This window comes from Coptis chinensis, chromosome 6 (genome assembly GCF_015680905.1).
Source record: "Coptis chinensis isolate HL-2020 chromosome 6, ASM1568090v1, whole genome shotgun sequence".
Classification (NCBI taxonomy): domain Eukaryota; kingdom Viridiplantae; phylum Streptophyta; class Magnoliopsida; order Ranunculales; family Ranunculaceae; genus Coptis; species Coptis chinensis.
Window position 1 is genome coordinate 11157996 of NC_141461.1, and position 56659 is coordinate 11214654.

General features: G+C 37.4%; 3 protein-coding genes and 1 pseudogene across 10 annotated transcripts; 2 read left to right on the forward strand and 2 right to left on the reverse strand.

The window, feature by feature from the left end:
• Nucleotides 1-4864: 4864 nt before the first annotated feature.
• Nucleotides 4865-7907, reverse strand: LOC147491418 (large ribosomal subunit protein uL10z-like). The gene is given in 6 exon segments (XM_086566609.1): nucleotides 4865-5161; nucleotides 5315-5707; nucleotides 5802-5900; nucleotides 7427-7470; nucleotides 7473-7494; nucleotides 7579-7907. Coding segments are annotated over 6 exon segments (957 nt in total). The 5' UTR covers nucleotides 7837-7907; the 3' UTR covers nucleotides 4865-5020.
• Nucleotides 7908-8846: 939 nt separating this feature from the next.
• Nucleotides 8847-16188, forward strand: LOC147491419 (Phospholipid/glycerol acyltransferase family protein). Of its 7 annotated transcripts, none has more exons than XR_015198530.1 (7): nucleotides 8847-9075; nucleotides 9159-9286; nucleotides 10782-10867; nucleotides 12090-12227; nucleotides 12620-12893; nucleotides 15171-15263; nucleotides 15667-15986. XR_015198530.1 is itself a non-coding variant. In XM_086565836.1 (6 exons), exons 1-5 carry the CDS (start codon nucleotides 8879-8881, stop codon nucleotides 12890-12892), a joined length of 822 nt encoding a protein of 273 aa, XP_086421962.1. In that variant the 5' UTR covers nucleotides 8847-8878; the 3' UTR covers nucleotide 12893; nucleotides 16172-16188. The 7 variants fall into 7 exon arrangements, 5 of the variants coding, with proteins under 5 accessions (XP_086421962.1, XP_086421959.1, XP_086421961.1 ...); XR_015198531.1 differs by having other exon boundaries at nucleotides 8872-9075; nucleotides 10697-10867; XM_086565836.1 differs by lacking the exons at nucleotides 15171-15263; nucleotides 15667-15986 and adding an exon at nucleotides 16172-16188.
• A 7015-nt stretch (nucleotides 16189-23203) lies between these two features.
• LOC147491420 (uncharacterized) lies at nucleotides 23204-24294 on the forward strand. The gene has a single exon (XM_086564234.1). The coding sequence runs from the start codon at nucleotides 23300-23302 to the stop codon at nucleotides 24095-24097; it is 798 nt and encodes a 265-aa protein (XP_086420360.1). The 5' UTR covers nucleotides 23204-23299; the 3' UTR covers nucleotides 24098-24294.
• A 10423-nt stretch (nucleotides 24295-34717) lies between these two features.
• Nucleotides 34718-45414, reverse strand: LOC147491421 (cysteine protease RD19A-like; annotated as a pseudogene). The gene is made up of 4 exons (XR_015199415.1): nucleotides 45363-45414; nucleotides 35906-35970; nucleotides 35260-35503; nucleotides 34718-35169 (listed from the first exon to the last, which is right to left on the reverse strand). The product of XR_015199415.1 is annotated as a cysteine protease RD19A-like (transcript).
• Nucleotides 45415-56659: the final 11245 nt, after the last annotated feature.

A 56659-nucleotide genomic window follows, 5' to 3' on the forward strand; every position in this document is an offset into this window, starting at 1 on the left:
TTGGGTGCGTAATGTCACCAGCAAATAACTCATGTATAATCCCATCCTTTACTTCCATCAAGCTGCAACCGTGGTTCTTTTTTCTCTAATCGACTCCTTTTTCTCCCCACATCAATAGGTATTTCAGGTTTAAGGATCCGATTAGCAACAAAGAGTGCTCCCCACACGCCTCAATATAGCAGTAAACTCCTTTTTCTGACTCATTTGTGCAGTAAACACCTATATGGCTAGTCTTATAGCAGTTGTTGCAAACCTTGAGGTCAGCAACGGAATCTCTCGCAATGTGACCAGCCTTACCGAAAGTATGGCATATCACCTCATTTTGTAAGTCACTGCCCATGTGGTCAGGCTCACAACAATTCCAGCACAATGACTTGGTAGAACACTCAGCTGCAATGTGCCTGATAACAATGCCAAGCAAAGATAACATATCCATATTAAATTTTTTGGATGTAGATGGAGGAGGAAAACACAGGGTACGAAATCAAAATTATATTTTTTGGATTAAGGTTTGTTTTGATATTTTACATTAGTACAAAACAACATGTAAAGCTGGCTTAGGGGCTAAAAGTTTACAAGCAGAAAAATTAAACACAAATACAAATCAAAGGAATTAACAAATCAACATGTTTAATCAGTCTTAACTATCGTATGTCTGAAGAACCTATATACGTCTTTCGTGGTTCTTCTGATTTCAGTCTAACCAAAGTGGGTAAGTATATTACAGTAGGAGGTGAGTTAAAGAAATTCAGTCCTAGAACTAATGTTTCGAGTTTAAAATCCTTCTTGAGTGTGTGTGTGTATAAAAAAAATGTATAACTTGATAGTTCACTAAATTACTTTTAGATTACTTTTGCTTCGATAGCAAATATGACATGATAATTGTACTAGCAACTTTTTATGCATTGCATAGGTAGGTTCGGATTCAAGACATAGAAATGCTCAAGTCTTGAAAAGTGTATGCCAAAGTTTCGTGTAGATTTGCTTTTGAAATTTGAAGTAATCAACAGCTTAACAGTGCATCAAATAGAATCTTAGAGCCATTAATTATATATATGTACTATGTATATCACAAGAATGTATTATCTTACACGGACATTTCATAAAGTGTCTATCAACTTTGTAATCTATATATAAAAAAATAGGCTAAACAATATTATAGTAGACAAAATGACATAAACCAATTTTTAATCCAAAACATTAATACGTAGAAACCAACTTCTAATCAAAAACATTTTTTAATTTAGAGCAACACAAAGCAAACAATATATTATTGAAAGAGGTTAGATGCATTATTTATTCGACATAAGCTTCCAACCAACTCAATTTTTTAATTAACTTACTTGGACAAGCAAAATGCGTCGCTTATTCAGTCGAGTCTTCAATTTAGTTCGGATTTTATCCAATCATATCATATCGTTAATCAATTTCACCAATTCTAATAAATTTCACCATAACAAACAATTGTATGCAAATGCATTAAAGTAACTTCAAAGAATAATTCACGGAGAATCGAAATTGGATACAAATGCATTGAAAATAAACCTCAAGAATAATTAACGAGAAATCGAAACTAAATAAACTTTGATGATCCCATAAAGTGAATCATGTATAATTTTTTTAATGTCATGTTTGTAAAGATACTACATAAGGATCAATAGAAGTTGGTGTGTAGGTATTACACACCATCTTAGATAATTAACGGAAAATCAAAAAACGGATGCAAATGCATTAAACTACCCTCAAATACTAACAGGGAAAGGAAACTTGATGCAAATGCATTGAGCTAATATCAAATAATAATTAACCGAAAATTGGAAACTAGATGCAACTGCATTGAACCAACCTCAAAGAATAAATAACTAAAAATCAAGGGAAAGTAGATAATTGAAACAAATTTATCGAACTAACCTCAAAAGAATTATTAAAGAGAAATCGAAAACTTGATGCAAATGTAAATCTAACTAACCTCAAAGAATAATTAATGGGAAATCAGAACATGAATGCAAATGCATTGACCTAAACACAATGAATAATTAACGGAAAATCAGAAACTGGATGCAAATACATGGAACTAACCTCAAAGAATAATAGCCTCAGAGAATAATTAATGGTAAATCAGAAACTGGATGCCAATACATCGAACTGATCTAAAAGAATAATTAACAAAAAATCGGAAACTGGATAAAAATACATCGAACTAACCTTAAAGAACAATTAATGGAAAATTAGAAACTGGATGCAAATGCATCAAACTAACCTCAACAAATTATTAACGGGAAATCGAAACTGGATGCAAATACATCGAACTAACCTCAAATAATAATTAACGAAAAATCAGAAATTGGATGTAACGACATCGAGCTAACCTCAAAAAACCATTAACTAACATGAAATCAGAAACTAGATACAAATGTATCGAACTAATCGCAAATACAACGAACTAACGAAAAATCGAAAATGGGATACAAATGCATTGAACTGACCTCATATAATAATTAATAGGAATCGAAAGCTCAAACAATATATTATTGAAAGAGGTTAGATGCATTATTTATTCGACAGAAGCTTCTAACCAACTCAATTTTTAAATTTAGTTACTTGGTCAAGCAAAATACGTTGCTTATTCAGCCAAGTCTTCAATTTAGTTCGATTTTATCCAATCATATCGTTAATAAATTTCACCAATTCCAATAAATTTCACCATAACAAACAATCAGATGCAAATGCATTGAACTAACTTCAAAGAATAATTCACGGAGAATCGAAAATTGGATACAAATGCATTGAGCTAATATCAAATAATAATTAACATAAAATCAAAAACTAGATGCAAAATCGCATTGAACCAACCTAAATCGGATAATTTTGAAACAAATTTATCAAACTAACCTCAAAAATTATTAAAGAGAAATCGAGAAATTTGATGCAAATGTAACTAACTAACCTAAAAAATAATTAATGGGAAATTAGAACATGAATGCAAATGCATTGACCTAAACACAATGAATAATTAACGGAAATCGAAACCTGGATGCAAATACATGGAACCCGACCTCAAAGAATAATTAACGAAAATAGAAAAATAGATAAAAACATATTGAACTAGCCTCAAAGAATAATTAATGGTAAATCAGAAACTGGATGCCAATACATCGAACTAACCTCAAAGAATAATTAACGAAAAATCGAAAACTGAATAAAAATACATTGAACTAATCTCAAAGAACAATTAATGGAAAATTGGAAACTGGATACAAATGCATAGAACTAACCTCAACAAATTATTAACGGGAAATCGAAAACTGGATGCAAATACATTGAACTAACTTCAAATAATAATTAACGAAAAAAATCAGAAATTGGATGTAATGACATCGAGCTAACCTCAAAGAATCATTAACTAACATAAAATCAGAAACTAGATGCATAATCGCAAATACAATGAACTAACGAAAAATTGAAAACGGGATACAAATGCATTGAACTGACCTCATAGAATAATTAATAGGAATCGAAAGCTGGATGCAACTACATCGAATTAAGCTCAAACAATAATTAAAATGAAATTAAAAATATGATGCATATGCATCGAATTAACGAGAAATTGGAAACTGGATACAAATGTAAGGAATTAATCTAAAAAATAATTAACAATAAATCAAAAATTGGTTGCAACTGCATGGAACTAACCTCAAAGAATAATTACTAGAAAATTGGAAACTTGATGAAATTGCATTTAACTGACCTCAAAGAATAATTAACATGAAATCATAAAACTGGATGAAAATGTGTTGAACTAACCTCAAAGAATAAGTAATAGAAAATTAGATATAAATACATTGAATTAATCTCAAAGAATAATTAACTGGAAATTGGATGCAAATGCATTGAATTAACCTCAAAGAATAATTAATGGAAAATCGAAAATTGTATGCAAATGCATTGAATTAAGCTAAAAAAAAAAAAAACAATAAATCGAAAACTGTATGTATAGACAAGTGTTTGAGTTGATAGACAACTACGAGTATATAGTTTGTCTTTTCGCTATCATAAGTAAAAGTTAATAGATAAATATAATATTAATATCTTTTTTTTACTCATACATTAAAGAAAAAATAAAAATATATGTTTTTTTCAAATCATAAGAAAAAAAAATATTTTCATATAACGGCACCCGTTCGTAGGACGGGTTCGAAAACTAGTGTTAAAAGGAAAATCTCTACTCATTTTTCTATTCCCAATTGTTTTTCACGGCACATGAACTCTATAAAAAATCTGCTGGATTATCGTTATCATGTTTCCCCACTATTTCTTGCTATACCACAACTCCTATGTTGTTGGGAAAAGAAAAGGAAAAAAAAAACAGGCACAATTTAAACACAATTTTAAAACTATTTCCATTCCATTCCATAGTGGACCACTTATTTCCTTAAGCAAATAACAACATATTTATGAAACCCTTTCTAACATAAGTACTATCCAGTAATCCAGTCCCGGACACTGAAGAACTATTTCCATTGTTCAATTGTTTATAGCCATCCATTTTATCGTCAGGTTGGGCTGACTTCAATCTGCAGCGTATTTCTCCAAATCACATTAGATAAGAGAAAAAGGAAATGCTAGTATAATTAACCCACTAACTAAATTACTGATTGTATGGCCAGGAGATCCTGTTAGTATGTTAACCACCAAAACACCTCTGAACAAATGGGCTCTTGCTCTATCGTAAGGGAGATACTGAAATATTGTTACCCTGCAGAACACCTGTAAGCATCTGTATTCAGTAGGCCACAACAAAATCCAAACAGAGAATAACATAATCTGTCACCAGCGATTAGTATAAACAAGAATACAAATATACTAAAAGAGGAAAGGTGCCATTGTTTTAAAGAAGCATAATAAAAAGCTCAAGAGCTTTTAGAAGGTCCCATAAGAAAGCCTAAAAACCAAATTTGGTTGAGTTCAGACTACTCAACTTGTACCATTCACATCCTACCCTACAGAAACAACAAAAACTTTAATCAAACAAACTGATCCCCAAGTCACTATCAGTATCAGAAACATCGGCAGGTTCATCCTTTTTCTCTTCCTCCTTGGCTGCAGCTCCAGAATCAGAAGAAACAACTGGAGCAGCAGCAACAGCAAACTTGCTTGGATCCTGCAGTGTTGAACGTTAATAGGTCAGTCTCACAACTAGAACTATATTGAAGAACAAAACTCAACAGACATAATCAACTATAGCACATTCCACAAAAAAATGTTATTTTCTACCAATTACGTTATTTTCCACTAATTATGATCTTTTTAGTACCTTTAAATATTCCTTCACTTTGTCAGCCTGGGAGAAGGAGTAGTCTGTGCCAACTGCAACCGCAAGAACGTTCTTGTAGGAGTTAATGAACATGTGAGATGCAGCAGCCAAGGTTGGGTAAGAGATTGCAAGAGAGAGTGAGGTGGCCATAGAAACACCAGCATAAAACCTCTCAACTAGATCATCGTCCGACAGATTAAGCACCTCAGGGCTGAAAACAGAGCCATTGTCATAAACTGTCTGGACAACTAGTCCATAGGAAAAGGGCCTTATCCCAAGCTTTGAAAGCAATGCGGCTTCAGATGATCCCACCTTGTCACCTTTCTTGATAAGCTCAACAGGGGTAATAATCTCAACTGTACCCTTGTTAATCTTGGTTGGGATGTTAAGCACCTAGAGTGAGATAAAACAGAGAGAATGTTAAGACAAGAAATGTTACAAAAAAGAAAAAGAAGCAATATAAGAAAAGAAAGAAGATGATGTGAACCTGGAAGAAGGAAGTCTGAGAAGGATCCAACCCTGTGTTGCCGGGTGGTACAACCACATCAATTGGAGCAACAAGACCAACACGGGCAGGAGCTCCAACCTGTTCCAGAATGAAGACAGATAATGCATCGACACAAAATGACATTGGAAAAAAATTAGCATCACTGCAGTAGGAACTCAAATAGAAGGGTGCTAATACGAATCAAAGTTGTATGAGACATTCGAAACAAGCATAAGAGAGAAGGAAAAAAAAAGGATGCGACAACTTTTGGGTAAGCAGGGTAGCTTTAGTGTTAAAATCAGATCATATTGGAATTATTGTTAATTTACAAGCTGTTAATCCGATTTAAATGGATATACATCAGGGTGTCACGTATAATCAAGTGAGCAGAGTGAACAATCTGGGCAGAAGGAGGGGTTATGCAGACAAAAACTAAGTTGGTTGGTTTCTGTCTGTCTGTCCTCACCTATCCCTCTCTCTCTCTCCTTCCTTCCTTCCCTCTCCCTCTCCCTCTCAACCAAACCCTATCTCTCTCTCTCCCCACCCACAAACCCATCTCTCCCTCTCTCTTCTCCACATTCCGCTCACGCCCCCACTGCTTAGCAGTTATCTAGTATAGCTTAACCATTCTATTATAAAGGAGGCAAGTCATGTAGAAAATGAAGTAGCCAGAGAAAAGCGATGGACATTACGTGACGCCAAATAGATGGCAGACAATGTGCAAACAATTAAATATACACAAGTAAGCTGAAAGAAAAAACACATGGCTTCAGGTAAATAATTTCATCAATTACAATATGAACAGTCACAGGATTCAAAAGTATGAGGCATCCCACAATTTAAAAGTATGATCCACCTCGTTCGGATGGATACTGAATTAGGAGAGACATTCAGATGTGCAGTTCAACTTCTAAGCTTTGAGTCTAACTTACAAACTAAAGGTCAGTTATTTGCAGGCCCTGCACTCTCTTTTTTAACAAAAATTGCTTTAAAAACAAGTCAACATATTTTAATACATGCCTAAATCATAAAGGCCCAAAAAGGCTGCAAAGCAAGCTGACATGACGACCTCATTCCATATCTGTGCACATTATAATGCAATTTCATAATTTTCATTCCAGAGCATGGCTTATTGTCACAGTAAAAAAATAAAATGACTGTGTTATGCTACAAGAGATCAAATGGTAGTAATTATACCCAACCCCACCCACAAAAAAGGATGGGATCTTGCAGTAAACTTCACAAAAAAACTTTGTTTCAAGTGGTGCTGGCTTACAAATTACTTAAGGAGTGTTCATTAACGCTCCAAACAACACTAAGTTCATGCTCACTAGTGCGCCAACTAACCGAAATAAGTCATGTAAAAAATAAACCAACAGATCCACTCATTGTGGAATACTGGAACACCACCTCGACTACTCATGCGGCCATATTAACAATATCGATAAAAATAATTAGTCTATTAACCACAATACCACTAGATCGATTTCAATGTACTTCCTACCACTAACATATTAACCAAAATACCAACAACGAAATGATGTAACACAATAACCATATAGCATTGTTCAAAAATATAGTAGATCTAAACATACAGTTTAAACAATCACTAATAAAAATTATACCTTGTACTTGCCAACCTCTTCACTAACTTCCTTCAAATCCCCTTGGTAAAAATCAGCCCAACATTACCCTGCACACCAAACAAATCATCAAAACAACCAAAAACAAACTCAAAAAAAAAAGTACAAAAAAAACAGGGGCTTGCACCACATACCACAAGAAGTGGTAACAGATTAAGGTAAACATCATTTCCAGTTGTTTTAACATGTTCTTTAACAGTCCTCTTCATCATAGTATTCTTTCCCATTAAAACAATACTATCACCACGAAGCCCACGTCGAATCATTTGTAACTGGTTTGACCCAACATTATCAGCAGCAACAACCAAGATCTGGCTGTATTCATCAAGAAGCTTACGGAACTTCTGGTCGTAACTTATTTTCTTAGCTGAGTATTCCCTTTTGTCTTCCATTTGTTTTTTTTATGGAAAATGAGGAGAGAGCTGGGTTGCACTTTTCTTGGGGCTCAAGAAAACCCTCTGTAGAAAAGATATATCACGGCGGTGTGTTTTTTTATCAACTTGTGCTTTATATAAGCGACAAAAGGAGAAATAACCTAGCACTTTTGTGTAGGACCCTAAACTACTTGGCCAGTAGTTTGGGCTTTTACTGCTGCATTAGGGCAATAATCTTTTTAGGTATTATTGCCTCGGCCCATTAACTAAGGTAATGCCTTTGGATATTAAAGTTGATGCCTTCTAGGGCTGAAAATGGTATGGGTTTCAATCCGGTGAATTCATTTTATCGGAAATGGTGTCTATGTTTGTGATTAGGATCTGATCTGAACCCAAACCATTTTAACAAGATTCTTATTTTGATGCCTAAAGAGTAATTTATATCGTACATTTATGTATAAATATTATTAAAATAGTGTATTTTTGTGTATTTTTAAATAGATATGAATATCCAAAATCCAACCCGAATTCGGATAGATCCTACTTTGAGTTTTGAGTGAGAATCTGATCCGAATCCGCTCCATTTCTAGCCCTACCTTCAATATATAATTGCACCCGGTCGATTCAATATCCATTGCATCCAATTTGACTCCATGCTCGTTAATGGCTACTTCAGTTTTGTGTGTGAAATTACAGTATTTAGGCTCGGTTGGTTTGATATACTCTCCTACTCTTCTAATTTGTATGTTGACAATATATTGAACTTATTAAAAGGACGGGCTCACTGCATGCATGTGGAAACTTGGAGTTTGGATTATTAATTCTCTTTCAATATTTTTCGCATTAAATTATGTAGATTGGATGATTGATTTTTCTATTCTCTAGTTAAGTTATTGTACAAAAGTAACTAATTCAATCAAAATAGGATCATCCGGAGAACCCGGTCCGTAAAGCCCAAGGGCTTTATATTTTGTAGGCTGAGGCCCATGTGGCACTCCTAAGTGGCTAAGTCCTACAACGAGGTTAAATAGATTCTATCACACTCATTAGAGAGAGAGAAATGGGGGGATGGAAAATGGAAGAACATTTAAAAGGCATACCAAGAAACATGGTAATAAAAGGAGTAGGAGCTTTTGCTAAAATAATTACCACATGTTTAAACAACACAACAGTTCACAACTCTGAAACTTTACTTCATTTAGTTCGTTCTCGTCCACCTGGCACTCCTTTAATCACTGTCAGCAATCATATGTCCACGTCAGTCTCTTTCTTTTTAATCTCATGTCTCAAATTTATGATTTGTTTTGATAATGTTTTGTGTTGTGTTGTGGAATGAACAGGTTAGATGACCCATTGATGTGGGGTTTTAAGGGTTTTCCAATTGGAGATGCGAGGCTAGCTCGTTGGGTATTAACAGCTGAAGACATTTGTTTCAGAAATGCCATTTTTTCTTATTTTTTTCGACTTGGTATTGTTCTTTCATTGTGGTTTTTACATTTTTAGCATTATTTCTGTGGTTGGGGTTGATTTAGATTCACTGTTAAATTTCACTGCGTGATTTACTAGTTGAGGAGCTTATTGATTTGTGAATTTGCCATGGTTTGGATAGTGTGAACAATGTAGGTGTTAGAATTTGTGACTAATGATTTGTTAAATTTTTTTAGACGAGTTTTTGTGTTCGATGAAAGTAGGATTTTTAAACTAGGAATGAGTGTTACTTGTTGAGAATGACAATCCGATTTACGGTAGGGGTGTGACTATTTAGCGGAGGTTGACACACCAGGTGAAAGAAAAAAAATGAAGTAGAGTATAAAGGAACTTTAGTATCGAATCACCACGAAGGTCTATGTGAAGGAACTTTATCTAGCCATTGAGGGGCAGTGAAATGAATATGTAGGCAAGTGCTATTGGGAAAGAAATCTATCAACAATAACTCTTTTTTGTATGACAACTATAGGCATTGACTGAGCTTGTTTGATTTTGCTTCTTACAAGAAGCCGTAGGGCCACCCCCACTTAGTTGGAGGTTCGCTTTGGTGGGAGGGGATTCTCATCTACGCAATGATGTTGCAGATACAACTATTAAGAACTTTCAAGTTTTGGATATTTTTTTTGTGAGCTGCAGATTGTTGGACACTTGGACTCGACTCAACTCTTCTCATTTTTATGTGGGTATCTTTTTGGTGAAAATCGTTAGTTCAAAAAGTACCCTTTTTATACATTTTAGAGTAGTATTCTAAGGCAATGTTCACACTGTAAGTATGACAGTTGGTACTTCTTTGAGAGACAGAAAGGGTGTTGTAAAGAGACCTCAGGATTTTAGTAGAAAGAGAGATTCTAAAGGAAGTAGCTAAGGTAAAGGCAAATTTCTTTAAAGGTTAATAATAATTTTCTCGAAGTAAATTCGAACTCTAAGGCTTATTATCCCGTGAGTTTAGCATATAGGGCGTTCCCTGTAAATTCCTGGTGCCACATGAGATATGCACCAAAATCTATTTTCCTAAAAGTCATCTTTACCGGCCACAAGAAGGAAACTCACAAATATTTGTACAGTTCTGTGCTTCCATGGTTTACGCTGCACACGTTTAAGCAGAGAATTGATGTACTTACCCATATGTGATTGTGGAGGTGTACTTGCATTGAATATTTGTTAAGCTTTTAGCAGTAAACTGTTTATTGAAGCTACTCCCATGTTGTTGGTTTTTCCCTATTTAGACTGTTAATCAGATTGAACCTTATTAGTAGGTCTATTGATTTCTACTTTAGTTGTAATCTTACTCCCAACATCATAGCATATATACTTTCTTGTTTTGTTTTTTGTTTGTGGCTTTTACAATATTCTTTGTTATTTACTATGAACTATTTTTGTATATGTGTAGATAGGTCTTGGTTTTAGTCCTAATAAAAATCATGCTCCAGAGGCTATTGAATTTGTGATGAATGCTGAGAATCTACATTGCACAGGAAAATGCATACCAATTACAAGGGGTGGAGGAATTTATCAGGAGCACATGAATGAAGCTATTGATCGTTTGCGTGAGGGAGGCTGGGTATACCCTTATTATCTTGTAACTCTTTGCTGTTTAAATTTAGAGAATTATGTAGTTCAAGGATACCCTAAGCCACCTCTTCAACTGCCTTTAGTTTGGAAAAAACGGGGGAGAATTGCGGTGTGTGTCAATAGAGGATAGCCAATAAGTTTGTTGATGCTATCAACCTAATCTACCTATAATACTTTTCTACACTTTTGTATCTTATTTATTTTAAGATCCTTGATCGTAGCTATTCGTAGCTCTCTTTGAGTTTATGCTGTTCTTTCTTGCTTTTCCATATAGCCATTTTAATATTGCACAATCGCACAAACTCCATGGACATGTTGTTAAAGTTCCTGGCTGTTGCTTAAAGTAGTTTCTGGTAGGCGCATAATTCAGTTTTTACCACTAAACGGTAATTTTATTAATATAAACCACATAATAATTATATCGAACTGTTAATCCATCAGCAAGTAGGTAATTATGAAAGGCATAAACCCATTTACACTTAAAGCCCCACCTTTTGTACATAAACAATGTTCCTGCACTCACTGTCCCCCTCTCCTCACAATCAAGTAGCTTTGGCCTTTCATCCGTGCTGCTCGTCGCAGTCTTCATCCAAGTAGGCGCAGAATTCAAAGTGCTTTCCACTATATCAATCAGGAGATCTAGGGGTTTCCATAAAAAGTGTAGTTGAGTGTCTTCTCAAGGGTGACCAGATTGTGTGCATTCATTTTGCTTTTGGTTGTTTGTTTTCCAAATTTAGACCAGGGAACCAAAAACATATGACTTTGTTAGTAAAATACAACATAACACTATACCAGTCTGTTAAACAAGACACTGCTAATTTATTTTATGCATAGAAGGATGCACATCTGTTGAAATTTATATGAAATTTCTTCTGGCACTTTTTTTACTCAAATCTAAGTTTTTGTCCATTTGTCATTTTTGTTAATCTAAAGTTCTTAACTAACATGGAATACAACAAAAAAAGAAGAGAGTTTTTTTATTGGTTTTAAGGTCTCCCCGGAACTAGTCATGTACCCAAAAAAAATAGTGAGACCTTTTGCCAAACATAATGACTTACTTATGTACGTAGCTTGTCACTGGGATTAAGGGTTGGCTAATTTTCGAAATGTTATCCCAGTTCATTTTTACTATTCTCTTTTCGTTCTTTCTTTACTGTAATTATCTGATTCTGGAGACGTTCTGAAGCTGTTTGTTTATATCTAAGGATTAGTTGCATACATTTCCCGAGGGAAAAGTATCCCAAGAAGGTGTACCTATCAGACGGTTAAAATGGGGAACTGCAAGTCTAATTGAGCGTGCACCACTGACACCGATAGTCTTGCCAATCGTGCATTGTGGTTTTGAAAAGGTACTCCTGAAAGCCCTAGGTTTCATTTCCAAAAGCTTGTGTGTTAATTATCTAAGAATAAAATATTACTTGTTTCCCATCCATTGCCAAGTTCGTCTTGTAAACATATGTTCTGAATTGTCTTGATAGAATGAGATACAATCTTTTGTGCATACACACCCTTAGGTTTGTGTAAACATCAATTACCTGGTAAATAAGGAAAATGGTGGCCCAGGATTTGATGAAAGCACTCATGTTAACAATTTGGTATACTGGATTTGACTTGTTTTGGAACGGGAAAATCTGAGGATAATTCTATTGGGTTGGCAAAATATACTGTTTCCTATAAAATAGACATCTGTTATGATTTATTGCTCTGTTTAAACCTTGATCCAGATTTGGTTGCTTTTCAGGTGATGCCCGAGAAATATTTTTTCGATAGAAGGCCTCCTCTGCCCCTTATTGGTAAAGACATCAGGATAATTGTGGGTGAACCCATAGAATTTGGCCTTCCAGAATTGAGACACACAGCGATTGCCATGTCTAGAGAGCTCCCTTTATGTAGTTTGGGGTGGCCCACTAGATCCCCTCATGGATTAGATGAAGCAGCACAGCGGTGGCTCTACACCAATATTTCAGATCGGATCTGGTCTGTCATGGAAGGCTTGCGTGTTTCAAACTTTTGAGGTATGATGTTGTATTCTTCCATCAGTTACCCCGCCTTTTTCCTCTTGTTCAAGCTAATAATTAGTTATTTTTTTGTCTCATTTCACTCGTTCAAATTTTTTTGGGCAGTGATAGACTAATAGATGCTATCTATATACATCCATTCGTTTAATTTTCAATTATTATGTATTTTGTTAACATGATCGGATAGATGTTAAGATCTAATCTGATTTGATTTTAGCTAATTGAACTAGTAGATGAAAAAGAATGCAATGCTACTCTTTAGATCCAAATTTGCAGGTGTTCTAAATTGAAATTTCATTGCTCAGTCCCCATTGAACTATTAGAACAGTTTTTTCTTGCCGAATGATATATAGGAGTATAGGACTATCTATATAATAAAACAACTTGGTCTTTAAGCGTTTTGTGTGAAGCCTACATCGGATGGCTAACAGTTAATACAATAAATACATCTGACGGTAGACCGGCACAATTAAAGAGTAAGTTGATTCCAATTAGAAAACAATCTTTATGAAAACGTACTCAAAGAAATTACTACTAACTTATCTAAAGTTTATGAAACTTATCTAAATAACTTATTTAACTTATTTAAATTTAAATTTATCTAAAGTTATCTAAATTATCTAAATTCTAACGTACCGATGATATTAATCCTCATAGCCTTCTTCTTGACAAACTCTTCGGAGAATATTTCCCTGGTGTTGTGAGTTCTCTATATAATAAAGTAGTTTTGGTTTTTTATGTATTTATATCAAGCGGTCGGGGAGAAAACAGTTTTGGGATGATCTATAACAGTTATTAATACCCACAAAATTAGGAAATAAGAATAAGAATCCTTCATTGGGCCAATATCTCTTTTTCCTTCAAATCACTTTTAGTTACCAATAAACAAATCACTTTTAGTTTTGGAATGATCTGACGGTAATTATAACACTTACTAATACCCATGAAATTAGGAAATAAGAATCCTGGGTCAATCTCTTTTCGTTACCAATAAACAAATCACTTTTAATTACCGAAAGAAAAGAAAAGAAAAAACCCTACGTCTTTCACTCTTTCCTCTTCCTCACAAAGATACCTTACAACTCTTTCTTCTTCCTAACCAATAAGGTAGCACCCTTCTTCTCGCCCTATAACGTTTTAGTGCAAGGATCTCCCGACGCAATCCTCAGTTTAAAGTTAAAAAATCTCATTACTTTGTTGTCAATGAGTTTTGTTGTTTTTTCCACACTGTTTTTTTAGTAACTTTCTTCAATACCATCTTCTTCTCTTCAGTAAGAATTCTTAACATGATTTATCTATCTCGGTTCTCTCCACTGCGTCATGCTCTCTCCACCACTCTAAGTCTATTCTTCAACAGGTAATATTAATTTGTATTTAGTTTAGATAGTGGTTAAGTGCATAGTTTTATGGGCGTAATGAAAACTATGTTTTTAACACTCAATTTGGATTTCATCGGGATGGGATTTCGGCAAAATCCATTGATACGTGAATAAATCTTTTCTATTGAATAAGATTCCTCGAGATTAAACGACAGTTGTGAAGGCAAATACATTTTAACGTCATTTCCTTCTAATTGTTTAAGTTTATTTCTATGCACAGAACAACAAAGAAGCTACATTCATTTCAGTATGTACATAGTGTAGAGACTTCAACGCTTTTTTTGCAAGATTGAACTAATCAATGGAAGGTATACGTATTGTTGAATGAGAACTTTTTCAATCAGCATGATTAAGAATGTGTCTGAGTTACAAGAAAATGTAAGAGTGAAGGACTAGCTATAATGGAAGCAAATAAGTTAGTGGAAAAATTATTTTTCACTATTTATATTTGAAAAGCTATGTCTTATTTGTCTGTAGATGTATGTTTCATTTTGTGCATTTTGTAGTTGTAAAGACGTGTTGAGTGGGAGACTAAATGCAGAAGAATGTATTGTTTCCCAATCCCAAATGTTTGTGCTGGACTCATTTCCCATGTTTATTGTGTTGCATAAGTGACAACAACCAAAAGAGTATAAGTCAAGGCACAAATAGAACTTCTACTTCTTATGATATCATCAGTCGAGTATCCTCTCTTCTTATCAGATTTTTGAATCCTCATAATTTCTAATATGATATTTTAGTTTCGATAATTTTTTATATTAAGGTTGTAGTTTCTTGGATGTTTTCGGCCTTTTTGTATTGTGACTTTGTGTGCACTTATTAGGACTTCATAACCGTACCTCACAGTATATGAATTTAGTTATCATTTGACAGTTATTAATTATGTTAAATCAAGGTACAAAAGATTGTGGGTTGAATTGAAACCAATATTTTGAGAATGTGACACATGAAGATTACCTCACACTAAGATCGGAACAAGTAGATAAAGGTAGGCAAGAAAGCACCCTCTTCATCAGATACAATTGAGTTGTATATTTGGGTTAGAAGTTTGAAAACTAATGGTTTATATCCTTGGATTGTCTAACGAACGTAGCCGGATTGACAAAATATTATATTTTCATTATTGGATTGTAAAAGGTTGGCTATGGCTCTGTGATTAAGATTTAGTTTGCAAAAAGTGGCTACAAAAGTTCAGATTTCATTGTCATTTGGGCTCACTTCTTAATAGTTAGCTACTAAACTGCCCCATGTTGTCTTGAGCATTGGTTGTGGGCTGTCTTTAGCTTCTTATACAGTAGTGTTGGTTGCATATATGTTAGATTTAGCAAGGATCCATTTTGTTTTTACTTATTAATGGATCTATGACTTTCACTATTATTATATTTATGTAGGAACTATCCAACGAAGGAAATAAAGACGATAATATTTTGACAACTGACAGATTCCCTACCCATTGAAGTTTGCAAATTGGGCATTAGAGGCATTAATAACAAATTTTGGAAGTTCATTTGAGTAGCAAACCTATTCCCAGTGGTATCTTTACTTATAAATTTGTTTACAATAGCTATGTTTTCTATATTGGTCATTTGAAATATCTTTATTTGTTCAATGTAATGACATAATTTGTAGTGAATCTTACATATGATCTCTTATGCATTTTTGTAGTAATTGTGTAATGAATGTGATTAATTAGATGCATTTAATTCATTTAGCTATTGTCTTTGAACTTTTGATGTTGACAACATCAAGAAAACTTATAACTGCTTTTGTTGTTGGCTGTTGACACTTCGTTTGGCAGTCTATTAGATTGCAGACTTATAGACATGTCCTTTAGCAGGAAACATTTGATACCAATTTGGGATTTTAGTTGTTTGATCCAAACATGTTCTACCGCAGGACTATCTGCAGAACTATTGATAATAATAATTATGTGCTCATGAATAAGCTAATTTTGCTATGTATTTAGCAAGATTAAAAAGAAGTAAGCCAAAAGACCTACCAAATTTCTCTCAAGAAGATTGTTATTGGCGAAAATTGCATTTGCTTGCTTAACGACGCGGATGGGGTGTGTTTCAATGTTCACTCTAAGTATACACATGTGTGACAAGTTCTCACTAGGTAAGAGCCTAATAGTGCTCCAACAGTGTTTGTATAACTCTTGAGCTTTAAGTTCTTATTGATAGCAATATATACCTTGGATTATAGGAGTTTGATATTGACTTTTTATTTATTTTTTTAATTCTTATAAAGGGGCTTAACAATTATTCAGGTTTTATTGGCATAAGACATATTTACTCATGGGATTTAAAGTATTTGTGGGTGCATCACTTTTATGGACATATTGTCGTGTGAAATTGAATATGTATGATGCGCAAAAGTTCAATTTAAATGTAAAATAATAGTGAAAACACTCTTGACTTTTTCCCAATAAAATTGGGATTAAAATAATAAATTAACAAGATTTTATTTTGCTAAATTCACTTGTAATGACTCGAGTGGCGTAGCCACGGGTTAAATTCTAATACTAGTATAAGCATAGCCAGCTGCTACCAGACCAGTAAAAGTTTACTCCATTCGATTCTGTAATGGGTGCTCACATCTTTATGGATCTTGCTTAATGGTAACCCGGAACCGATCATTTGATCTTACCCACCTTCAATTGAGCTGAGTTAAGTTAAGATTGTGAATGTGGATGTTTATGTATGAGTACATAGAATTTGTGGTCGAGACACTGTCAAGAGGCGTGTAGATTGTAGAGTCAACTCCAAGTCTCCAAGTGTCTTAGGATTTGTGTACTTTCAAATCTGCCAATTTAAGAGCTCGTACAAGGATACTATCATTCGCAGTATGTGAAGTGGATGGATTTTGACAAAATTGGTTCCCTTTCCCATCGTTGGCGCGGCAAGGAGTATCTTACCCAAGTTTGATGAACCCGCTCAATGTTGGCAAATTACAGATATCAAACGACGGGGAATATGATCACGCAACTGCTGTACCACTTGTATCTCATAATATTGTTTTTCGTGTTCAAAAAAGTAAATGGAAAAGAATATAACGACAATATTAAGAGTCTGGCACTTTGGCATATAAAGGTTGATGGTCATTTGGAAAAAAAAAAAACAAAAACAAATCATAATGTCGTTTTGGTGTTGTCTCTCTATAAAATTGGTTTTCCACTTTTCCACCAATCAAATACAATTACACAACCTAATAACAGAAAAAGTTTGTAAAGTAGCCCTGTTAGAGTTGAGGTTGTTTAGTTGAAAACGCGCATTGATTCCGCAAACCTTTTTTTATTTGAATGGCAATTTGATTCCGTAAACTTGAGGGTGCATCAACATGCCTAATGCTATATAGTCACGGCACGAGCTAATAGATTTCTGAATTATAAAACAAAATATCTCTTTGGGGGAAATATAGTAAACACGATTGAGAATTAGAAGTGAAGAAGTTCAACTGAGCTTTTGACTTAAAAAGTTCACGAGGTGCGAAGGGAATACCATATTCCGGTTAGTCCAAAAATCGTACAAATTGACCACATGTATATGTAAAACCGATCCTTTGGAAAAGTAGTATGATACTGTGATCCATCGAAATTCCTAAAGTTCATAGTAATAGTTGTTGGTGTGTACTGGAATTTCCTAATTACTTGGAATAGTTTGAGAAATGCTTTAAGATATGGATGGACTTTGAAAGGGCTCGGGGAAGTGAACGCTCGTGGCAAGTCAAAAGAAATGTTAATCTTGGTAGGTATCTAATATTCAGTTATCTTTGTGTAGTCAACATTCGTTGGTTAAAATTGGCCCTGTTCCCATTCCTCCGTTGTGGAAACCTTGATGATGACACATCAAACTCATCGCAGATTCGCATCCCGCTGAATGATGCGATGATAACATCTGCCTTCTGCTCAATTCCAGTTGCAGTGACGAACAGTTGCACACGTTAGTTCTTGTTTGTGCACTTACTTAGGTGATAACAAAGTCAATGAACATTTATTGTTTATACATAATAATATTTAATTAAATACATAAATTTTATTATTATTATGTATATGGGTGAATTTATATCATATGATGAAACCATATATTCTATAAATAATAGAATTAGAACAATCAAATATATGAATAATCATACATGGAAGATTTGATTGTGTCTATTTTTCTAGAATGCTCACAATTAGGAGTGAAGTCGGACACTTCACTTATACGACTATAATAATATGATAGGATGATGATATCTCAATTATTTGAGTGTGACTCTAAGTTTGTATATTGGTGTAGTCACATGACTGACATTGAGGGGATCATTGTGAGAACACATTGAAAACTCACTGTTAAAGTTCATGTGCAAATCTCACTTACCAATTAATCCACTAGACGTGAGGAATTGTGAAAATTCATTGTGTCTCAAATTTATTATTTTGATACGTTAAAAAGTAATGTTTATCCATAGACTAGACTTGATGTTTTGGGTAATGAATGTAAGATGTCTTGCATCATGAATTCTAATAAAAAATCCACCACTCTACAGAGTTATGTATTAGGAAATTGTGACATAACTAATTAATCGAGTTCAAACCCACTCTGTATAAAAAATAGTTTCTTAATGGTCAATTGATGTTGAATATCATATTGGGTCAATTAGATATTAGTGTGACAGTGAAGAACAAATTTCCAATGGTTTAATTGTGAATACAAGTAAGGTAAAGAGACTTTAGATTTAAATAGTGGTAGGAAAAGACTTTCTTGGTAATTTTATGGGTCTTATTGTAAATATGGGTTTGTTAATGAACAATTTATATACAAGAAATTGGTCCCAACTCCTAAGGCCCAATTTTGGGGAAAATGAAGTCTAGAGGACACGGTTTTTTGTGATTAACTCACAAGGACAAATTTTGGAGAAAAGTAACTCACGAACTCACTATTTCAAAATTAGTAACTCTCAAGGACAAAATAAGTTGGTCCCGCCTTTTTATATTTTTTAAAATGTCAGTTATACCCTTCCGTGAAAATAACCCTCAAGGACAAATGACCCGGATTTAAAATAAATATTTTTCGATTTTACCCTTTCTGTCATTTTACTATGAACAATGAGTGTTAATACCTTCTGCTGGTGTATGAACAATGATTGTTCATATCCAAATAGTGAATGTACCTTATACAATATATTGATATATGAAGGACTATGAACATTCAATGTTCATACCCAAAGGGCCAAGACTATGAACATCGAATGTTCATACCCAAAGGATTATGAACATTGAATGTTCATACCCAATCAATGTTCATACCCAAAGACTATGAACATTGAATGTTCATACTAAATACACTGGGTCGTTTTGTCTGGGCCGGGACGTTAATTATTTTGCGTCAGGGGTATACTTGACATTTCATCTACCCGATCCGTTTTTTATTTCGCGTTAAGGGTATACTTGACATTTCATCTACCCCGTCCTTGTGAGTTACAAAAATAAAAAGGTGTCTTTGAGAGTTACTTTTTCGATATTTTTGTCCTAGAGAGTAACTCCCTCATTTATATATTAAATAGATAAAGACTTGGACCCTCTGAGATAAGATTTGGAATCCTAAGTGGATCCCACTACACACATATCTATTATCAAAGTTTCTCTATATAAGAAAATAATTTTTTGGTGAAAGAGGTCATTTAGTATTTTCATGAAAAGTATAACTAAAAGTAGGAGAAAAACAAAAGTATTTTGTGGTGTGTTGTATGATGAATACAATTAGAATACTGAAAACTCACTTTTTGGATTTAGTTTTGGAAGGAAAGTTTGTTTGTTTGTTTGTTTTAATCTCCAACTTTCGGTTTTGAATGTATTTTTTTAAATTCATTTTTGATAAAATAAAAATAAAAATAGCATGTTAAAGATATATAATTGATTATTTCTTAACAGTCACAAGGGTAATAATTTTACATGAGAAATTGCTGAAAATATTATTTAGTAACTCTTGGTCATCTCCTTGCTTGTGAAGTTGTACATGAAATATGAAATGTAACAATTTAGCAAGCTCCTAGAAATTATGGTTGAGTCTTGATGTCATTTTGTACTATGGAATGATTCAGCTTTTGACATTTTCATGCTAAAATTGAATGTATTCTACAATACGGTTCAGGTCGCCCTTTTGTTTAGGATAAACATTTTCGTTTTTTTATATTACAACATATGAGGTCAATATTCAACTCGAAAGAAAATTCAATTAATTTTTTTAATCAAATATTATATTAAAAAATCATTACTATAAAATACTATTTGTTCTCAGATTAGGTCAGTGTTTACGATTCCAAATGGAATGTTGGAATTCTGCCAAATATTTTAGTTTAAAAAAAAGATGGAAAAAACAACGTAGAGTCGAAATATTGATGATTTTGAAATTAGTCGAAATCAAAATATGACATGGGTCGAAATATTGATAATTTCGATTTTCTATATTTTCAGAATTTTAAAATTTTCAAATTCCGAAATCCCAAACTATGGGTTAGGTTATGTTTTAGGGCATTTGTTATACATAATAACAATAATAATAATAATAACAGGGTGATCTTTGACACACCCATAAGACACCCATAAAAATACTCCCGTACCCATAACTAACTAAGTTTTTGTCTTATCCCAATAACCGTTTCAATCCAATAATATATCTCAAATTAATTTGAGATATTTCCAATAGGAGTAAAGAAAGAGAAAAAACAAAACAAGAAACCTATTCCAAAAAGAAACAACAAATAAAAAAAATTGAAAGTAATACTCTGGACCTTGAAGAATTGTTGTGTTACTGCAGCACACTGCACAATAAGATAACTTCTAATAAAGGTAAAAGAATGCCCAAAAAACAAATTGTCTTTTTCCTCTTCTAGAAATTGTTTCAAATTTGATTTTTTTTTTTTTTTTTTTTATTGCAATTACTTTTTCTTCATTATTGTAGAAGGGTTAAAAGAGTTTAGTAGAAATATATCCAATTGAAAATTTCTCAAGCGAAAAATGAAAAAGACAGCAAGGAACTCCAGGGAAAAAAAAAATGCATTAATTGCTAATGAGTGAGAGGAGGAAGACTTTTTTGTTTTCCCAAATTCTACAATTTTACCTTTTCTAATTATTTAGTAAAGGCCAAAAAAAAGTGACATAAAAAAAAGAAACTAAGTGCGTTTGTGTTTGATAGAAAGGACAAACACTCGTTTTGTTTTGTCTTGGATATACTTAATAAAAAAAAGGATAATTTAGGAATTTAAATGTGTTTTAAACAATTTTATTTATTTATTTTAAAATTATGGTACAGAGAGTGTTTTTATGAAAAAAAAAAAAAAAAAAAAAATATGATATCAACCAGATAATATTGTCGACGTAACACTTATCCAACGCGCTTATCACACTCTAATGTGCTGTGTGCAAAATGACCACGTACTGTTTTTGTACTTAAATTTTTGAGGTGGTGGAAGGTACATGTTTGTCTCTTGTACGGTGTGAATTTATTATTTCTAACATGGTTGACTAAATACCTGAACGAGCACGTAAGCACAAGCATCGCTGAATTCCGTGTGCCGTGCCGTGCCGCCCTGGCTAACTACTTTTACTATTCATCTAACGGCAAAGACCAACCGACACCAACTTCCAATCTAACACTAGCCCATTTGTTTATGGATTGAATTGAAACCATCCAGTCTCATTAGGGACCACTGGTAACTAAATTAAATAAGTGATCCCTCTCCAGATTGAGCCACGTTTTTCCTAACTTTATTGGTACTAAAGTGAAAACCTTCCGAACTCATCTCTAATTATCTCTTATTTGGAAGATAGATCAGCTTCTCCAATTCTAAATAGCGTTCTTAACTGCTAAAGGAGAAATGACTAGAAGAGTGATGGGGTCAAGTTTAAATAGTGGTTAGAGTATTTCTAGGTGGTGATAGTATCACCTTTAAATTTGTTTATGAAATTTGACAAATTTTTTTTCCAAATCTGATAAATTTTAGGTGGCTGCAAATTTCATCCGCAAATTTTACCCCGCGCGCTATTGGTACTGTCTCGCGACACTCAATTTCACGTACTGTCTCGCAATACTTCCAATGTTGCCCAATTTGAAAAAAGTAAAAAAAAAAAAAAAACTCACGCAACATTCTCACTGTCGCGCTAAATTGAAAAAAGTAAAAAGAAAAACTCTCGCGATATTTGCGACATTACCACTGTCGCGCGACACTCCCAATGTCGCCCAATTTGAAAAATATATATAAAAAAAAATCTGACACGACATTCCCACTATTGCACGAGCGCTAAATTGAAAAACCCACGTGACATTTACAATGGCGCGCGACATTACCACTGTTGTGCATCCGCATCCGCATCCGCATCTGAAATCTCAAATTTGCATCTACGGATGCGGCGGCTAGATAGGTAATACTATCGGATTTGCTTCCATTTAGAGTTGAATTTCCGTAAAATTCCGAGTTTTGAAAACAAATTTAGAAAAATTTAGAGATGATACTACCACCTAGAGATGCTCTTTCTGATGCAAATTAAACTTTGTATTTATTTATGTCATGTGTTAGCTTTTCAGCTGATGTAGTGCGTATGTATTTTAGAAGTCAGCTTGAAAAATAATGAAAAGTAGAATAATGTGTGTGTTCATATTAACAGTGGTTGATTTTGATTTATTTAAATCTTTGGATATTTTTCTGGTTAAGTGCTTGAGGTCAAATCTAACTTTGACGAGGAATTAAAAGGGTTATGGAGTCCGTGAGAAATTGATTTGGTGTACTAAAAGAGTATCGAAAAAAATAACATTACCCTTCAAAGAAGGAACGTCTAAGATGTGACTTAAAAGGAGACCCGCTGATATCTATTCTTTGTATATATGTCTTTGTCTCTGTCTTGGTGAATATACCCCACTTTCTTCCTCTGTTCCTTTTTCCAGATACTTCCTCAAAAAAATCGCGAAGTTTCCCCAACGCGCAAAACCATACCTGTTTTCTGACTTAAAACCGACAGCTAGCCCACAACTTACCGCCAAAACCATGTATATAATACACAATACACCCTTCCAACCTCCAAGATCATACATAACTCACAACGTTCCATATCAACAATCAAAGCACCAAATTAACAAACAAACAAACATATCTCAGAGTTTCATGTTATCTATACCTTTCAACTCTTTATCAAACATTTCTTCAAAACAAATGAAAACGCAGTCAGAGCCCCCTTCTCCAATTTCTTCAGAAGCAGACTCGATCACTAGCTCGAGTTCTTCTCAATCAGTATTTAGCAAACTTAAGAGAAAGTTATCTCCGAGGAAGTCAGAATCTACAGCAATTACAGCCAGTCCCATTGCACAGCACACACTCTCGCTCCGTCCAAATGCAACACGTACACTGTCAATAGATCCTAACGCGCCAGAGTGCAATGAAAACGAGAGAGTTTTTCGATATTTTGATGAAGATGGTGATGGAAAAATATCACCAGCTGAGTTACAAAGTTGTGTGAGAACAGTGGGTGGAGAATTATCTTCAGCTGAAGCAGTAACTGCAGTCGAGTCATTGGATTCAGACGGCGATGGGTTATTATGTTTCGATGATTTTACAAAGTTAATGGAATCAAATGGAGAGGAAGAACAGAAAAAGGATTTGAGAGAAGCATTTGGAATGTATGAAATGGAAGGTTCAGGGTGTATAACACCAACGAGTTTGAGTCGGATGTTGGGTCGACTCGGTGAGTCAAGAACGATTGAAGAGTGTAAAAGTATTATTCGTACTTTTGACTTGAATGGCGATGGTGTGCTTAGTTTTGAAGAGTTTAGGATCATGATGAGGTAATTTGCAGGTGTACATATATAGTTACATCAATAAAGTTTCGACGTCGTCGGTTAGTTGATTGATTGTATTGAGGGGGTTATATATTCACTGATGTTTTCACATTGATAACTCTTTGAATCGTACTCCCAGTTTTCTCCTTATATTTGACTATTTGAGATAGCATTATTTGAATTTGTCAATCGCTCATAGTTGATTCATGGGTTTGCACTTTGCAACATATTCCCTTAAGAATTTTTATTAAATCACGTGTTCCCTCCACTGAAATACTTTAAAAGAATGCAGATTGTTATAAAACAACGTAAAATTTCGAAGTGAAAGCAAAATCTTTGTAAATTTTAAAGCCCAACTAATGGGTTGTAAAATGTTTACAATGTTATGTATTTAGTATGTGATTCATGTAGTATTGATGGTAAGTACTCTCGGTTCTGCACTATAGTACACGTGTCCACACACTAGGTTGTACTAATCCATCAGTTCGTACCTATCCATCATAACGTACCAACGACCCAAACTCAAGTCGTCCCTAGCATCAGTCACAGCCATTTATGGAAGCAAATCAACTATCGCAATCCTGGAGCTCAGTCAACGCAACAATCAAGGAGACATTTACTTTGTAACATCAGAATAATAACGAATCATCAAGATAGCACACAAGGTGGATCTACACTTCATAATGGCCTAGAGCAAATAAGGAAAGTCAACTCAAACATCTATAAGTAGAGAGAGAGATGAACTATATAAGGCTTGATTCAAGTTTACCCCAAAAAACTTGATACGAATGCAACTCTTATCCCAAGAAGAGTGCAACCATTCCCTATCAAACAAATCATCAGGTCGTTGTCCCCTAAAACATCAAACATCTACATTAGCACCATCTGCCGGTTCATTTCCTTAAAAAAATGACACACACTCTTTTCTCAAGCCCACAAAGCTGGTTAGAAAAACCACCATGGACCCTCACTTTAGATGTTAGCAGATCATATGAAGACGCTCAAGGAGGCCTTCATCATCTTACAACAAGAAAACCAAACGATGCGCGAGCAAGCCACCTCCAACGCCAACAACGACATCACTCCAGACGCAGTGAAGAACAATGTCGTCACATCCCTCACCACCACCACCAATCAAAGGTTAGAAGACTTCGCACAAAGGTTGGAGAAGTCGAACGACAAGACAAACGCGATCCAGATCGCTTAGAAGATACTCCAGACGTACAAGGCGTCACCATTCACAACTGAAATCAGGGACAAGCAACCTCCTTCAGAGTTCATCCAACCAAAGTTCATTTGGCAGACAATCGGTAGCTCGTGTCCAACCCGAAGATGTAACTTCGTTTAAGCCGGACTCTCACACTCTACGGTGACTCCAGTGACGACTACGAAGTGCAAGCTCTTTCCAAAACCGGCTTGAAGGATCGAAGCTTTAGAATGGTTATACACGCCACCTCGCGCCAATCAATCAACCCCGACAAGCTAGCCGAGGCGTTAATGAAAGAGTTAAGTCCCACAATGAAAAGAAGAAGCAAGCCGACCTGAACTCCTTGTTTTAACTAGAGCAAGCACATGGCGAGACGGTCCACGTTTTCCTAGAACGTTTCAAAAAGGAGCTCCTCTCAATGGAGCCAGGCTTAAAGGATAGCTTTGCAACTTCTGCATTCACCAACGCTCTCCTTGATGACTCCGACCTAGCATGATCTCTGATGCGCAACAAACCAGAACGCTTAGACGACTTGTATCACAGAATTGACAAGTACATCAAGTACGAAGAGTGGTTGGCCCAGTGCAAGGGCAAAAAAGTTCTCGCAGTAAGCGACAAGCGAGAACCCAAAGAAAACAAACACTATTCGGGCAGCAGCAGCAACAACAACAACAACAAGGGCTCCAGCTTCCACAAGCCCTCTTACATAAAAATGGAATTCTCCAACTTCTCCAGGATGCCGAGCCAGATCCTGAAGAAGATATATACAACACCATATTTCAAACCCAACATCAACAAGGTGATCGCCATACCAGAATGTCCATACTGCCATTTTCACAAGCTCCACCACCATGACACCAATGAATGACAAGCCTCAAGGAGGGCAAATTGAAAGAGTTCCTGCCAGAAGGTGACCTTAAGCATAAACTGGATGCCAAACACCACAGAAGCAGGAGCCACACACAAACGACCTGCCAACAACAGAAGCAGGAGCAGAACAATCCGACGATCTAAATCTCCAGGTTGGTCGAGGCACAACAAGAGACATCACTCCTTCGACCACGACGAGGAAAAAGTAATCAACATGATTACAGACACCTCTAATGACGAAACATCAGGTCGGGAAAAGCGCAGACGGATAAGCGCGCTACAAGAAATCTACCACCTCTCCCACAAAGTTGAAGTCATCACTCCTACCAGCTCTCAGTCAACGACCTCCATAACATTCACAGAGGACGATCTAGACAAGGTGTGCCTACCCCACAATGATGCCCTGATAGTACACGTCAAAATCAATGTGTGGACAGTCAGAAGAGTCCTCATCGATCCAGGTAGCTCTTGCGACATACTTTTCTATCAAACATACAAGGACATGTACCTGCTAGACTCGGTGATGATAGAATCAAATGCACCGCTCTATGGGTTCAACGGAGATCGCACAGATGTCATTGGAGACGTCATCCTACCAGTCTCCATTGAAGAAAAAGAGGACATGGTCAAAACTTCAACACGCTTCAGTGTGATCGATGTCAAGTTGTTTTACACTGCCATTCTAGGACCCCGATTGATTCACAAGATCCAAGCAATTCCATCAACCCTACACTAGGTCCTGCGATTCCCCAGACCCCGAGGCATCATGGAGCTCAGAAGCAACTAACTAGAAGCTCACCGATGCAATCACGTCAGCATAACAACCACACCCAAGCCTCAGGTCGTCGAAGGCACGGACGTACCAAAGAAGTAAGATCCTCAAGCTTCCAGCCCTCCACCAGCAGCAGTAAACAAGCTCAAAGGGAAACAAGCACAAATAGAACCAGGAGAAAAAGTCAATCTGGGCACAGATGATGACCCAAAGTTTGTCTATGTCGGGGTTGATTTAGACCCCAAGCTTAAGGAGTAACTTGTCAAATTTTTATCTCTCAATAAAGATGTTTTCACTTGGTCGTATATCGATATGCCAGGAATCGACCCTCAGTTCGCTTGCCACAAATTGAATGTCAATCCAAATGTAAAGCCTATCAAACAACGACCTAGGAAACTTGCACTCAAATTTCAAAAAGTCATCAATGAAGAGATAGAAAAGCTCAAAAATGTTGGTTTCATCAGAGAAGTCGAATACCCGACCTGGCTAGCTAACATCGTAGCCGTTCCCAAAAAGAACAACTAGGTACGACTCTGTATAGACTTTACCAACGTCAACAAGCACTGCCCCAAGGACAGCTTCCCCCTGCCAAGAATTGACATATTGGTAGATCAAACTTGCGGTCACGAACTCCTATCGTTCATGGACGCATACAGTGGATACAATCAAATACCACTTGTAGAGGAAGACCAGGAAAAGACGTCTTTTATAACCGGACATGGAACGTTCTGCTACAACGTCCTGCCATTCGGCTTGAAGAACGCAGACGCGACCTACCAAAGACTGGTCACAAAGATGTTCAAAGACTTGCTGGGTGACACTATGGAAGTTTACATAGACAATATGGTAGTCAAAAGCAAAAAGGCTAAAGATCACATTTCCCACCTACAGGAAGCCTTTGAAAGACTGCACCAAAACAAAATGAAGCTCAACCCAGCAAAATGTGTATTTGGGGTAGTTTTGGGGAAATTCCCTGGATACCTCATTTCACAAAGGCGCATCGAAGCAAACCCAGAATAGATACGAGCTATCCTCGAGATGCCAGACCAACTTCCAAACAACAAATCTACAAGTAATCTGGCATGGTCTCAGCCCTCAACAGATTCATCTCACGTGCATCTGACAAGTGCAGACCATTCCTGCAAATACTAAAGAAGGGCACAACATTCATATGGACAGACGAATGTCACAAAGCTTTCAACGACCTGAAAGCTTACCTGTTAACTTCGCCCGTCCTGTCCAAACTAACTAAAGGAGAGACACTGGGGCTTTACCTTGCAACTACCGACTTCGCTATCAGCTCGGTTCTCTTTTGCGAACACGAAAGAATCGAAAAGCCAGTCTACTTCACTAGCAAGACGTTAGCAGATTCAGAAAAATATTACTCTCTAATAAAGAAAATGATGCTGTCTTTGTTGTACTCAGCTCGAAAGTTCCGACCTTACTTCCAAGCTCACAACATCAAAGTCATCACAGATGTACCAATCAAACAGGTCTTGCGTTCTAGCAACAAAACAGCCTGTATAGCCAAATGGGTTGAAGAGCTCGGCGAGCACCACATCGACTTCGTGCCTAGAACGTCTCGCAAATGACAAGTCGTTGCCGATTTCTTGGCAGAATTCCCCGTCGAAGATGTCAACTGGGAACCCGAGCCAATCACTTCATTTCATCAACCAAACACCCCAGACACATGACACCTTTATGTTGATGGAGCATGCAACAATAGTGGTAGTGGACTAGGGGCTGTCTTAACTTCACTAGAAGGAACACAGCTACAAAAGTCAATCAAGATCGACTTCGCAACATCTAACAATGAAGTGGAGTACGAAACATTCATCACAGGCTTTCACATGGCACAGTAGCTACAAGTCCAGAAGCTCAAAGCTCACACTGACTCACAGCTAATCGTCAAGTAGATCACCAAAGAGTATGTAACAAACGGAGCAAATCTGGCCAAATACGCTCAGGTCGTCAATAACATCATCAACTCATTCAAAATATTCTCCTTCGAACACATTCCTCGAGAGGATAACAGGCATGCAGACAGCCTGGCTTTCTTAGCCTCGAAGACCCAAGAGACATGTCCAACCACAGTCTACATTGACATCCTGGAGAGACCCGCATACCAGCAAGAAAGTGTCAACAGTCTCACAGACTTTTTGCCCTCATCCGAAGAAGAAATCACTCAATCTTGGATAGGCCCATTTCTAAAATTTCTCTTACATGGTGAGCTCCCAGATACACTGTAATCAACGGACGATTGTTCCGTAAATCCGCATGAGGACCCCACCTAAGGTGTATAACTCCACGTGAAGGCCAACTCATCTTCGACGAAATTAACAAAGGTGAATGTGGCAACCATGTAGGAGCAAGATCTCTGGCTCATAAAGCAATCGCCCAAGGGTATTATTGGCCAGACATGCATATCGAGGCCAAGAAGTACGTTCTCAGATGCCACCAATGTCAAACATTTGGACACAACCATCTAAGTACGGCACAAGAATTGATCAACATAGCCAGCCCATGGCCCTTTCACATGTGGGGGCTAGACATCATGAGACCATTCATCCCACAAAAGAAAATAGGACTCAAATACGTCCTAGTAGCCACAAATTACTTCACCAAATGGGTCGAAGCAATCCCACTAGTTCAAGTCAAATAAGTCCACATCATCAACTTCATATGGGTCAATATCATCACAAGATTTGGTCTACCCCACACCCTTGTCATGGACAACGAAGCTCAATTTGCTGGCTCACAGGTCAAGGCATTTCTACTAAAATAGCACATCATTCAAGCATTTTATACACCTAAATATGCACAAAGCAATGATCAAGCAGAGGCTACCAACAAAGCAATCAAGGAAAATCTCCAAAAAAAGTTGGAGAGCAAGAAAAGCCAATGGCCAGAACAACTCGAGAACATTCTATGGGCATACAGAATAACAGCCAGAGCCAGTACCAATGAGTCTCTTTCAATACTTTACTTCAGATCAGAAGCAGTCATACCATCAGAACTCACAGTCACAACTACACGTTCTGACATCGTCGAGTCAAGAGAAAATGACAACATCTTGGCAAAAGAAGTCGATCTCCTAGAAGAGTGAAGGGAAATAGCTGCAATATCCCTAGCTCGGTACCACCAAACAATCCAACGATCTTACAACAAGAAGGTTGTCCCAAGATCTTTCCAAGCTGGCGACCTAGTCCTCAAGAAGACACTAGCTCCAGCCAAGCTCGACCCAACATGGGAAGGCCCCTACATTGTTGACAAAGTCGTTGGAAATGGGGCATACTGGATCAAAGTGCAGCTCGATGATATAGTTCCCCGACCTTGGAATACAGCTCTCCTCAAGCGTTTTTATCAATAAGTTTTCTTCAGATGTATTAGTCAACATGAATAAAATTTCATCAGCATTTCGCATACAAATGTTATCTTTACATTACATGAGTACCACGCATCTTGCAATAGCTACCCGATCTGGGACAAAAAATGTCAGGTCGGACACCGAAGATGGAGTCAAGAGCAACTCACCTACAATTACCACGTAGTGGTTAATTACCAATCAAAGCCAACCCAAGGTCCCCCAAAAGGACCCTAAATCAACTTAACACCAACGACAGGGTTAAACATGATTCAACTATAAATTCCATGAAATTATCAGTCAAATACAAATATTTGAGACCCCCAAAAGAACCCAAAGTCAACTTAAGCCCTTAAACAGGGTTAAACTTGGCTAAAACTATAACTACCACTCAAATGCTAGTTATTAGTCAATAGAAGTTCCCCCAAAAGGAACAACCCAATCAAACACGCACAAAGAGACCTAGGTGACGACTACGCTCATCTAGTCAAGTCATGAACCAAACGATTACGACCTTCGAACATTAGATGATCTTTCATAGTCCAACAAGTCGTCAAGACCACCACTATGCAGCACAGGTCGTCATACAATCACATTCAAAGAAAATTCAAAGACAATATCAATGAAGAATAAGTAAGTAATTTAAATATTTTACTACTCACACAATTTGGTTAGATGCTAAGGCCCCCAAGTTATCCTGAGAAAACGACCTCAACACCCCCATCATCAAAAACATCAGTTTCTCAATATCAAAAACATAGTTCAAAAATTCAAAAATCACAAAAAGTGCAAAGACAAGAGGATCAATTAACACAAGAAAGATTCTCCACATTCAAGGGCTCTAGTGGTCCACCCTCTTCACCAATAGGGCCACCATCTGGATCACCACTTCCATTTATAACTTCTGTGGAGACCTCTTTAGTTGGCTGAACGGCTAGAGCAGCACCAAGGTTGGATGGTAGATCAGGTCGTCTACTAGCATCGGCAACAACACTATCCACAGCTACTGTTGCAGTCCACTTTCGACCGACCTCTTCAGGGTTTTGTACTTACGTTCTAGCTCTAAGAAGTCATCCACCAAAATGTAAGTATCCCTGCTCTCTACCAAGTCAACCAGGTCGTTATATTTAGCTTGGGCTCGTTCAGCAACGCCTTGCACTTTCTTGCATTCACCGACCCAGTGTTGAACCTCCAGCTTTGAAGCATCAAGAGATGGTTGCAATAGGGCCACATTCCTAGCCAGCTCGTGCACCTGAGCCCTTAACCCTACAACTTCAGCCCTCTCCACCTGTTGCACAGCCATAAGCTTGTCATAGGCCTCCTTGGCGGCATCCAACTCCTTCTTGTATAGGTCGGAGATAAAAGCCATCTCTTTCAGCTTCCTATACATAGCCATGACCTGATAACAAGCAAATCAGAAAGCAGTAACATCAAAGAACAAAACAAAGCTCAGATCGGAGAGACACTTACAAAGCACAAGTAGCGATCCATATCTTTCAGGTTCACTCCTAAGTCCTTCCCGTGCTCTAGCTGGTGCCTATCTCCGTCTAAGGTAATGCTCTCCAGCAGCCCTCCAGCAACTAATGAGGACTTGAAACTGCAATCCCCATTCTTCATAAACTTCCTCAACCCACTCACTGGGTCCTCATAGGTGACAAACCTATCCAGAATGTCATCACCACTCTTGTCACTTGGGGCCGCACTCCCCGACCCCTTCAACTTCTGGGCAGCTGACTCATTCTCACTAGCCTTCTTCTTGCCCGGAGTTTCAGCAACCCCCACATCAACACCAAACTCCTTCAGATTCATCCTCTTCAAAGGAGCCCGACCTGAAGAAGCACGACCTTTTCTAGCACTAGGTCGTTCCTCAGACTCAATTCGGAACTTTTTTGCCCCCTCAGTCTCAACCACCTCCGGCCCTCTTGGTGAGTCCTCCTAAAAGAACATCAAGCCTTCAAAGACTATGACCACCAGCTCGGTCACCATCGCCTCCCTTAGAACGTCTTGGAGCAGAACGGCTATCAGCAGCTCCTCCAGCCATTCTCACTCTAGAAACAGGTCGTACCTTCTGGCTCTCCCTCTCCATCTCAGTGTCCAAGCTAGAATCAGAGATATCAAGAATAAACTTACGAGCCCTTTTCTTCTGCTAAGCTTTCTTCTTGTTAATCTTCACACCACCACGCTTCTTAAAGTAGTGGGCAACCTCCCCCAATATAGCTCGTTTCTCCTCCCAACTCAAACAATCTAACTTTTCTATAACGTCAAACTGAGGACGATCCCGAATGGAAACCTCTGCACAAAAGGAAACAAAAATATCAGAACATACAACATATCAAACACAAGACTTACATACAACCTACAAAATAGCTACCTACCGAAATTTTGACTTTTACAGGCGGTATTCAAATTTCACACCCGGAGGGGTGTAATTACCCACAACCAACAACGGCCTACGCCCCCATTCTTCCTTACTCACCCCCACAATCACAGCAGACTTCTCCCTTACGACCTGCAAACTACAGTTCATTACAAACGATCTCTTCACAGAGAAATACTCTAACACATCTTTTAAATGGATGTTATAACCCCTTTCATTCAACAAATCCAACACATGGAACACCCTCCAACTATTCCCTACGAACTGACAAGGGGCTTTTTCACAAAAATTCAAAACATCAACAATAAGACAGGAAAACGGCAACCTCATCCCAGCCTTCAACTGCCCATAACAAACCACCACTCCCCCATCCAGAGGAACATAGTCACTGTTATACAACCTCCTCTCCATTCAGGTCGTACACGGCCAGGTCGGCATTTACCCAACCAAATTCCTCCTTCAGATCAGCATAAAGCGACCTAGGCCCCAACTCCTCCGCCATCTTCTCTCCTGAAGAAAACGATAAAGCCCCAACTCCACTATGAGCTCTAACCTCATCATCCCCATCACTTACCGTTCTCTCTCTCCACTGATCTACCTCCACTTTCCCACTCAAATTATCACCGGTCATAGACATTATGAAATCAAAAAAAGAAACAAAGATCAAGTTTTTCAAAGAAACGCACCTGGAAAACAAAAGGATGAGAAAGGTAGGTTTGTTTTTTCCCTTTTTCTTTGTGTGAATTGGTAGAATGAAGAATTGGAAGGCTCTGTTTGGCCATGTGAAATTCGGTAGTACTCTACCATGTTTAGGGTATGGAAAACAAGTGGTGGATACTCAAAAAGTAGTTACTCTAGAAACTGTTTGGTCCCTTTTTCTTTAGAGAGATTGTCTCGTGTCATTTTTCATTATTATTATTTTTCAACTCCCCAATGGAATAAAAATCCCAAAAAAAAAACACACACAAATCGACCAAAGAAAACCCGTATCAATAACTTCAAAAAGAAAAACCAAACTTCAATTCAACATAATTTCATTGAAGAATCAAAGTGATGGTCGGTCGATTGGAATGGAGACGGTGAAGAAGAAGAAATCATAGACCATTTATGTTTTTTTTGTTGTTTGCTCCTCCTGTTTATGATCTCTAATTTTAATTTGGAAAGGTGAAGAGAGAAATTTGTGAGAGAAGAAAATGAGTGGGTGAAGAAGAAGGCTCAATTTTTTGAATGTATAACTTGAATGAATAATAAAAGGATGTTTTCTCTCTCCTGTATTTCTCTCGTGTATTACGTTATCTCACCTAAACCCAAAGATCCACTATACACATTTTTTCTAGTTTCACAATCTACCTGGTTTATACCATACTCATTAGTTGTGGCCCCAATTCATAAAATGGACTGGACCAAACACTAAGACCTGGTATACATGGTCCTATTCCTTCTACAGGTTAGGCAATTCATGCTGCCAAACAGGGCCGAAGGCCTTTCCCACACAAAAACCCTTTGGCTGCGCAAACCTCAAGAAAAACAAATCTTTTCGTATTCCCACAAATGCAATGATAACTCGCCCACAAACCGCAGTGATTTTGGGCCTACGAATCTAGCCTAATAGTTCCCGCACATTTTTCAAAAGCCAATTAAACCAACCAGCTGTCCGACACGTGTTTTAAAGATTTATTTTACCCTTCATTTTTTCACACCACAACTGTCCAAAGAACGAATAAAATAAAAGGGGCTGTGTAAGTACCTTATGTTCTGCATTACAGTACACGTGTCCACACACCAGGTCGTACCAATCCATTAACTCATACCTATCTATCAGAACGTACCAACGACCCAAACCTAGGTCATCCCTAGCATCAGTCACAACCATTTATGGAAGCAAATCAACTAAAAGCACTCGAGCTCACCAACCTTAACAATCAAGGAGACAATTACTTTGCAACATCAGAATAATAACGAATCATCAAGATAGCACACAAGATGGATCTACACTTCATAATGGCCTAGAGAAAATAAGGAAAGTCAGCTCAAACATCTATAAGTAGAGAGAGATGAACTATATAAGGCTTGATTCAAGTTTATCCCAAGAAACTTGATACGTAGGCAACTCTTATCCCAAGAAAAGTGCAGCCATTCCCTATCAAACAAATCATCAGGAACACAAAGATCATGCATCTATAGATCTTTAGCTGATAACTTCATAATTTATTTAGGAGTGAGCTGAACAGCAGCCACGGTTCAGACCATAGAGTCCACACCACACACATCGGGCCCCCTGCATATCTTGTAGAAACCATCCTCTCCCCAGTTTTATCCCCAAGAATTCTTCAGGACCCAGTATGGTTTCTCCTTTAGCCTAATGGGAGCAAAGCCAGCTGAGCCGAATCCCACCAGCAATATTGCATGATCCAACCTCCTCTTAGAACATATGTATGGACTTGAGACTCCCCGCTTCTTTGTGTTTGCATGTAAAAGCGCATTGATACCCACTGCAATCAAGCATATCACCAAGTTATTAATCCATAGAGCAATATCGAAAATGAATGAGAAAAAAGACACCGCGTAATTGGCTAACAAACCCGCAAGAGGACAATTTTTCACTAGATTTGCAGCTATTTGCTCTTCATCAATGGAGATAACACTAAAGTTAGATACAGATGCGGCAATCTTGGTCTTATCAAATTTGCATTTACCATCTTTCCCTGTATAAGGATAGTCTTCCTCTTGTTGAAGTCTACTAGCTTTGAGTGTATACTCAAGTGCGCTATTCATTAGGCCACCATTGCACCCTGTATCACATGAACTCGCTTCTTCCGTATCACACTGCAACAGTAAATTCCAAACTTGACCTTACTATCACTTCATCCAAAGAAAATGAAACTACTCAGGGCTAGGTGAAAAGCAACAAAACAATATGCAAAGCGTGTATTTCACCAAATTACAGTCATATACTAAAATTGTGCTAACACAGTTGAGCTTAATAGATCGAACTTCAGATGTTCCCTAACATGACACGTTAAACAGTAGTAAAACCACTAACATGACACGTTTACATGTGTTGTTTTCAGTTTATCTATGTATCTTGTCCTTAAAGTGTGTTACATTTGAATTGAATAGCATCATGTAAAGCATAAAATGTGAGTTGCATTTGATGTTCATCCGGATGTTGCTCTGAGTCATTCTTGTAGTAACAGATCAATGATCTAGCTAGTGTAATTCACGTACCTCATGCTGATAGCAGAAGTAATCGTGTAGCTGACCATAGCTCCCCACAAATTTAAATTTGCTCGCTTACTGAAACGCAATTACATTCTTAGGACCTGTAATAACATGAATTTAGTAATTATTATTAGAAAATTATATACAAGGGGAGAAGAGATGAAAAGAAATCGAGGAACGAACCTCTTAAAGGAGACGAGGAGAGAGAGTGAGGGTTTTCAATTATTTTCCTATTTCGCAAGTTTGTTGGAGGATGCGAGATGGATGGAGAAGCATATATGCCAGATTCGTTGTTTGATTTTGTGTCAGAGGTGTTGAATTTGCATTTGGAGCAAATTGGGGAGAGAAAAGGAGAGAGAAAACCCTTCGTAAGATTATCGATTTTGATATTGAGCTGTTTTGATTTTCAGAACTCTAAAAATATCCAAGGGCTGAGAATAGACTATATCGAAACAGATCGGTGGATTGGATCGACTGTGCCTAGAATGTGGCTACAGTGGATTGGATCGGGGCTATATATATATACAGCCCCGCTCCTAAACGACGTCCGTTTACAGACTTTACTTAAAAACCGAAATTTCAAAATATAATCTCGTGAAGGGTTTTCTCAAAACTCTCTCACTCGCTCTCTCTCTCCTATTCTCTCTCCAAACATAAACATAGAGTGACCCCTGTCTCCCCTCTGTACTCTCTCCCTCTCGTGGGGTTCCTCTTTTCTCTATTTCTCATCCTAAAATTACGATTAAAAACGAGGTTGCAAATTCGTGTGTGAAGAATAGTGGAGAGATTGAAGAGAAACAAAAAGAAAGTCATGTGGAGAAGGAGCAATAACAGAAGATTGTTTCAGAATTTATCTCCTGGTTTTTGGTTGCTGTCAACGATTACTGCAGATTCATATAATTTAGCAATGGAGTTTGGTGTTTGTTATTTTGGTTGGAACTATGAAATCTGTGAGATGATGAGTGGTTCTATTCTGTTGTCGTTGTTCGCTAATGTAATTTGGAATGCTTAGATTGATGAATTTAGAAAATAAGTGTTAGTTTCTAATACTTTTATTCTAGAAAAATGTTCTTTTGATTGTTGCTTTATTCTTGATGTGTTTCGGGGTTTACAAGGCCATACATATAAGAAAACAATTGGAGTAGATTATCTGAGAAAGAGAACACCTAAACTTCAGCACCACTTGCATTTGTTGTTTCTTAGTGGTTATTTTACAAACAATGTTACTAGTTTTATTTTAGAAAATTGCTCCTTTTTCTTCTTGTAATTTATCTCAACCCATTTTATTTGGTCCTTTTCCTTTTGGTCTTCAATGTTACTAGTACTTCTCTCAGTTTTTGTTTTCTTTGGTTTTAAGTTCATCAATGTGTGCTTCATCTTTAATGATCTGGTCAGTGGGTATTTTTTACCGGCCTATACTTGTTTCACAGTCCATTTTCAATTAATATTTTTCATGTGGTTTTGTTGTTCTCATTTTTGGAAACTTTTTATGGGTTTTTGGATTTAATATATACTTATGTTTGAGTAATTAAAAATGGGGTTTCTTGTTTTGTCATGATTAGATTTGGGTTTGCTCTTTTTTCTTGCTTTTTAACTGTTTTATATGTTTATCAAACAGATTTTGTTCTTATTATGGTCAGATCTTTCCATGAGGTTTTTGGATTCACTTTGTGCATGTGGTTATCTATGTTTAATAAAATGGCATTTTTTTGTTGTTCTCATTCTGTTCAAATCTTTCCATGGGGTTGTTAAATTCATTATCTGGCTACATTTCTTTGATAAATTTGCTTTGGTTTCTTCTGCCTTAATCTGATTTGGGTTTGTTTTGTTTGTTTGGTCTAGTGGCTAGCTAGGGCCCCTTGTTACAATCTGATTTGGGTTTGTTTAAAGATAGTAGGAACTTCAGTAGCGGCGGGGCTCTTAATTTGATGACTGATGATTGGGAAGGGAGCAGGGATACTAGTCCCTAAGCAACAACACTTTCATCACCTTCTGGTGTCTTGCACAAGACAGTTACTTCACCATCAGACAGCAGCGGTGGCAACAGTCCCACATACAAGGCTGCAACTAGAACAGAGATTGCTCTTCAATGGATGAACCACAACAAATGAGTATCTTGTTGGAAATAAGGCTGGGTCAGACCTGATACGGATAAACTCCCACCAAGATAAGGATAAACTACAGAGATAAGGATAACCACCAGGTATTGGGATGAGTGTAGGACTCTATCCTAGCCTACATTAGATGAGTATAGGACTCTATCCTTAGCTGATTTTGGATAAGTATGGGACTCTATCCTATACAATTTTGAGGAGGTGGGAGAGTTCTATAAATAGACCCCCACCCCCTCACATATTGATCATCCCAAAAACAAGCAAAGCTCTCTCTCCCTTTAATGGTGGCCTCCAACGTTTTCTAAAGTAGAAGCTAGTTTTTCGTGGAGATTCCATAGGTGGTAACCTCCATTCCTAACCATTGTCAGTTCTTGGTTTTTGGTTCGTGAACAAAGGTTGCTTCCCGTTCGTGGTTGTAACTTGACTCTAGCTAAGTTGAGAAGAAGAAGATCTTGAGTGTGCGAAGAACATCATCTTCTCCGGTAGATCAAAGCTTGGAACTTCGAATTGAAAACTGTGACCAAGGTACGATCTTCTGTTTCTGCTGTGCTATTTTATGCATGTGATATAGCGTAATTGTACATATCGTAGGAATCATGCATGTGATATCGGTAAAAATCCTACATTGGCATCGAGCCAGGTTTTCCATGGTTTGCATGCTTTTAATTAATTTTAAATAATTAGGTTGTTTAAAATTAATTAGAAATTGCTTAATTTTTTTTTTGCAAAATAAATTATTTATGGAAAATAATTTGGCTATTTTTAATTAAAATTTTAGTGGAAATTTTTTCTAGGATTTTTTTTTCCTTAGAAATTTTTACATGGAAATTTATTTTATGAGATTATTTCTCTAGAAATTTTAGGATTTTTCACATGTATTTTTTCACGATTAAAAATTGACATTAGGATGTTTATTTTTACCATGCAGTAATTATTTAAATCTGGATTTTTACTATTGCATGTAAATAAAATTTAAGTAGTAGATTTTTTACATATTCTATGTTATTGATAGTCAAATGCATTGATTTTATTTAATGGCTAGAATCATGCTAGTAGATTATCATGATCATCTCATATGTAAAAATGTGGATTACTTAGATTTATTTTAAGAGATGATTCTTATTCGTAGTATCTTATTTTTGAAATTCAAACTTGATAGAATGGCACCCGATGGAAAATCTCCGTTTACCATGCTACCTAAAAAGGACTTGTTAAACGATAACAATTACGAACTTTGGTCTAGGAAAGTTAGGCTAATTCTGGCAGATAGGAAGGTCATTGATGTAATAACTGAGACAAGAGCGTAACCCCACGCGTAGAAGGATTAACACAAGCTGCTTATACTGCTGCACTTAAGAGGTACAATGAGTATACAAGCAGAGACAATGTTGCCCAAATTGCCATACTTGACACTATGAGGAATGACTTCATGATGCGGTATGATGGCCTTGGATCGGCTAAAGAGCTATGGGAAGCAGTAAAGGCGGACCTTGGGGGTACGACTACTGCACAGCTGAGGAGGCTACAAATGAGCTTTGACAAATTTATCAAGCTACCCCATACCTCTATGACACAACATTGTACGGTGATGAGGAACATGGTTGCTAAGTTAGCCCAAGCAGGACAGGTCCTGTCAAATGAACAACAAATTCAAGCTGTCATTAGGTCTTTACCTAAAACTTGGGAACAATTTCGTCTTATCTTGACGCATGATGACAGTATCACAAACTTTGCACAGGTGCAGAGGAAATGTGAGCTTGAAGAACAAAGGTGTAACGCCCGTATTTTTAAAATACGTTTTTATCTATTTAATTAATTAATTAAATTATTTTCAAAATTTGTCGGATTGGACTCGGGATACGTGGGCCTGGTTTTTGGGCCCGAGTCGGTGTTAGGTTTGGGTTTCGGACCCAAGTATATAAACACATTTTTCTAGAAAATAGGGTTCAGAGAAAAATAATATATTAAAAATGGAGGCGGAGATGAAAGCTTGTTTGCTAGAAATGGGAGCCGACGGTTCGACTACTGGAGGATTCGGCTTGGTTTTTAATACACGCGTGAGTAGTTATATTTTTACTCTATTTCGCAAAAAGCTTTATCACGGGTTTCCTCCCGTGATATCATTTTTTCGTTATTTTTCGCATCCTGTGGAATTATTGTGTATGGTTAGATGTTAGTATAGTTGAAAACGTTGGTTTTATGTAATTAATTGAAAACGTTGGTTTTGAATACGCTGGAGCTCGGAACAGGTTATTAATGGCGGTGCGAGCTCCAAAATCGTTTTACTTTTGTTGATTGTTTTGATATTGGTTGTTGATGTATGATGGACGCCGGGCATGAGGGTGGAGGGGTCGTTCTAGTTAGGCTGAAGCTCCCAAGAAAATCGTTAATGGCGTTACTGCCATTACTGGGACTTGGGGTTTATGCGTCTTTAACAATCGTTTGAACTGTTTTTGTATAAATTTGGTGGGTTGTTGATGTGGGATGGTGTGGGGTTGTCGAGTGAGGGCTGTAAGAGCTTGTAACAAGCATTAATGGCGGTCGCGATTTGTAGATCTAGATTTAGAAGAGCTTTGATGTTATGATTTTCGATTTTCGCTTTTATTAAAGTTGTAGGGGTTTTCTTGAGGAGAAAAATCGGTGGGTCAAAATGGGTTGTCGAGTGGAGATGGTGGTGGTCGGTTTTGGTGGAGGAGAGAAGCTAGAGAAGATGAACAGTAACTGTTGATCGGTCTGGGCCTTGGGCTTGGTTCTTTGGGCCGGTTTTAGTTGTGATTGGTTGGGCCTTATTTGGTTTGTTTTGGGCCGAATTTAACCTTTGGTTTTGGGCCAGATTAGATTAGTTCTTTGGGCCAAAATTTCAATGGTGGTTGGGCCGAAATTTCAGTTTTAGTTTTTGGGGCCGAAAACTTAGTTGTATTGTTGGGCCAGTTCTAATTTTTGGTAGGCATGGGCTGGTTTTCTTTCATTTGTTTCTATGGGCCAGTTTCATTTGTTTTGATTGGGCCGGTTTCAGTTCAAGTTTTTGGGCCTGGGTCGGTTTCTCTGGAGGCTTGGGCCTTAGCTTGTTTAGTTGTTGGGCCGGTTTGGTTTTAAGTTTTGGGCCCGATTTTGGTTGTTTTGTTTGGGCTAGTTTCTTTTGGTTTTGTTTGGGCCCGGATTCTATTTTAAGTTGTTGGGCTCGGTTTAGATTAAGTGGTTGGGCCAAAATCTAACTAGTTTTCTTGGACTAGTTTAATTTAAAGATTTTCAGGCCGAATCCAATTATGTTTCGGGCCAGTTCAGTATAAGTTTTTGGGCCTAAACACTAGTTAGTTATTGGGCCGGATTAATCCGTTGTTTCGGACCAGTTCCATATTAATTTGTGGACCAGAGTTGATATATAAGGTTTGGGCTTGGCCAGTTGGGTCCGAACCTTTACCTTGGTTATGAGCCCATGAACCATGGACCTTTGCCCTTAGCCATGAACCATGGCTATGACCCTGAACCTGTCGAACACGGAAACGACAGTTTGACTTTGACCATGCCAGTTTGACTTTGACCATAACGTGTTGACTTTGACAGTTGACCATTGACTTTGACCATTGACCGTTTTGACCGTTGACTGTGGAATGTTGACTGTTTTCCAGTTTTTCACATATTTGATTATATGGACTAATATAGTAATAAAATATTGTCGGACATTATATAACGTTGTTTGTCATTATCTAATTATGATTTGACGTGAGTAGTGTGTAAAACATATATATGTTGGGATATATATATTAAATGGAATAGTTTTGGAGACATAAATGTATAAATACTCCATTATTATATATGTGAGATGCTACTATGAGGTAGCATAGTATTGATGAATATTTGCCCACCTGAGTGTGGTGTAGTCAATAATATATTGTACGTGAAAGTATGAAAATAGTTATGAGATATATTGAGATATTTCTATATATTGTGGCTTAGTGCAATAAGGCAATTGACCTCACGACGCGATATAGTGGATTTATTATGAGTCATTAATGTATGACACTTGAATAAATTACGAACGAAAATCCTAGAACCTAGCTACCACAACTCATGTGATTGACCTTCCCGGCGTTTGCTTAATCCAATGGCCTTCGGCGTCCCTTCCGGCGTTTCAAAAGTTGAATGGCCCTCCCGGCGAGTTTAATAGTGGCTTGATTATTCCGTTCGCAAAATAGAACGATGATGCGCAATATTTTATGCCGAATAGTGGCATTACTTACATAATTGCTTCCGTGTGAGGATTTACGGTGTCGCGGCATCATCCCGCCGGTGGTTACGCATCGGAGTGGTTCATTATGTAAGGGGAGGCATGTGGATGTACATGTTCGGCGTTGGGTAGCGATTGTGGTAGCCAGAAACTAGGTAAGACATAGATCTGACGTGAATTTTAGGGACACGAAAGAAAGCCCGAAATAATCTAATTATGGTAATATGCTTGGTTGGTTATTTGTTTAGTTAGAACCTAAGCCTCGATGGAGGAACTACATGCCTTATTTATGATGCGATAGTTGGTTGTGTGGTTAGTGGGAAGTTAAAGGCCTCGATGGAGGAACTACCGCCTTTAATTATTGTACTTGAGTATGTCATATTAGTCGTTGAAAGTTAAAAGCGCCGATGGAGGAACTAACTGCCGTATGGATTATGTATATATTTGTATAAGTATATGTTGTTTTTTTAGCTACTCACACCAAAGATTTTATAATGTCAATCTGACCCGATTTGCATGTTTGCTTTATCGGGGTGTGTTCATTCAATGAACATAGTTGATAAGTTTTAGCCAGGTTTAGTGTTGAAGAAGAAAAGTGGTTCTTTGCTTGTGGTTTTGCGTTAGCGTTAGCATCTCGTGGATTTGTTTTGTTTTCCTTGAGGTGATATAGAATTTCAGTCTAGACAATGTTTTTGTATTTTCATTTGTAAATTTTATTAAAGAGTTATTGAAAGAAGAGTTGTAACCTAATCTTATTTGTGAATCTTTGTCATGAAGAAGACTTTTGTTTAAGTTAAAATTTTTATTGGTTTTTATTATCCGCATATTTAAACTGTTTATGGGTTTTTGGGAGTTGAGAGTGCGTCACACCTCGGAGATCGAAGAGTCGGGAACAAATAATGTTTTTCCGAATTCTGTCGAAATTCGGGTGTGACAAAAGGCTTCTCAATGAAAAGCCTGTTGTTCAAACTAAAGCAAATGTTGTCAACTCCAAAAAGAGGAAGGCTCCTTGGAACAAGAAAAGTGGAAAAGGGAAAGGCAAGGAAAAGGCCAAGCCTGACCTACAGCAAAAGAAACCTAGGAAGTCGATAGACATGACTAGTGTTGAATGCTTCCGTTATCAGATGGGAACACTAGTAGAAAAAAGGCTTTTTGTGACTGTTTTAAAATGGTATTTGTGACTGTTCTGTTTGAAACGGTCACAAATGGCATAAAAGGGTTTTTGTGACTGTTTTAAAAGTTTTTAGTGACGCGTGCGTTTTGAAAACGGTCACAAATGGTTTTTTTTTTAAAGAAGGTGTATATGTGTGGAGAACTATTTGTGACTATTTCACTAAAATAGTTACGTGATTATCGACTCTTAAGTGACCGTTTGACCCATTATATGACCTAGGTAGTTTTTGGTCTACGCCCACAGCTCCACTAAAAACAAAAAAACACGACACACCCACGTAACCACGTTCGCTCAACTCCCGCTTTAGTTGAATTGAAACTCTTCAAATTCTGTAATCATACAAACACGAAAAACAGAAACACTTTCGCGAGCTTCGTTCCTTCAAACACTTTCGCGAGCTTCGTTCCTTCAAACTCAAAGTCTAAACACACTTCGCGACTCTATCTTCACTCTCTCAACCTAAATCAATTCCTCACGACTCTCTCTTTACTCATTCTCCATCTAAAATTTATTACCTCTCCAAAATTCAGTTCGGTAATTGAAGACAGACAAGGTTAGTTCTTTATCTCTATTCGATTTTGAATTTGTTGCAGTAAAAAGTTTTGGTTTTTGAGTTCTATACCAATATATTTTTTGGAACAGGGGAATTTCAATTGATTGTGATTAGGATTTCTACGTGTTCACAGCTCTCTCAAACAACAATATCCAGTTAAATCAAGTAAGGTATGGGTTTTCATTTGATTTGGATTTTTTTTTTACAATTTGTGCTTTATTCCTGATTTGAGGTGGTCGTTAGTGTTTTTTTTTTTGGTTTATGAAACGAAGGTTTACTTTAGGGGCTATAAACGAAGGTTTACTTTAGGGGCTATAAACGAAGGTTTCACAAATGGTTATCTAACATGATTTTTTGTTTTTTAATTTTAAACTAGACTATATTTTTCAGTTAACTCTATTTTCGTATTTGCTTGTTTGTCGACGATAAGGACTTATCGTATTTTGTTTTGGTAGCCTGAGATGGACAAGTCATGGATGTCGAGAGATATATTTTCTACTGAATATGTAGAAGGCGTTAATCAGTTTCTTACATTTGCTTTTGATAATGCAAAACGTAAGAATTGTATACCCCCATCCATGCATTGAATGTGGGAATATGTACCAATTTGATATAGTGGAGGTGGGGCGCCATCCGAGAACGAAAAGGATTGAACAAACGTATTGCACATGGGTATGGCATGGGGAAGATGCTCCAAAGGAGTCGATCGAAAGTAGGGAGTCGAGGAAGGTTTTGATGAGGGTGGACTAGATGAGGCCGCAAACATCGCAAAAATGTTTGAGGCCACTCGGAGACTTTCATGGGGAACCCGAAAAAACTTTGTGAACCGATTGAAGAAGCCGATTTACCTTTTTGTACGACGGGTGTAAAAAAATACACCAAGTTATCATCTCTCGTTAAGCTTTTCAATGTGAAGGCAATGAGTGGGTGGTCCGATAAAAGCTTCTATGGTGTTGGCTCTGTTTAAGGATATGCTCCCAGATTGCAATGAGCTGCCTTTGACCATGAGAGAGGCGAAGGAAACTTTGTCCGCTTTTGGAATAAAGCATGAGAAGATTCACGCATGTCCCAATGATTGTATTCTCTATAGAGGTTTAATAAACAAGGATAAAACTACTTGTCCTACATGTGGAGCCGTCAAGGTATAAGGTGAAAAGAATAATCCCCACCAAAATTATAGTGTTCCAAAGAAAAGTACTATGGTATTTCCTAATAATCCCTAGACTTAAAAAATGTTTCAATCTGTTGAAACGGCTAAGAATTTGGTATGGCATGCGAATGAAAGAGAGGTAGTTGATGGTCAAATGAGTCACCCAAATTGATTCCCAAACATGGAGACACGCCGATCAATCTTGGCCGAGTTTGCGGTGATTCGAGAAGTCTTCGGTTTGCACTTTCAACCGATGGCTTTAATCCACACAGTTCTCTTAGCTTAGCAGCAGACATAGTTGTTGGCCCGCTATATTGGCGACTTACAACCTGCCACCATGGTCGCGTGCATGAAGAGAAAGTTCTTAATGTTAACGCTTGTTGATATCAGTCCGCACCAACCCGGTAACAACATTGATGTTTATCTTGCACCTTTGATTGAAGATCTTCGCTTGTTATGGCAGCCCGGTGTTGAGGTATATGATGCCTATAAGCAAGAATCCTTTATACTTAGGGCTGTGCTATTGTGGACAATCGCTGATTTTCCGCCTTTGGAAACTTAGCTTGGTTTATCTTGTCGAGGGTATCTTGCTTGTCCAAGATCGGGGAAAATACAGATTCTATTAGATTGAAACACGGCAAGAAGAATGTATACCAGGCACGGAGATGGCTTCCAAAACCATCCGTGACGAAAAAGGAGAAAAGACCATTTAATGGTAAGCAAGAGCTGCGATCAAGTCCAGAATCATTGAATGGGGTGCAAATCTTCACAAAAGTTGAGCATTTCAAAAACTCATGGGGAAAGCCACCAAAAAGTGCTAGAAAGTCAAAAAAATCAAAGGAGAAGGCGCGAATTAGGTCCAAAGGTTCAAAGAAAAGAAAAAGGGGAAAGGAGCAAATAAGTTCTAAGGATACTGAAACACCAAAGCGGAGGAAAACTGATGGTGTACACAAAAATCATGAGGAAGGTCGCTGGAAAAAGAGATCTATATTTTTTGAGTTGCCTTACTGGAGACATTTGCTTTTGAGACATAACTTGGATGTCATGCATATTGAGAAAAATGTGTGTGATAGCATCATTGGGACTTTGCTTAATATTCCATTGAAAACAAAGGATTCACTTCAAAGCCGACTTGACCTTGTAGAGATGCACTTAAGGGAAGAACTAGCACCGAGAGAAGAGAGGGACAAGATTCTACCTACCGCCAAAGATGTTATACATTATCTAGAGAAGAGAAAGAGGAAGTTTGCAACACAATCGCTTGAACCGAAGGTCCCGGATGGATATTGTTCTAATTTCAAATCTTGTGTTTCAAATGAAAGATTTGAAATTATATGGTCTTAAATCTCATGATTGCCACCGACTAATGCAACAACTTCTTCCCCGTGGCGATACGATCGGTGTTGCCAAAGCATGTGAGGTATACCATTATTCGGTTATGCTTATTCTTTAATGCTCTTTGCACAAAAATAGTGGATGTGTCGAAATTGGATAATATTCGAAAGATTTGGTGGTAACTTTGTGTTTGTTAGAAAAGTTTTTCCCACCATCATTCTTCGACATCATGGTGCATTTGATGTTCATCTTGTAAGGGAGGTCGAGAGCTATGTGGTCCAGTTTTTTCGATGGATGTATCCCTTTGAGAGGTAAGTGAATGATTTTTTTTAATTTATTTATTAAATGTCTCACAATGCACGTATCAAAGGTTTAAAGCTTTAAAAAACTTTCTAGGTACATGATGGTGTTAAAGGGATATGTTAGGAATCTAAACCGCCCGTAAGGATGTATGGCGGAGAATTATATTGCGTAAGAAGCCGCTGAGTTTTGTGCTTTGAATTCTTGAGTGAAGTAGATGCAATTGGAGTTCCTTCCACAAGAAACATGATGCATAAATGATTTGGAAGATGGAGATACAATTTGCGATGGAAGACCGATTGGGGGTTCGTGATGTTGTTGAAGTTGATGAGAAGTCTTGGCAACAAGCACATCTTTATGTGTTGGAAAACATGAAAGAAGTTCAACCTTATATCAAGTAAGTAGATAAACGCACAATAGTTCAATTTAACTAGATGTTTATCTCCAACGTTTCCATAAGGGAGCTGGTAGTTAATACTTGTATTCTTTTAATTATTAACATAAAAGGGAGCATATGGACTACCTAAGGCTTCAAAATCATCGCAAGGGTGTAAAATGGATAAAAGCTGAGCATAATCGCACCTTTATTAATTGGCTTCGCCAAAAGGTATGTTTTGTTAACACTCTATTGTTACTTAAAAAATTAAAACACTGTTCTTAATATTGTTTGAGAACCGTGTTGAGGAAGAGCAAGACATACCAAATAACAAAGTCTCCAAACGCTGCAGTTTTGGCCATGGGACCTAGTCTAGATGTCTTTGAAATATTCGGATATGAAGTTAAGGGTTTTCGCTATCACACAAAGGACCGAGAAGCTAAACTAGTCAACCAAAACGAGTGGAGTCGGTGTAGTGGCCTCAAAGAATGCAGATTTCTAGTGCCAAGGACAAGAATCCTGTAATTTCGATATGTGCTTTTATGGTGTGCTTATGAAGTATGGGTGTTGGATTACTTGACCTTCGAGATTCCTATTTTCAAGTGTGATTGGGTTGGCAACAAAGAGAGGCATTAAGGTTGATGAATTGGGTTTCACATCTGTGCAACTTGGTAAAGTTGGCCACAAGTTCGACCCTTTTATTTTAGCGTCCCAAGCCAAGCAAGTTTTTTATGTGAGTGACCAACTAAATATGGGATGGTCAGTTGTCCTTGCAACTCCTGAAAGAGACTATCGCAATAAGAACGATGATGCTGGGTTCGATGATGATTCCATTACAGACAAGGCGCTGCCAACTATTGACTCCTTTGATTTAGCTAATGAATTGCCATTGCCTTATGCTCGTGAAAATTGTGAAGGGATTTGGGTCGAGCCCGAATGAGTTTTTCTTTAAGTTAAATAAGACTTCTTACTAGTCATTATGGGACTTTTCTTTTCTTTTTCTTATTTTTTTTGTTGTTTTTTTATCAGGTTTTAAGAATGTTTCAAGTTTTGTGTTAAACTTACAAAATTAAACCGAGATGACTAGTCTTTCATTACATTTGCATGTTTACATTTCTAAACAATTAAAGACCTACTTGGTGGAAGCTTTATATATATATATATATATATATATATATATATATATATATATATATATATATATATATATATATATATTGACAAACCTTGCAAAACAAAATGGTCTTTACAGTACACTCATGGATCCGTAAGAGCATTGAAATCACAAGAGTATTCAAATTCAAGAGAATTCAGACTTCGGAAGATGGCTCGGAAGATCATTCAACTCCAAAGATGGTTCACAAGGGCATTCAAACTCGAAGATGGCTTTGAAGACCATTCGCACTCGTGAGAAGCGGTTGGGCTCAAAAAGATATGGAAGTTGACGAGGCAAAGAGCAAAAGGTTCAAGCAAAAAAGGAAAGTCGGAAAGAGCGCAAAGTGTGTAAAAATAAAAAATTGAAAAAGGGTGAATATCAAGGAGTTGTTTATAATGAATCACGGGCAACCAATTGGTCAAGGTGGAACCGACATCGGTAGTTATGGAGGCTACTTGGTGAGGGCAAGAGTAAGGATTACAATAACTAATTGGAAAGATGTATCACCAACATTGAAGAAAAATTTGTGGATCTCTTTGAAGGTACATTAATCTAATGCTTTATAAGCTAATTTCATTTTGTTTACATGATTAACTAATATGCTACCTACAAATAGGAAAAATTTAAGTTGGACACAAAATGAAAGATCTATTCATACAAGTCGCGATGGGCAGGTTGTGGAAAGCATTCAAGTCTCGCCTTACTAGACGGTACATCTTACCTTTTAAGAATAAACCAAGAGACTCAAGAAAATACCAAAGTTGTATAGAAAAGTAATCACCAAGAAGATTGGGATACTTTTGTAAAAAGTAGACTTACACCTGAATTTCTGGTGCGTATTTCTCTTAATTTTATTTTGCTTTTGTTTGTACATGCATGCAAGCTATTGTTTTTTACCGCCTTAGTTTTTGAAAGTCCTAAAGAGGCTAGTATCCATGTCTTGGTGGATTCCAAGCAAAGAGGTCGTGCCTAGGGAGGTTGGACTTGTGGCGTAAGGCCAAGTTTAGTTTGAGTGGATTTTGTTGATTTGTGGTTTCCTTTTTTTTAGATTCCAAGTAGGGTTGATTATACAAGAGAGCTTGCGAGAATTTATCTTGTAAGATTCTAGGTGGATTCCTTTGCATCATCTGTTCTTGGTTGCATGTCATCCTTAGTCATTGTAGTCTCCCTTCCGAAGTTATCGGTTGGCATGACTAAGTGTTTAAACCTCGTTATCTCCATACTGCAAATGAAGAAAGTTCGCTTTATCTCTATGCTTCTACTTTAGATTTGTCATTTGGTTTCGGTTCGCCTTCATTGCTGCTGCCGCCTTTGTATTCCTTTGTCGAGTTTCTCTGCTGCCACCCTTTGTATTCACGCCAAGTCCGCCATTGTTTAATCATGCTTACCGAAGTTCAAGGGTCGCTGACCAAATTGTGTGCGAGAATGTGACAAAATGATATTCGCCTATATTTATAATAACTAAATCTATGTCTAGATGATTAGAATTCTGTGGGAGTTTGTATTCACACTATACTAGGAAGTATACCCGTAAGGCGGAAGCATCATTAGATGTTTTGGTCGATTGAGATTGTCATCCCTTATGGTCATTGTGTTTGATTTGTTTAGAACTTTCGTGTGTTTGTTCTAAAAGTCGTTGTCTCTTCCTCGTGTTGCCACCATGACTCAACTCTTTTTACGCAGCCTAGCTTCAACGGTCGACCGATTTTCAAAAAAGTTAAAATAGGGAGTATTGAAACTTGTGTAAGTGGAGAACTCAAAACGAAATACCCAACGATATTTGCCACCTTTTTTCTTGTTTTACATGGATGGAGACTAATAACATCGGCAATCGATATTTTCTCGTGTTTGTTTGCGGTGAATTTTTTGGTTGAATACTTGAATAGGGGTTACTACTAGTGCATGAAAATATGAGGCCAAAATGAAATGGTCGACTAGCAGATGGGTTTCATAAGTGCTTGAAATTTGATATAGGTCAAGGTTAATTATGATCATCTCTAGAGATAGACTCTTAGACACTAGGGGAGTTAACCCTTTTTTTATGCTTTGTAAGTATAAATTCATTTAAAAATGAAAGTGAAATGTACATTGAGTACAAAGAGATTAGCGGGTCAATGCACCTCGCTAGGATTCAAGCTAAACCGCATCTACTACTATTTATATCTATAGGGTAGGATACAATTAATCAAATCTAAAAAGCCTATCAAAAGGTGCTTCCTATACGCAACCAACCATGTAGGTCCGCCATTTGTCGAGGGTAGCTTCATTCGGTTGTAGAGATGCTCCCCGCCTTTAGCCAAAGCATCAAAGATCAAGTTTCCCTCCCTCCAAATGGTAGTGTTGTTTTATCTTTTTTATATGGTTTCGACAATACATTGAATTACTACCCAAGAGAACAACATCGGTGTACTTCCGTGCCGAACTCTCGCTTTCGACGCCAGAGACGAGGTAATCTAGATCGACTTGTCTACCCTTGCATTAGTGTTCTCGCCAAGAAGCTTAGGCCTTACTTCTACGCACACACGATCAGAATAATTACAAAGTCTTCTGGGCTTAACATGGCTCGGGAGCTCGACATCTCCAGTCTAACTGTCTTCAGTGACTCCCAGCTCATTGTCAACAAACTTGGGGGTAGGTACAAGGATGAGCGAATGGCTACCCACCTTGACCAGATTAAGGGGCTCTATACCCACTTCCAACAGTTCAGGATATTCCAGCTTCCCCAACTTGACAATAGGCACCCCGATGCCTTTGCCTACGTGGCCTCCATGTTGTGAACTAATGAAGCTCGGAGTATCCCCAATATAAGGAGCTACCCAAAGATCGGGCCTCCAGAGGGTCGATCAGGGCCCCCATTCGCCTAAGCGAAGAAAGGATGGACCCCCGGCGATACCTTCTTGACGGTACTCTTTCCCTCTATCTTCATATTTGTCATTCTTGGTCCCGGCCCCCCTGCTCGATCGGGGAAAGAGTACCAAGACTGAGGGAATACTTGAGTATCACATCGTCCCCACCCCACTCCAAACCAAAACAATCTAGCTACTAGAAGCGACCTAGCTACTAGAGGAAGGGAACTCAAAACTAGCTACTAGGGGACGAGAGAACAAGAAAGCTATCGTCCGCATTCACGCTAGGGTCATTATGCTTGTTCTCTTTATTTGCTATATACCGCATTCACGATCTCACTATGCTATTACCTTGAGGTTTTCTCGATGTCCGCTAGATATTGAGGTTTTCCGAGTGTATAACCCATCCGCCATTTTACAATCCCATATCGAATTGTTCCTATAGATGTATCGAAGTTATCTTCTTGAGTTAATCACTTTAAGGGCCTATAGGAATGTTTTTCTCATTCAAAACTACTTCCAAATAAAGTATTATTTCAAGAAATGGTATAAAATGCGGCTCTAGTACATAACACGATTTATTTTTATTTTTTAATTTGTAAGAATCTTAGCCATGAATCTGCAATCTGTGGCAAAAGAAAGAAGTTTAACCAATCGAACAGTAGGGATGAGTATTGCTAATCGCGTGGAGAAAAAGGTAAGTAAATGTATATAGCATTCCTCTAATTTGTTATTTGATATGTAATATAGCATTCCTTTAATTTGTTATTATTTATGTAATATTGCATTCCTCTAATTTGTTATTATTTGTTGTGCTATATACTTCAAAACGAGACAAGAGGAGGGCATCATTTATTGGAAAGGACAGGTCTTATGGGTGGCAACTTTCCTCCAAGGCAAAGATGGTAACTATGCAAATGATGCTACCAAGGAAGTTGCGAGAGAATAGCACGTTTCATCCTAGTATACTTCCTAGTATAGTGTGAATGTTATATTAATAGTAATAATAAGGTTACAATATAGAGGCAAGAGAAAGGTGCCACATTGACCAAGGTGATGATTTGCTTCTCTTGTTTTACTTTCTATATTTGATCATGTTGCTTAGCTTATCATACTAAGGGGCAGTTCTTGAATGGTACATGGAAAATTTTAAGAATATAAGTTACCCACTTGCACTCCTTTTCATGCTGCCCCCCATGCACGCGTGCACAACTAGAATGGATATACAGGGGTGGGGGAGGGTTCAAAATCACTTCAAGATGGGTGTCATAAAACTCCTTTTATTTTGAGAAACATTTGTGTTATTATTAAGTCCACTGTATGAATCAAAGTTCAACCGAGAGGGTGACAACACTTTTGAGAAACTTTTGATGGGTTGCTCGAGATACTTGCTTAGAAACAATAAACAAGGTGTAGATTATGGTTGTGACCAACCCTCTTATTAATTCAAATCTTGCACTATTTTTCTCGCTTCGTGGTTTTGGGTGATCGATAAGTCTACATCCACACTCATTATCTTGTAGGATGATTATCAAACGCAGTCAAGGAAGGAACTTTAGAGGTTGAGGGTACTAAAGACGCATCGACTCGGCATTGGTACTACTCGAACACGGTGGTCGGTGTTAGAGGCGTAGGAGATGGAGTCACCCCCACACGCACTTTAAGCCCTAATAAAGCGTGGATCTAAGAAACATGTGCGTGCATTGGAGTCGAAGCTCATGAGGAAGAGGAAAAAAAGAAAAAGGAAGAAGAAAAAAAAGAAAAAAAAGGCGTAAGAAAAGGGAAAGGAAGAACGGAAAAAAAGAAAAAGAATTGAAGAATAAATACAAGGAGTTAGAAGCAAAATTTAATGATTGTCTCACTTCTCCTGCGTCGGAAAAAATTGCTTCGAATAGCCACAAAAGTGACAATAGAGACCATATCCCCCCTTTAGGTGGTGCACATAGCAAGCGTAAAGTAAGCTTTTAAATATTGTTTACACTACTTTAGAATTGGGTGTTTTTTGTTTCCTATTTCGTTTTTATTTTGTAAATATTCTCTAACATATATAGCCGAAGAACAAGGAAGAGAAGAGTCGTCTGTCGGAAAAAAACTTTGAACCTGATTTTAGGAAGGTACAAAGTTTTCCAAATCCTATGCTTCCTCTTGGAAAGGTATCGTTGTCACAATCCTTGCAGTATCACATTTTACTTAATATAATAGATAGGTTCTGAATCTGATTAGCACACAGTCTTCTAATCCACTTCGTTATTTTCATATTGTTAATTACTAAAAACTCAGATACAATTAGGACTGAGTTGCGCAGTTTGGGTTTGTGGGTTCCAAGTCCAATATTGTTGCTAAGGGTAAGGTTTACGTGGAGCTTGGACCGAGACTAAGTTGCACAATGTTCCCTTTAGGGGCCAAACAATGCACGCCAGATCGGTTGATAAGATTTTGGAAGGTAAAGATCATGTTGCTCTTCCTATACCAGTTCGAGATGAGCTGGTAATTTTGAAAGATGCTCTTGGATCACAAGTTGCTTGGCCAAAGCACTTAGTATTGAAAGGCATTGAGGTAATTTCATTAAGTTTTAATTTATTTTGAAGTACTTTAAAATATTTTTTGTGTGTGTGTGTTTTTTTTTTTTTTTTTTTTTTTTTTTTTTTTTTTTTTTTTTTTAGTTCTAAATATTCTCACCTAAAATTTGTTGAAGACCAAAAAGGCTAATTCTCCGATACCACCAAAAAATTCTAAAAAAGAAAAAATTGTCAAGTAACAAGTCGCGGCACCAAGACGAAATCATACATGGGATCTTGGAAAGGTGAATACTAGTGATTGAAACCCTGTTTTATGTTGTATTTGCAATTAACCCATTATGACTTTACAATTCATCTTAGGGCGGAGTTAGCTTTGGCGTGGATTTCAAATCCAATGTTGTTGCTAAGGGTATAGTCTACGAGGAGCTTGGACCGAAACTAAGTTGCACAATGTTCCCTTAGGGCAATACAACTCACATGTAGCAGTTGGGAAGATTTTGGAAGGTAAAGAACAAGCTCTTCTTCCTGTACCAGTTGGTGATAAGTTGAAATTTGTGGAAGACGCTATTGGATCACACGTTGCTTGGCCCAGGGAATTAGTGGTGAAAGCCAACCAGGTAAAAATATCGATGATTGTAAATTGATAAGAATCCCACTTTAGGATTGGACCTCTCCCTTTCTCTGTCTAGCTCCCTCTATTTATACATTTCTTCCTTCTAATCCACCTCATGATCCTTACACAACTCAACATTCCACCTCCATTTGTGTAGATGTGCATTTGCACTTCGCTCCACATACACATAGGCCATAACACAGCCCACCAGCTGCGGACACTTCAAGCCACCGCCAGATACCTACTGCACCACTTCCAAATCCATCGTACACATAGGCCATGTTGCGGCCACCCTTGCTAGACATGACATTATAATTTTTATGCTTATCTTTTATTTTTCGGTTTCAATCGATAAAATAGGGCAACCGAGTAAAAGTAAAGGCTTAAAAACTAAGTCACCGCCCAACAACAAAGGAAGCGATCTATGCACTTCCTTTGGTGCCATGATTGGTACAATTATTCAAAGTGGTCGAATTTAAGTTTCCATATGGACAAGAATTATTCGAGATAACATAGAGTTTTCATACATAGAGACAAATGACGTGAAGGATGTTTGTAATCTTGAATCTGTCGAAGTCTCCTTGTATGGTTGCATATATGAGGTGATAAAACTTACGTTGTTACTAACTATTTTATTGAATGTTTATCAAGCTTATAAAATGAGTTGTGTTTTCACATTTCGGATGCTTGTATGAGAAATTTGTTTGTTCTAGAGATGGATATTTGTTTGTCAACCCGGCTGTCTTTAGTGTTGTGGATTCAAAAGAAAAAAACTAAACTTGTTCTTGATAGATCGAGGGAAGCAAACATGAATGAAATTGTTTTCATTCCTTACAACCCATGGTATGGACATATATTATATTGGTTTTGTTAAACTCATATTTGGTTACAAGTACATATTAAATGCTAGTTAATAACTTGTTTGGTTTTAGCTTCCATTGGATTGTGATTGTCATCGACTTGTCTAGTATGGATGTTTATTGGTTGGATTCATTACATGGTAAATGCACGGTGACATGGAAATCATTATCAACACGCACGTAACTATTTCCATAATGCATTTATTGGTATACTTTTTTTATTATATATGTAGACTTTTTCATTTCTTATATTGACATTAATTGCTTAAATTTTTAACTTGAAGTGCGTTGATAGCTTTAAAAGGGATCCAAGTGAATAGAAGTTCTCAAAAACCATGTTGGCACCACATCAAGGTAAACGACATGCTTACTATTTTTTTTTTTTATAAGCAAGCGAGGTTGTTTGAGAGGTCCCCTACCCCTTTTTATTAATAATTGTTACAACCTGAATTCTTTGACTTGGCATTATTAAAATCCACATTTCCAACAGCTGTCCCACCAAAAAGATGTTTGGAGTCAATGCCCAACTTATTCTTCCCTCAAGGAAAACACACGCTTAGTTGAGTCGGATTTGCAATCTTGAAAGAGACCTCCCTCACTCACCGGCTTCCTTAGAACCGAAGAACCGACACGGAAACCCGACAACCAACTAGCCCAAGACCAAGAGACTACACTAGAAGACCAAGGGCCTTTACGTAATAAGGACTCACGACTTCCCCTTTACCACATATGCTCTCCATACCCAAGCCGGAGAGCACGCCATCTCTTCTAAGCTAGGACGACTGCCCTCGTGTACCAGTGAACAACAAGGTCAACTCCATGAACTCACAAGATTGAATGAGTGGTTCATTGCATTTCGACATCGCTTTAACAGCCTACTTGTGTGGAGCTTCTCGCTCATCACCTCTGCGTTCTCGAACTATAGCGACCTTTTTCCACAAGAGTGAGATATCCCTAGTAGTTTCATACCTCGCACGAGATATTCATCCAATCGGACCTACCAGGGAAAGGGACACGCACAACCCGGTACCGTGTGTCTTAACACCAAATACATCGCAATTCGCCAGGGTTCTTCCTTACCAAAATGATGACAAGAGTTCCCGCCTAAGCGTCAAACCAATATCCGATCAACGACTTTGACGCTGTGGAATACACCTCTCAAAACGAGAGGAAACTAATCCATCCGATCTACAATACATAGACCACCGGTCAAAATCGATCGCGTGGACCCTTTCCATGTCATCGATATATTAATTAAAATGTCGAAGATTGTTACCCCACCAACGTAAGTGAATTCTCCCCTCTATTTTTAAATAGTTGGTCTTTGTTCAAAGTGATGACAGTTACGCTTTTACTAACTGTATGATTAATTCTAAATAATAGATTAGGTCAATTAGGTGATCCGCTCACATCTATGAACAGATTTTTTGTATGTGCTTCATCTACTAGTCTGCGTTGGTCCCTCTTATATTGATAAGTGGGACTAGCGGTCAATTTGGATAATGTACTTTCGGATATACCTAGTTCCGCTACTTC

Coding starts and splice junctions, on each gene's coding strand:
- LOC147491420 (XM_086564234.1), top strand. CDS start 23,300: ATGTATATAATACACAATACACCCTTCCAACCTCCAAGATCATACATA.
- LOC147491419 (XM_086565836.1), top strand. CDS start 8,879: ATGGGGGGATGGAAAATGGAAGAACATTTAAAAGGCATACCAAGAAAC. Junction 9,076..9,158: donor GTCAGCAATCATATGTCCAC/GTCAGTCTCTTT, acceptor TGGAATGAACAG/GTTAGATGACCCATTGATGT. Junction 9,287..10,781: donor TTCTTATTTTTTTCGACTTG/GTATTGTTCTTT, acceptor TACATTGCACAG/GAAAATGCATACCAATTACA.